Source organism: Capricornis sumatraensis, chromosome 2, assembly GCF_032405125.1.
Source record: "Capricornis sumatraensis isolate serow.1 chromosome 2, serow.2, whole genome shotgun sequence".
NCBI classification, from domain to species: Eukaryota; Metazoa; Chordata; class Mammalia; order Artiodactyla; family Bovidae; genus Capricornis; species Capricornis sumatraensis.
In genome coordinates, this window is record NC_091070.1 from 206,324,939 (window position 1) to 206,397,027 (window position 72,089).

Below are 72,089 nucleotides of genomic sequence, written 5' to 3' on the forward strand. Positions count from 1 at the left end.
GAACTGGAATCATCTGAAGGTTATTTACTGTCACGTAGGCCTGGCCAGAGCTGTTGACCAGAAACCCACACGTGACTTCTCCATGTGGCCTGAGCTCTCTTAAAATATATTGGCTTGGTATGAAGGGCAAGAGTCCTGAGAGAGAGAGAGAGAGAGAGAGAACCAGGAAGAAGCCATACAGCCCTTGCATAACCTTAGCCCAGGAAGTGAGGCCGTATCTGTCATATTCTGTTGGTTAAGGCAGTTATAAAGATCTATTCATGTTCAAAGGAAGAGAAAATAGACCTCTTCCGTGGAAGAAGGCCAATGTCATGATTATAAGATGAACATGCTGGATGGGGTGTATGCTGGTGAGGCCATCTTTGGAAAATACAATCTCCTGTGGAGAGAGAACCAAAGCCTCTACACACTGAACTACTGCATAGATCTAAGAGTTGGCACATTCCTCAGATTGGGTAGTAAACTCACACTGCTGTTCTATCACGTGGAAGCAGATTGTGTCTGATATTTTCGTTTATCAGGATAAATTACTTCTCCCAAAGTATAATGTTAAGAGACCTATGTCACACGTCAAGCATTATCCTGATTAAATTCAAAAAGGAGATGCCTTCCAGAATAGCACCTGTAATGAGGATAACCCAGTTTGGAAGTCTTAACCCAGAGAAGTTTACCATAATTTACTGTCATCCCAAACCCATCCATCTTTTGCACCAGCTAGACTTCAAGTTAAATGGACCTGTGATTTCGTAAATCTCCCCCAGAGATGTAATACTGTTATTGGTTTGTTATTTCAGTAGGGAAGAGTTCACTGTTTTTTCAACAGTCCTTACTTTGCAGGTCAGCAAGTCAATGTAAGAAATCTATCAGTTGCTAAGGGCATCTTTTTTCAACTAGACACTCAGAAACTTGGGGGAACTGCTACAGGAGGGGTTTAAGGTTCCACTTGGCCTATGGTGAGGCTGACTTAGGTCAAAATGCCATCATTACCTGATCACCATATGCTTCCACTCTGACACATGGACAAAAATACTATGCATAGGACGTAGCGATAGTGAACAGTTAATGTCTAACTGTTGCCCAAGTGTTTGTGTAGTTTCCCTAGTGTATTTACCCAGGTAAAATGGTAGTGGGTCCCTTGGGGGAAAGCCAGAAGATATACATTACACATTAATAGGGCTTTTACAAGCTCCATCCTCAAGAATACCTGTCTCTCCATTATTCAATAGGCTGTGAACTTAGGTCTAGCAACAGTATATAAGGCTATATTTCTATCTTATTGACATCTGTCTCCAAACCCTGAGAAAATTTGGCTATACAGATCAAGTGGGGCTTTAGTGAGCTGCCATTTGTCTGGGTCCCTAGCTTCAATTAATTAATCATCTCCAAAGATCTTGGTATCCATTCTGATTATCATAAATTGCAGGTGGGCCACTGTTAAAGGCTATTATTGGAAATGCCCAAGTCCACTGAAAATAGGAAGTACACTTCACTAGCATTCTTGGCCTATAGAGAACACCCACTACGTCACGTTTTAATGAGTCTAGTACTTCTATAACAAAGTATGTCTCAAGCCATTGGGTAAAGGGAATGCCTTCAGTGTTTTATTAGGTTGGGAAAAGGAATGACATGTTTGGTAATTCGTCCCAGAATTCCTTGAGTTTTGGAATCCTTTCTCTACATTATACAAAGGAATTTCTGCCATCCTAGCTTTTAGGATTGGCCAATGTAAGGTGTGTATGCATGCCTGTGTTTAATCGCTAAGTTGTGTCTGACTCTTTGAGACCCCATGGACTATAGCCCCCCAGGCTCCTCTGTCCATGGAATTTTCCAGGCAAGAATGCTGGAGTGGGTTGCCATTTCCTCCTCCAGAGGATCTTACAGACCCAGGGATTGAATCCACGTCTCCTGTGTCTCCTGCATTGGCAGGTGGATTCTTTACAATTGAGCCACCTGGGAATACCCTAATATAATGTTTAGCTCTATCTATTTATAATATGCCCCAGGGGACTTCCCTAGTGGTCCAGTGGTTAAGAATCCACCTACCAATGCAGGGAACATGGGTCCTATCCCTGGTCTGGGCGGATTCCACATGCCTTGGGACAATTAAGCCCACGCACCACAACTGCTGAGCCGAAGCTGGTCTGCCGTAGAGCCTGTGCTCTGCAACGAAAACCCACTGTGGTGAGAAGCCCACGCTCACTGCAGCTAGAGAAAGCCTGTTGGCAGCAATGAAGACCCAGTACAGCCAGAAAGAAAGAAAGGTATTTTCTCTTCCTCTGAGATAAACTTTTCTTCTCTCTTAATTGAATCTTTTGACAAACAGTTCTCAATTTTAATCTAATCAAGGTATACAGATAGCAAACAAACATATGAAGATATTCAACATTACCTATTAGGTAATTATAAATTAAAACAGCAGTGAGTTACCACTACACACCTATTCAGTTCAGTCCAGTTGCTCAGTCGTGTCCGACTCTTTACGACCCCATGAATCACAGCACGCCAGGCCTCCCTGTCCATCACCAACTCCCGGAGTTCACTCAGACTCATGTCCATCGAGTCAGTGATGCCATCCAGCCATCTCATCCTCTGTCATCCCCTTCTCCTGCCCCCAATCCCTCCCTATTAGAATGGCCTAAATCCCAAAACACTGACACCACCAAATGCTGGCAAGGATGTAGAGCAATAGGAACTCACTCATTTCTGGTAGGAGTGCAAATGGTTCCGCTACTTTGGAAGACACCTGACAGTTTCTTATAAAACTAAATATACACTTATCATATGATTCAACAACCATGTTCCTCGGTAATTACTCAAAGGAATTAGAAATTATGTCTACACAAAAACCTGCACACAGATGTTCATAGCAACTTTATTTATAATTGCCGAAACTTGGAAGCAATCAAGACGTCCTTCAGTAAGTGAATAGATTAAAATAAATTATGTACATTCAGACACTGAAATATTATCCAGCACTAAAAAGAAATGAGATATTAAGTCATGAAAAGACAAAAGTGCATATTACTAAGTGAAAGCAGTCAATCTGAAAAAGGCCACAAACTGTATGACTCTAGGTATATGACATTCTGGAAAAGCCCAAACTATGGAGACAGTGGGGAAGAAAAAAATCAGTAGCTTCCAGGAGTTATGGGGGAGCAAGGGATGGAGAGGCAGAGCACAGAGGATTTTCAAGATGTGAAACTACTCTGTATGATACTATAATGATGACTACATGTCATTGTACCTTTGCTAAGACCCACAGATTACAAAACACCAAAATGAAACTTAATGTAAATTATGGATTTTGGATGTTGTGATCTATTGCTATGGATTCATTGTAACAAATGTACTCCTCTGGTGCAGAATGTCAAAAGTGGAGGAGGCTAAGTGAGGGACAGAGGTGTATGGGAACTCTAAACTTTCTGATCAATTTCGTTGTGAACCTAAAACTGCTTTTAAAAATATATCAACTAATTTTTTTTTTTTAAAAGTCTTTACCACGGAAATTTTCAGAGCCCTTTCTACTTGGATATTTATAATCTAGATGTGCAAGAGCTGACATGACATGCACTCTTTCCCAAGCTGATTTCAGGTTTTTACGCTGCACCTGTTAGCACCTCGCGTGCCTCATGAGATGCTGTTCTGAGCGGCTTCATTTTTCCCACCCCTAATAACTTGGCCCTTGTTCAGCTCTGGTCCCCTAGATCTGGTCTTGTTTCTCAAACACGTTGTCAGCAAGGCAAGAGTGAGCTGCCTGAATCTCAGATCTGACCGTGTCACTCAACTGTTTACCACAGTTTAGGCTAAACTCATTCCTGGGCTGTAGGAAGCCCCCCATGATCTGGTCCAAACCCAGCTAGGTCCCACCTCTCATGACACCTTGACTAATATCAGACCTTAGAAACATGGAACTGCCTGTGCTTCTTGGAATGTTCTGTGCTCTTGCAGGTCTCTTTGATCACATGGTACAGTCTGCCTGGACTATTCTCCCCACCTCCACACCACTCGCTGGTTAACTCCTAACTTGCCCCTGGGACTCAGCTCAAGTGCTCTGTCCTTAGGAAGGTTTCCCCAAACTTCCTAGCTCCCATGAAGCATGTCTAAGAGATTCTAAGTCTGTTGCCCCACGATTCTGTGAGCGTCTTAAGAGCAAGGACTATGATTCCTTTTTTTTCTCTTCAAAATGTTTTTTCTTTTCTCTTCAAATTCTAAAAGTTGATGGACCTTAAGGCTTAGTCCTCTTCTCTTCATGCTTTCTCCTTAGACAACTTCACCCAGTCTCGTGGCTTTACACACCCTGATGATTCTCAAACCAATACCTCCACCAAACCATTTTCAATGCAGACGTCAACCTTTGCTCTGCTCTTTTTACAGATCTCCACACAACTGCCTCCTGTTTCAGGTCTCAGTTGAAATGTAGCCTCCTTCTGACTGCTCCACCCAAATGGTCCCACACCCACCCTCTCCCCTAATCTTGTCTTATCTTGTATTATTACCACCTGAAATCAAATCATTCATTTACTTGTTTATTGGCCATCTCTCCTACCACACTATCCTATGAGATCAGGGAGTTTTAATTCACTGTTTTATTCCAGAGCCTAAGATAGTGCTGGGCACATTGAAAGCTTTCTTTAAACACTTGTTGAATGAACTGACATAGGCCTGGCACATAGTATTTGCTAATATTTGAGGGCAAAGTACCCTGTGTGCTAAACATACCACAGGAATCGCTTCATTTTACACAAGCCCCATTTTACACTGATACACAGGGGTTTAGTATCAGCTTTACACTGATACACAAGGCTTTAATAGCCAGGTCACAGAGCAAGAAGGGATATGAACACTGGCAGCCTGGCTCAGAGCTTTCTGAGCCATTGTGCTATCCTCTCACACCCAGAAGTATTCAAAAGGTGTACTCGAAGGAAGGAGAAGGGGCGGGGTCTCAGTTTTTCTATTGTGGGGGGTACTTCTAGTTCCGATGAGTTCCGATGGTCCGGGACTCCAGCCGGTACAGACATCCAGAGTCCACTCCCTCACAACTCTAGATGCCACTGGAAAAAGGCCACCTTTCTGACTGCCTGAGTCTTGACCTGGCCCTTGGGTATGCTCCCTATGCTGTTTTTAATTAAAATACAGTTGATTTACAATGTTGTGCCAATCTCTGCTGTACAGAAAAGTGACTCAGTTATACACACACACACACACACACATATATATATATATATTTACATTCTTTTCTAAATATTCTTTTCCATTCTGGGTTATCCCAGGAGACTGGCTATAGTTTCCTATGCTATAGTAGGACCTTGTTTGTTCATTCTAAATGTAATCATGTTTTAAAATGCAGAAAGTGAGGGAATTGCCCCTGGAAAGCAGAAGAGCTTGGCAGAACTCACCCTCCTCCACGAGTGACACACAGTGAGAGCGAGTGAGCGGTGCTTCCCTGCAACATTTATTAAGGAATTTGCACATACACAGGAGAAAGGCAACCAGGAGTTGTGGTTCCCACAGGTGAAATCTTTTAAGCAACGTTTTCTTGTTTTAGTTTTCAAGTGGGGCGAACGATGACTGAGAGGAAGGCTGCCCAGGCACCCTGCCTCATACACCTGGACAGACGGGGGCGCAGGGCAGCCTGGACATACCAATATGAAACAGCAACTGGCAGGTCGGAGAGGGGAAAGGAGGAAGGGAGCTACCAATGAGATGGTAAATTTTTTTTTTAACTAAAGAAAAACTGGCAACAGTTTTGGGCTGTTGATAAATTAACTCCTCTCTGTTGTAAACCTAAAACTAAAAAACAAAAACACTCAGCACAGACGGGGCAAGAGTGGGAGGTGGAATCCACGCACACACACAAGCAGTACACACGTTAAGCTCTGCATTCCCACCGGAGGGGCTGGTCCTCCAGCCACAAAGGCAGATCCTACCGGATGAAGTCAGGGAACAGGGTGTGTGTCTTTGTGTGGGACCTTTGAAGAGTCTTTGGTGCTAAGAAAGGCTGACCGAAGCAGCAAGTCCTGAAGTCTCAGATCCAGCAAACAATTCAGCATGAAGCAGAGTCATATTTCGCTCATCCTCGCCCCAGGGCTGGGGCCAAACTGCTCTAAGACTCAAGGAGCATTTAATTCGATTTTAGTACTTCCTTAATTTCCATAAATCAGGGGAGCATGATGCCCCCTTTCTCACCCCCAAAATTTAAACCTATGGAAATAGTGGGTTGGCCAAAACGTCCTTTTGGTTAACCCAATAACTCATCAACACATACAGAAGGACCTCTAATCTCTCCCCTCTTTGCCTAAAATACAACCCCTACAGACCTTTCTGAGTCTGACAGGAAGTTTCAGCTTGTGGGAAAGGTGCTCAAAGGTGCGCACATCTATCCTGCAGTCTAAGTGCCTTCTGCCAACAGTTCCTAAGGTGCGGCTGCCAGGAGAGAACCCGGGCTGAGGCTGGGGAGGGAATCAGGACAGCTGGGGGACAGGTACGACAGAAAGCAACAGAGAGGTCTGCAGGTTTGGGATGCGGTTGGGCTAGGCAGGATGCCAAGTCCTAAGTGACCGACGACGTCTAAACCAGAGAAGTAGGAGAGGGGCATGGGGAAAGAGGAAACACAAGGAGAGGGGGCGACGGGGAGAGTGGTAGTCATCCAGGTGTGCTGTGCCTATTTCCACATCTGAGGGCTGAGCGTCTGATTTGCTGCCTGTCCGGTCCCGCCGTTCATGGACTGTCCATAGCTCAGCATGCCGTTGGTGCCGCAGAAGTTCATCCCGGCCATCTGCTGGGTCATCTAAAAGGGAGAGAGGAGGCTTTCAGACAGGCTGTGGGCACGGGGCCAATTAGAGCAAAGGGCGGGAAGAAGTCCTTCCGCCTGTGGGGAGAGGAGAGTGAGACAAAGGGAAGCTCTGTCATGAGCAGAACTGCCCTGAACCTGCACAGATCATTCCAGGGACACCAGACCACAATGATGGAGGCCTTTGCAGAAGGGAGATGCTGTCGGAGACTAATGCTCAGGGAGGGGGAGCGGGAATCCTGGAGTGAGCTTACATAAAAGCGGCACAGGAGGTTATTCTGTTTCCCTTCCACTCTCATTCTGAAAAGGAGCCTATTGTGAACCGGCTGGAGCCAACCCTGAGAGTATAAAGAGAAGCCCCCAGCCAGCCAAACTCCTGTCTTTCCTCCAGCAAAGAGTGTCAGGGGAAGTGCTGTGCATGCTCGAGTAGAAAGAAGACAATGAAAAGGAAACTGGACTTTTCAGAAAGAACAAAGGCAGGCAAAAAAAAAAAAAAAAAAAAGACCAACAAGTCTTCACTGTATGAGAAAGGAAGTTGCTGGGAGAAAAGGGTTGGTGGCATCAGGCTTGGGTGGGGTTGAAGCCCCTTTAGGAATCTGATTAAAAGACTGGCTCCTGGCAGTGAACAGATGAAACTATTTACCAAAGAAAAATGCCTTAAATTTCCCAAGTCTGGTACATTTTCTGTATAAGATCTTTTCCTTTAGGAGAAAGGCTTTTTTTTCTTCCACCAACTTTTAAAGCAAATTTCAAATTTACAGAAAGGTTGAAAGATTAAGGTAATGAGACCCATATATCTTTCCTTAAATTCAACAATTGGTAACACTTTTGCTTTATTTTATCTTTGATATATACATATGTATCAGCTTTAAAAAATCTTTGATAGACATTGAAAATTGCAGATATTGTGCCGTTTCACCTCTTAATAAGTCAGGAGGCATCTTATAAGAAGCTTCCCAGGTGGTGCGAGTGGTAAAAAACCAGCCTGTCAATGCAGGAGACGAAGATCCCCTGGACAAGGAAATGGCAATCCACTCCAATATCCTTGCCTAGGAAATCCCATGGACAGAGGAGCCTGGCGGGCTACAGTCCATGGGGCCGCACAAAGTCGGACTCTTAGGTCTCATATGAATGAATACTTTCCTAGAATCACAATATAATGAACATGTTCAAGATGTTTCACATTAATACTATATTCTATAGTATTATATTATCTATATACTATAGTATATACTATACTATATTAATACTAATATATATTACATTTCATTTTTCATCTCTTTAGCCTCCTTTAACCTAAAGGAGTTTCCCCGCCATTTTTTCCTAACACCATTTGAAGAGTCTAGGCCAGTTATTTTAGAGAAAATCCTTTAATTTAGATTTATCTCATGTATTCTTACGATTGGATCCAAGTTAAATATTTTGGGCAAAAATTCTAATATATATATTTTTTGATGTGGACTACTTTTAAAGTCTATTGAATTTGTTACAATACTGCTTTTATGTTTTGGTTTTTTGCCTGTGAGGCATGTGAAATCTTAGCTTCCCCGACTAGGGATCAAACCCACACCCCTTACATTGGAAAGTGAAATTTTAACCACTGGACCCCCAGGGAAGGCCCCCCAAATTTTATGTAAGTGATATTATATCCTTCTTAGTATAAGATATCAAGAAATGCATAATGCTAACGTGCCCCACTGTTGATAATTTTATGTTTGATCATTTATCTAAGGTTGTATCCATCATATATTCTTTCATTGTAATTAATAAGTAATCTGAAGGGTATTTCTTTGCAAATATGTGAATACCCTGTTCTTTCTATAATTATTAGTTGTCATTCTTCTGCAAAGAAGGCTTTCTCTCCCTCTATCCCACACCCATTTTTAAAAAAATATGGACTCATGGATTTTTTTTTCTTATCATACAAAGCCTAAAAGTTTACTGGGATATGTTCGAGGTGACCATTCTGAGTCAGTTCTTCCAGATACACACGCAGTAGTTTCTTTCAATGTTATATTCAAGTCCTTTGTTTCTAGGAAACATTCTTATGTTAAGTTTTAAATATATTAATCCTGTTCCACTATTTTATCTTTCTTCTTTGTGTGGGTGCTAAGTGTCTTCAGTCGTGTCCGACTCTTTGTGGCCCTGTGGATGGTAGTCCGCCAGGCTCCTCTGTCCATGGGGGTCTTCAGGCGAGAACACTGGAGTGGGCTGCCACGCCCTCCCCCGGGGACCTTCCCGGGCATGAGAGGCCCTGCATTGGCACAGGCTCCTTAGCACTAGTGCCACCTTTGGGGGTCACCAAAGACGTATTTATGTTAGATCTTCTTTGCCTAAGGTCTTTCTTTCTGATTCTTTTTAGTGCTCTCTATATTTAGTTTCCTTTCTCTGAGCTATTTCACACCTTTCCTCTATGCCAAATATATTTTCAGTTGAATCTATTCTCCTCTGACTAACTTGTAATTCAGTCTATTTTTAAGATAATTGTGTTGTTTCTCAATTTGTTTCCTGAGTTCAGGAAACTTTCATTTCACAACTTCCAGGTATTTGTCCATTTGGGTTCTAAGTTTCTCACTTTTTGATTCAAGCTGTTTTGTCTTACCTGCAAGTGTTTGTTAGAGGACATTTAATTCAGGATTGTGTAACAGTTTTCTTCTATTTTGTGACTGGTTTTGGAGAAAGAATTTTCATTCCTCAAAATGTTTAGACTTCATTTTTTAGTTTCTTCTCATAATAGTTTTGCATAAATGTCACTTGCTACTTTCTGTTTATTTTTTGTGTGTATGCCTGTTCAATCGTGTCTGGCTCTTTGTGACCCCATGAACTGCAGCCCCTCAGGCTCCCCTGTCCATGGAATTTTTCCGGCAAGAATACTGGAGTAGGTTGCCATTTCCTCCTCCAGGGGATCTTCTCCACCCAGGGATAAACCCCTCATCTCTTGCATCTCCTGCACTGGCAGGCGGATTCTTTGTAGTACCTTATTTTTCTGAATCAGCAATAACACACACAGATGAAAGGATCTGGGGAGACTTATTAAATTTCTTAGTTCAAGAGCACCCTCTTCCGTTAGTAAAGTGAAATGACTATTTGGTGGGGAGGAGGATAGTAGATCTGATTTTGTCATTCTCAATTTTTATTTCTTCACCACAAGGTTTCCTAAGGGCACCCCCTCATTCTAAGTCATCCTCATCTCTCCTAGAAACAATGCTCTGCCAAAGCTACCCCCTATAGTCCTATCTATTTCGAGTCCTTTGCTTTTGATTCTCCAAGTAACCAGAGTTATACTGCACCAGGTCTCAGAACACTTCTCAGCACGTCTCTCATCAGGGCAGGGCTTTCTCTTTCTTGGGGGTGTTTTATCTATGCCCTGTCACCTCTAGCCCCCTGCTCCTTCTCCTCTTTTCACACGGCCTCTCTGTGGTGCTGGCTCTGCTTGATTTCGGTGTTTTTAAAAAGCTGTTTATTGTCGGCTGTGCTGGATCTCTGGTGCTGTGAGGGCTCTTCTCTAGTCGTGAGCAGGCGCTACTCCAGTTGCAGCGTGCAGGCCTCCCACTGCTGAGGCTTCTCTTGTTGCGGAGCACAGACTCCAGAGTGCACAGGCCTCAGTACTTGTGGCACTCAGGCTCAGTAGCTGCAGTTCCTGGGCTTCAGAGCTCAGGCTCAACAGTTGTGGCACGTGGGCTCAGCTGCTCCTCGGGATGTGGGATCTTCCTGGACCAGGGATTGAATCTGTGTCTCTTGCCTTGGCAGGTGAATTCTTTACCACTGTAGCCACCAGGGAAGCCTTGGATTTCGGTGTTATAACCGTGTAATTTGAGGTTTGTGGTATTCTATTAGGTGCAATAGTCACTGCTTATAGGTGCTTTTATTGGCACCTCTTGTTTATCTGGACAAGTTGTTTTGTTTTGATGAATGTGTAGAGAGTTTTAGAATCAGGCAATTACCCTTATTCTACAGGAACTCAAAATACCTCAGAAAGTCTGAGGTTAGATAGATCTTCTGTTAAAACAAATAAATAAACGAAGCAAATTCAAGAATGTCTCTGGAGATATCTCATTTACACTGTAAGGATTCAAAGGATAAGGGGCAGACACTAAGTGAGACGGCCTTGAGGAAGGCTCAGAACTCTTGTCCTGAGTGAAATGGAGCAGCTTACCTGAGTTAGGTTCCACTGCAGCTGCTGAGCTGGCTGAACCCCATACATAGTCTGGGGCATAGCTGCCATGCCTGCCATGTAGCTGGCCTGCTGGGTGGTCATCATTCCGTTTGGCACACCCATCATGGAGGCCTGCATGCCCCCCATATAGCCTGCAGGCATGGCCATTGGGGCAACCATCCCAGAAGCTCCTGGCTGAGCTACCATGCCTACTGGTGGGGGCATCATGCTCCCCATTAGGCTGTTAGCAGGTGCAACCCCAGGGAAGCTGGGGTAGGCAGCGGGATACGCCATCTGAGCAGGAGCCATGAACACTGCTGCCGAGAGAACAGACACACAGATTCGTGAAAGAGGAATGCACACAAGGCCAATCCAACGCTCACTGGCTGCCCCTTCCAGCTAAGATTCCTCAGACAGATCCTCTGGTTTCTAGCGGGCTACAGACCCAGGCACTTCCCCTTTAGGGTCCAGATCCAGACCCCGAGTCAGGCTTCACAGAGGCCAGACCCCACAGAAGCATGGCTCTGAGTTACATTACTATCTATCTCCTGATAGTGGCTTCATAAGAAATGTCATGCTCAGGCTTGTTTGGAGTATGATGTTAGGGCCCCCAGAGAAACTGCCCCTGGCACAACAAATAATTCCTGCATGGAAGGCCTCCCGTTTCTACCTGGCACACTGCCATGACCCCTGTGAACTCTACCTTGGGTAGGCATCTGAGGCGTCTGGGATCCATACAGTGACAGGATGGAGTCTTTAGACAGCTGCTTCTTGCTTGTTTCTTCTGATTTGCTCCCTGGCTCTGGAAACAGGTTCAGGTTTTCCGGAACTGAGCCAGCACTCCCTGGGGTTGGCATGGAACCTACAACCTTAGGACAAAGGGCAGGGAGGAATTGGAATGGTCCTCCTGGGGTTCTCTGTAAAGGACCTCCCTCATTTCTCAGGTGCTTCTAACATTTGCCATGAGAAAACGTGGCTCGAGTTAGTAGCTTCCTGAAACTTTTACCATAAAAACATCTGGAAACACCTAATAGTTAAGCTCTGGTACAATTCTTTGCTCTTTAGCAAAATGATGTGATTTGGTGAAAAACTAACAAATTAAAATGACCTACAAATGATGCAGCCAGAGAGAACTAAGATCCCAGTACCACTGTTTACTGGTTGTGTAACGAGAGGCTAGTCATGTAACTTTTCTGAACTCTTTCCTCATTTGGAAGACCCATCTTGCAGGATTGTGGTGAATATTTCAAATCATAAGGGAAATATACAAAATGATACACAAAATCACCCAGCACTGCCACAAATGGGAGTGCATTCCACAAATGGGAGTCACTGACGGTCTCAAGCCTTTCCTATTTACAAACTCTCTGGCAATAACTCAGGCTGAGGAGCTGACTTATAGGATTAGCCTTTACAAACTGACACATCTTCAACAGAAGTTCACATAAAGGGCCCAATCTTTTGGGGCAAGAGACAAAATGGAATGAATAGGCTGTAACAGAGATGACAGGGTTAAGGGAAGAATCAAGAAAACCAAAGTCAATTCCACCAAGAACGCATGACTTGACTCCAGGATTAAGTTATCAAAAGCACCCTTTACAGAATGCTCTTTCCTCCTGAGTCACCCACAAGACTCACCTTTCTGGAAACCGAAGAAGAGGGAGATGAAACAGAGGCCAGAAGATCTAAATCCTTCTCTAGGGTATTACTGGCCTTACCATTTGTAATGGAGCAGGATACAGGAGCATCTGGAAAGAGAGGCCAAAGGTAAAATGTAGCCCTGCTCATTAAGCCCATTCCTTTCTTCTCTTCCAGACACAAAGTAGAGAAGCCCCACATGCCCCAGTCACAGACCCTGAAATCTAGGCTCTGGAACCATACAGCTTGGATGAGGAGGCATCTCACAAGATTTCCGAGAACACACTGGAAAAGCCTGTAGCTCAGCAGAGGACAGGAGGAACCTGGGCTTGAAGGCTACATTAGCACCATTGCAAGGGAGCTGCCTGGCTCCCTTCTGGCTATTTGAGGGGCAAAGCTGTGCAGGATTTATTCTCAGAGAGAAATGAAAAGTACAGACATGTGAGAAGCTGAAGTAGCCAATACTCAGCAGGAATGGACTGAAACAAAGTACAGCCATCAATACTATGAAAAGTAAGAACAGGCTCTGTTTCTGAAAGGGGCAGAACCACTAGCTCAGGGTTTCAAAAGTTTGGAGGAAAATGACCACAGGTAAGGGGCCGTCTCAGAAACAGGATGCACCTGGAAAACGAGAGGGCTGGGGGCAAGGCTCACAGGTGCTGGTCCAGTGAAACTTGCAAACACTTACTGAATGCTCCATGTGTGTGGGCAAGGAGCTAAGAGCTTTAGAGGCATTATCTCATTTAGTCCTTCCAACAACATCTCTGATGTAGACTCATCATCCTCACTACAGGAGGAAAGTTATGTTGAGAGGTTGAGCAAGCTCCCCAAGGTCACAAAGATAGAGAGTGGCAGAACTGGGACTCTGGCTTCCAAGGCCATGCGCAACCAGTACTGGGCCTGACCACTCCTCTAGTGCAGCACTGTCTCCCTAAAGACTGTCAGCACTTTTTAGAACAACTACTCAGATGTAAAACAGCAGGAAGAACAGGAGGGAACAACCTTAGTGATGAAGCCACCAACCGAACACCCCCATCTCTACCTATCTCCCCAGGATCACAGAGAATTCATCAACATTGCTGAGATTACAGGAGTGGAAAAGTCTAGCTCTTACCAAGGCCCAAGAGATCCACCGCAGGAGCTTTGGATTTCGGGGAGGTTTTCCGAGGCAGCTGTGGATCTTCTTTTTTCTGTGGCTAGGGTTAAAATATGTTACAGAAAGAAATAAGCAGGTGTTTTTGAAGCCTCTATTCCCCTCTCCAACTGTAAAGCCACAGGAATTACTGTGGCATGGATGTTGTTATTCAAAGAGAGTTGCCAAAGGAACAGAACTCAGGAAGTGTTATGTGAAAAAAAACCAAATCAGAAGACAAAGTGCAGAAATCAAACCTAAAGTGAAAAACAAAGCTGTCATCTGCACTTATCTGGCTTTCTAAAGAGATAGATCTTTCCGAAACCAAGACAACCACAGACCAGGGTATCCAACAGAAGCAGCGGTTTTTGGTCCCAGGAGAAGCAAAGAATAAAGGCAGGTGTCTGATGGTACAAAAGGTAATGGCCAACACTTCTCCCAGTGATTAGAAAACCTTTAATACCAAAAGGAAACTCATTTTATAGGTTACCTAATTCGCTCTGCCAATATCACTATGGACTGTGTTCTGCAGACAATACGATTCAGAATGATGCTAAAAGACCCTCGAAGGAAAACAGTAAAAAGTCTTCTTTCCCAAGATTCCAAACATGTTAAGAGTCGTGACCCAGGGATCGAACCCGTGTCTCTACTACCACGGCCATCAGGTGTCCAGTGGGAAAAGAAGAGTGCCTACTTCATTATGACAGAGCGAGAACACAAGAAGGGATGGTTTAAAATGAATTACTACGGCCTGGCTTCTGGACTGTTCTTAACAGCAACAGGAAAACCAGGTACAGAAGGCCTAAGGAGAGGACTAACGTAGCATCTGCTCAGAAGGTGTCACGGAGCCTTGGCATTCTGCCATGAAACGTGCCTCTTGCTCAGATGGGACAGTTGCCATTCCCAAGCTCCCAAAGGCAGTGTGACAGAGCAGACTGGGCGGCAACAAGGCAATGGGCAAGCAGCAGAAATGGCAGTGGGTGATCTAATCCGAATGTGGCCCCCTTTAATCCCAGGTGCAATGGTGCAACGTGCTCTCAACGAGCCCTACGCCTCCCCACCCCTCCCCTCCCCTCTCCTCTCCTCCACTGCCCTTCCCTCCACACATGTCAACAAACCCTGAGCCATCCACACAGCACACACACTGCCCCCACTTACCATTTTCACTTTCTCAAAAACAACAGGTTCCATTTTTTTCTCTGGAGCTGGTTCGCTCCCTCTTTTCCACTTGTTATCTTTTTCTTTCTATGATGATTAAAAAAAACAAGACAAAGAACAGACCCCATGGGGACTAACAGTTCAACAAATTAGAATCCTAAATGTCTCAAAAGGACACACAAATCCCTACTGAATCTGATGCAGGAGCCTGACAGACTGTGGGAGGGTCTTGTGTGGGGCATGAGCGCTGGCTTCTTCCATCCTGGCCTCAAGGCTGTAAAGAGGCATCTTTCAAATTTCTGAAGTATCTCCCTCCTTGTTCTGTCTAATCCATGTACGACTGTTAAGTGAGCAGACCGGGTTATCTATAGAGGTTAAAACATTTCACCAGTTTGCTGTCCCTTTTGGACCCAAGTTTAACTTGCTCATCTTGGTACGGTAGTGAAAAATGTTCATCTTACTTGACATACAGCCTTCAATCAAAGGTTCTCTCCCTTACAAATATGAGCCAAAGATGAAGTGTTTCCTTATATATAAAATGTGGGTGAGAAGAGCTGTGAACTAATCCCACAGGGCTATCACCTGGATCAAAAGAATAACAGAACATAAATGTAATTTGCTATATATTAAAGGATATTGTATAAATACAATGGATAAAGTTTGAAGTCCCCCATCTGCCTCTTCTAGCCAGAGGGTTCTGTTGTTTAGTCACTCAGTTGTGTCTGACTCTGTGACCCCATGGACTGCAGCATGCCAGGCTATCCTGTCCTTCATTATCTCCCACAGTTTGCTCAAACTCATGCCAATTGAGTCAATGATGCCATCCAACCATCTCATCCTCTGTCACCCCCTTCTCCTGCCCTCACGAATCTTATTTGTAAAATGCAGGACAGCTGGAGCTCAAGCTCCAATACTTTGGCCACCTGACATGAACAGCCAACTCATTGGAAAAGACCCTGATGCTGGGAAGGACTGAAGGCAAAAGGAGAAGTGGGTGGCAGAGGATGAGATGGTTGGATGGCATCACCAATTCAATGGACATGAACCTGGGTGAACTCCGGGAGACGGTGAAGGACAGGGAGGCCTGGCATGCTGCAGTCCACGGGGTCACAAACAGTTGGACACCACTTAGCAACTGAACAACAAATACACATGAAAAATGGTCGGCCCTGATCATGATCAAAAAGTGAAATTTAAAATGCACTTTTGGGCGGAATTCTCTGGCAGTCCAGTGGTTAGGACTCTGAACATTCAGTGCTGAGAATCCAGGTTTGACCTCTGGTTGGAGAAATAAGATTTCAAGCCACGAGGCATGGCCAAAAAAAAAAACCAACAAAAACATTTTGGGGAGGAGAAAAAAATCTTAATAGTACTATCTAATATTGGTAGGGATGGAATAAAACTACTCTACTCATCCAGTGCTAAGAAGACAGCATAGAACAGTACAACTTCTAAAAAATATATTGGCAAACATACGAAGAGACAAATACCGAAACCCTTTGACCAAGAGAACATTGTATCTTGTAATATACCCTAAGAAAAATAATCCAAAGCATGGAGAAAGTGACATATGCCAGGAAGTTCATTCCAGAGTAATGTGAGAAACGTAACCTTTATGCCACAGAGGGGAAGAGTGAAACAAACTGTGATCTAGCTGCTCGCTGAACAAGAGGCAATGATTACAAGTTGTGAAAAGTAACAAGTAAACAGGTGACAGATAAAAGCACGATGTGCTGAGTTAAAGGAAAGCAGGGGACATTCTATCCAAACGTGGCACAATTACGCCTTCAAAAAGTAACTACCCAGGGAAGAATGGGGGAAACACACGGGTGACAGTCATTATGAAGAAAGAGTAGGCATGGATTTTCCAGTTTAACTTCCATATTATCTGTAAAGTGATATCATAATCACGAAGAACACACCCAGCGATGCTTGCTGCATACATAGTGTAATACTTTAATACAGAACACTTTATTTCTCGAAATTAAAAACATCTTATCTGTCTATTTAAGAAGAATACTCTTCAACAAAGCCAGTTTCTTTTAGACTTGATATTAAATGCCTTCACTCAGCAAATATTAATTCTTGGCATATAAATCTTCACAAAGATATTTTTTAAAAGTCTAAATACATCAAATAAAAGGTTTTGAAATAGCTCTTTGGCACACAGGAAACATTTCCTTTCTAACTGAAAACATTTAGTGAGTAAAACAGGCTGCTTTCATGGGTATGGTACAGCAGAAACATAATTATGAATGAATACCATCTATTTCCATACAGCACCTCTTTCCTCTTCTCCTACCTTCTGAATTACCTCAGATACCTTTTGTTTGACCTCATCTGATTTCATATGTTCTTGTACAATGAACAGAGCTAAGCAGACAGACTACAGTTTTCTACAAAGGAAAGGAAAGGTCTGTTTCTTTTGGTTTCAAACTCTTCTAGATGATGCCATCCAAGCCATAAATGTACGCTGGGTTAAGTCTTTCTTGGAAGAGTTACGACACATCCCTTTTCTGGATGACTGTGACGTAAGAGTCCTTCATACAAAGCTGAGAAGGAATTATCGTTACCTAACTACATGTATTACCCTGCACTTACTTGCCCACGTTGAAATCAACGACCAGTTAGTGCCCCTTTTCATACAAGATCAAAAGATCGGTCTCAAGCTAATTCCAATTAGTTTGACTTTATCTGGAAGGGCTTAGAGCCCTGTGTAAATGTAATGATCTCACTGGCTAGCACATCTTCCATCAAAATAAACAGAGAGAGGACAGATGCTAGGTAGATAGGTCTTTTGCTAGAACTGGAGAATCCCATATTCTCCATACTTCCTTAGCTAGAGAAACAGTCGATTATTTCAAAGCAAATTTATTAGTCTTGTCAAAGGCTTTTTGAAGGTTTAAGTTAGTCATATTTATAGGTTCCCCTCTAGCTGTCATTAGGCATATTTCCTTCTTCCAGAAACCATGTTGTATTTCCTCTTATACACTGTATTTCAGATTCTAACCACATGCCTAGGATGCAAAGTGTATTTGGCAACTGGGAGTCTCCTAAAACTCCTCTCAAGAACAAGTGTTCCATTGGCAGTCAGTCAACTGACACAATGGAAATATATGCTGGTCAAATTTAAGGAAACTCTGCTGATATAATTACATCAATTTTGGTGACTTCATTTACAGAAAAAAAAATGCACACACACGTATGTATGCACACACACACTATTCTATTTGATCTAGTATGCCCAACATATCCATATAAAGAAATAGTTTGGAAATGGGAATCACTGACATCTAAATTCAGATCATGGTAAAGAATTAACTGATGGTTGGTCCATCCCTGAGGCAAAAGTTTGCTCCATGATATCTCAGGGTCTTGATTCAATAGCTTGCTTTATTCTACTTTTTTTGTTTTTATGTTCTTAGAGTATTTTGGTAGCTGTTCTTCAGATTCTCCCCAGGCCTGATTAATAAGCAAATTGTTTATTATGAACAAAACTTTAAAGATTTACAACTAACCCTAAAGGCGTTGATGTCCAGACTTCGGTCCATGTATTTCTTCTTCTCATATTTATCTCGAATAAATCCCTCGACCGCACTGCAAGAAGCTTATTAAGGATAAAGCAAGCAAGTCTTTCTCACAGAATGACCATAAAAGGTCCATTTGTATCCCGTGAGCATTGTTCCCCCTCTTCCTCTGCCTGGTTTCCCCACGTGGCTCCTGTCTCTTCTGGCCTATCCCTAACCCAAACCTTAAAATGCCTCCTTTGTGGCTACTGCAGGGAATCACCATTTCCTACAGCAGAAATGGGGTCACTCTTCATTTTGACAGCAGTGGAGCCTGTGGCTGTTCTACTGATAGAATACAGGTAAAGCAGTCAGTTATCTACTTTAAAGTCCTTAAGTCAACAGGACTGAAACAGACATCTGAGTGCCCCTTAAAAAAAATATACGGGACTCCCATGCCCCACTGCCAGATTCTGATCTGGGGTCCTCTGCAGGGCTCCAAATCTACATTTAGTAGGTTCTCCTTGTACCCACCAAAATCAAACTCTAACAAGATGGTCTACAAGCCATGTTTTGAGAAGCACTGCCTTCAGGGAGTTTGGTTTTATGAGCTGAGTGCCATCTCCATTCGAGGGGCTGGGGGAAGAAAATTGTGGATTAACTGGTCAACAAGTTAATTCTTTCAGGTAGGGCATAAAAAGGCATTAAAAATCAGTGGCAGTTTTGCTGAATCAACATAGCACAATAAACTATTCTTTTTATCAAACAATAGTTTCAGAGATTCAAAGACTATTGGAGATGTCACTCTATGGAAGAATTCACAGTGAACCACAGCAGTCTTAATTTCTGGATGAGTCGCCCCTGTGTGACACCACCATTCTGACATTAGAGAGTATACGTGGGCTTTCTATATGTCTTGGTTGCAGGAGAGAGGAAAAGCCAGACAGACTTCAACTCATCCACATATAAAGATGGCCCAGTCAGATCATGGGTCCTGAGTCTTCTGTAACTCTCCCAAGACACTACCAACACCACCACCACCAATAAAACCATTCAGCCTTTGAAGTTGCTCCAAAAAAGATACTGGTCTATTTGAGGTCGCCGAAAGGTCTCAGGCAGGTAGGCTTCATAAAGTCGGTTTGCCTTTCCATTCCCCATCTCTTGCATGCACTGCAATCAAAAAGATGTGGAAACAAGGAATGCCACATTAGGAAAGAACTGAAAAACTTCTTATCCAACTGCATCATTTTACAATTGAAAAGCCAACCTAGGGAGTGGTAGAACCGAGATTTAAACCTGCATATTCTGATTTATAATCCATGATTCTCTCGGCTCTGCTCCCAACCATTTCCTTCCACAGCTGTCTTTCCTGCCACTCTGTCTCCTTTTATTGAAAGATTTGTCTAACAAGATATATTTGATTCAATAGTAATTTAAGATCCCATTTGAAAGTCCAAGACATAGAGCTGCCAATCCAAACGTCTACTTGGCAGGCAATAATCAGTGCCTAATCAGGTAGGCAGTAATTACGAACAACTACAATTCTGAGTTTATAGTAGCAATTAACCTATCCACTGTATTACCAACAAATATGTTTCTCATTAGGCTTTTGAAAGACTCCTTAACATTTGTGAGAGATAAATTCCAAGATTTTTAAACATCTTCAAATATAACTGAAAAATATAACTAATCTTTTAGTCCTTCAGTGAATCTATAAAGATAACCTAAAGTAACTTCTAAAGCCATTTTCTGTCAAGAATAACCTCTTACTTACAATATCAACTTTAGCAACTTGTTTTCTTTGGAGCCAGGAGATTTCCCGAAAACATATTTTATATATATATATATATTTGTAAATTACTTTAAGAAGTTTCAATGCAGGAAGAGAACAGAAAACAGGGAAGCCACATCAACCTGCAGCTCTCCAGCCAGGCTGGACTCACTAACTTAAGTGTCTCACACTCAGCCCACCAACCTAACAGCAAGCAGGATTCATATATGCATTTCTGTAATAAAAAACATTAAAAGTATACGTGTTGGACTTTTTTAAGTGAGTATCTAAAATTACAAACATTAGATCTGAAAATGATAAGGGCCTTAGAAAATAATACAAAGATCCTCCTTCATGTCTTCATGGATCCATGGGGTCCTAGTCTATAGAGTATTTGTGTTTTGAAGGAGGTAAAATATAAGTGGAATAACTTGTGTCTTAAATACAAAGATAAAATTTTTTTATTGCGGCGTTAGTGTTGAATACTTAAACTTCCCTCTACCTTCACCTTTGTGCCCAGTTTGACTGAAATTCATCTGGAACTACTTTCACATGAAGTATGGGAGCAGCTGACTCACTCCTGGGTTGTGCAAGTACCTGGATCTGTTCTTGAGTCCACTGGTCAAGGTTAACCGATTTTACCCTGGATATGTGCACCCCGAGATTCCTGTGGATTCCAGCACATCGAATGCAGATGAACACACCAATGTTCCAGGAGGCCCATCGTGGCCCTGTGGAGGGCAGGATCAGGGGGCAATAAAGTAAGAATTAAAACAACATTCACAACCCAAACCAGAATTATTTAGGTTATCAGATAACATTTCAGCTAGAACATCAGTGAGAGAATTGTTACCACGATCACCTTTTAAATTTTTAAAAATTTTGTTTTTATTTTTTTGGCTGTGCTGTGAGGCTTGCGGGATTTTAGTTCCTTGAACAGGGACTGAACCCCAGGCCTAGCAGGGAAAGCTCTGAGTCCTAACCACTGGACTGCCAGGGAATTCCATAATCACCTTTTTTGGGTCATTGTTTTGTTAATTTTTCCAAAAATGAGCTTTTTTAAAAAAAAGTTTAAAGTTCTTAAGTGTACAATATGGTGGTCTTTAGTATATTCACACAGTTATGTATCATCGTCACTATCTAATTCCAGAATGTCTTCATCCTCCCCAAGAAGAATTCTCAAGCCTAGTAGCAGGCACTTCCCATTTCCTCTAAAATTCCCCTGACCCCAGCCTCTGGCAACCTCAAATCTACATTTTCTTTCTATAGATTTGCCAATTCTGGACATTTCATAGAAACATATAACGTGGGCATCTATGTATGGAACAATAGCTTTTTCAGAGTCTCATAAAGGTTGAACTGCAAATATTATAATATTGTTACTTATGTTTTTAAAAATCCCAGGAGAACAGTGGCAGGTCATGTCACATTCTATTTAATATATTTCATGAACAGCCCTCTCTCAAGAAACTTTTTAAGGGTGGTGAGACCTGGATTCAGTTTTCCTACTAGGAAAAAAGATACAGACATACCATGCCAGCTTGCAGCTAAGCCTGAAATTTAAAACTCTGTTTATCCTCCCCTCCCCACCAGGACTATAAAATATGCATCCAGATTCACTTAATAGGATCCTTTCCCCTAGGGCTAATGTACCTACTTTACCCACCTACAGCATTATCTAGATTTAAAATTGCCATATAATAAGGATGCTTATAGCAAAAAAAAAAAATCTCAGACATGTATTTTAATATAAGATGTTACATAATCTCCCATCCCCTGCCAACTTTGCTCACCCTAATAACCACTCTGGAAAAATTTCAAACTCCTCTTCATAATTTTTATACAGGGTAAAAGCAACTTACTTTTATATGACATCTGCCAAAGATTTACTGAAAAATCACTAATATTTCTTTTGCCACTACTCCAGTAGGCAGAAATTCACCACATAAAAGAAGCATGATGTCAAGAGCTAGAGGTTGTGAAAAAGAAGGGAAAAGACACTAACTGGGTTTCTACAGAGATAAACAGGACCCGCATTTGGAACAAAAAAGGACACGAGGTTTTGGTTCTGCTGGACACAGACAATAAAGGTTTTGACAGAAGTTTTTTTTTTTTTTTTAATCTTTTTACTGAAGGATAATTGCTTTACAGAATTTTGTTGTTTTCTGTCAAACCTCAACGTGAATCAGCCATAGGTCTACATATACCCTCCCTTTTGAACCTCCCTACAATCTCCTGCCCCATCCCACCCCTCTAGGTTGATACAGAGCCCCTGTTTGAGTTTCCTGAGCCATACAGCAAATTCTCGTTGGCTATCTATTTCACATATAGTGATGTAAGTTTCCATGTTACTCTCTCCATACATTTCAGCCTCTCCTCCCCTCTCCCTATGTCCATAAGTCTATTCTCTAATTTTGTTTCTCCACTGCTGCCCTGTAAATAAATTATTCAGTACCATTTTTCTAGATTCCTTGACAGAAGTTTCAATGAAGGAATGCTAGAGTTATATGGAAGAAAATTATTTTTAGAAATTTGAATCGGCAGCTATTATAAATAAGGTAATTTCTAGATAAAGATATCAGATATTACGGTTAAAAACTGAAAATACAGAAGGTTCAAGTTCTCCTTATAACCACCAGGTGGCGTTCTCTGCCTGAAATTTTATTGCAATACCCTCTTCCTGCTATAATAATCTTGATACACTCAGGTTTATCTTCTAAAAAGGCCTTCAGTCCCTTCAAATCCCCAGATTTGCACAGTAGATCTGCCACGTAACTAACAAGCACATAAATGATCCACACACTTCTTTCAATGGTGGTGAGTTACATAAACACAAACTGGAAAACCTAAATAGATGGAAATGAGATTCCTTAAGGTGCTGTGGGTCTATTTTGGGTTATAGTTTTTATAAGGAACTCAAGATAAATCGAAATTATACATGATTAAAAGTGGGACCAAAAGTCAATAGTTCATGTCTCTTTACCATTTTCCCTCTGCTCTAGATTCTAGAACTCATGATAAGATAGTTAAATTGCACCTGTTTGCTAACAAAATCAGAAGCCAAAAACACGAATTAAAAGTTAGCTGTGGAATGTTATACTATTTGCTTTCTGACCCTAAGTCTGGAGAAGGTGATTCCCAAACATCAAAGCCACTGTCACAACTGGGGAATTTCTCCAGATCCCATTCCAGAGTATAAGGTCTCTGAGGAATACAGGACTAAATCCTGATATTCTGAAGCTGCTAACAAGGCCTCCATATAGAAACACAGGCAATAATATTTTCACGAAAAGTCAAAGGAAAGCCTCCTTTGCCCCACTCCCACATCCCTCCTACGACCTTTTCCCAGTGAAATATGGGCTGTTCCATCTCAGACACTCAGCTTCCTTTAGTTTTATGGTGCTGGATTTATTAAGCTGTAACTTTATCCTCCATACAGGATTCCGAAATTAGAGAAAAGGAAAAGACAGGAGAGACAGTACTTATATGGCTGAAAATATGGGGAAACGGTGTTGTTATTGCAAGTATAATCTTTGCAGCCAGGAAAAAACTGAAGTTTGAAGGTCAGCTTCAATAACAATTAGCTGCGCGACCTTCAGAGAGACACTGAAACCTCCTAGGACTCAGTTTCCTCATCTTCAAAATGTGTACAGTAATATTCACCTTACATGCTGAGACTATGGAGGGATACTAACAAAAGAGAGCTACATATAAGAACATGGCATAGAGTGAGATTTCTGGAACCCACTTCCCATTCATCTACTTTCATTGATAACAGCGTGTTAACGCATTCATATGTCTATGCCAACACTATGCAAGACCACAGAATGCTCCTGTTAGACAGGAATGTGAGTTCCAGTCCTAAAACGTCAGAACCAGAATCAATTGACTGAACAGCAGAAAGAAGAAATTTACCCTCGATACAATTTCAAAGTCTTCTAGAAAACAAGAAATTTTAGGCAGTTTTCTAAGTCTCCCCCCAAATATTCCTTGAAATGTATTTCCTAAACCCCCACCTGTTCCCCTTCTCTGTTATACACTTCCACTCTGCCTTTGTGTCCACACATGCCTCCACTACACACACGAAGGAAGACGAGAAGCTGACAGCTATTTGACGTGTCTGGATTACACAGTACCCTGTATTGCTGCTACAAGGCCAACCTACTGGAACATGGCATTATAGGCAAAGATAATCCAGTTGTTCCATACACACTGATCATGGCCACCAAGGAGAAAATATACAAAAGATGCCATTTTGAAGTTGAAAAGAGACTCTGAGAGGCAATATTCTGAACTGTTTTGAAAGCAAAGAGGATAGATAGTGACATAAACTGGGTAGTGATTAGCACAAAGTCATGGTTAAGTGAACATATTCAACAGGGGCCTATGAGTGGGCTCAGGAAGCATTAAGCAATATTAAAATTAACAAATAATCACTCTGCAATAAGAGATCAGTAAAAATAAAGAAAGTATTTGGATTTGGCTAATCTGTCAAGAAATCGGCTTTAATAAGTCCCAGCCCAGTATCAGGGAAATCTGGGCTTACCCTAACTATTTTCACACCTTCTAACAAGTATCTCGAGTGTTTATTTCTCCATTTGTAAAATGGAAAGCATATAAGTAAATCCAATTTACATTCAACTACTGGATGCCTTCTGCATAACTGAGTTAACTACTGATACTTGGCTGCAAATTTTTCTTGCTGCTAAAATTTCCCTCATCACAAGAGCTGCTGGGCCTAGAAGTGCTCTGTCTGGGCTTGAGAAATCAGCAGAGAGAAGAGAACTAGACTTACAGATAGCTTGAAGTCACTATTATAATAATTATAGCTCATGAATCTCTAACTTGTAGAGTCCCAAACAATAAATGTTGAGGTGAAAAAAAAAAAAACAACATTGCGAAATCGATGGTTACCCATAATTAGACGTGCCAGCACCTTGGGGCTGTTGAATAGCTCTTCAACAGGAAGCGTCCAGGAAGGGAGAGAAACTCTTCCCTCTTCCATTCAAGCCCTGTTGAATCTACCTTGGAAACTTTCCCAGAAACTATCCATTTCTACCTAGACCTTCTCCTATCTCACCCATAAGCATTCATTCTCTCTTTTTTAATGGGCATAAGATTTTTTTTTCTTGTTGGAGCTTTTAAAATGTTTTTATTGAAAAATAATTGATTTACAATGTTGTGTTAAGCATTTATTCTTTTAATATTATTTATTGAATAGATGGTAAAGAATCCACCTGCAATGTGGGAAATCTGGCTTTGATCCCTGGGTTGAGCAGATCCCCTGGAGAAGGGTACTGCTACTCACTCCAGTATTCTTACCTGGAAAATTCCATGCGCAGAAGAGCCTGGCAGGCTACAGTCCATGGGGTTGCAAAGAGTTGGACATGACTAAGTGACTTTCCTTTTTCACTGAGTACCTTTTATGTGCCAAATACTCTGCCTGCTAGGTACCAGGAATACAAAGGCAGAGACAGTGAAGATGAGATTCCCTAATTCAAAGAGCTCATGGACTAACAACCAATTGGTCTCCAGTCTCCCACTAGAATAATCTCTCTAAACACAAAACTACACAAATCAGGCCCCAAATATAAACTTTTCACGTAGTCGTAAACATAGAGGTGAAAATGTAAATTGGTGCAAGTTTTCTGAACAGTATATTCCAAACTGAACTCTCAATCTCTTGCCACAAAACCTTCTGTCTCCATTCTTCTCCATCTTGATCCATTCACCTCCATCTCACCTCCATTCAATCAAATGCAGCAGTCAAAAATTCATACCTCATTTATACCTCTCTCCTTCAACCACCATCTCTGCAGCATCACCAAGACCAAACCTCTCTCAAATCAGCGTGTCTCCTCTCCACGTGCAACACTGTTTCTCTAATTCAAACCCACCGGATCGCTTGGACTAGTGCAATAACCTCCTAATGAATGTCTCTCTACTTTCATATTCCTCTCTCCTCCAAACCAAACCAAAAACCATTCTCTGTGAAACAGCCAGCTTGAACTCTTTTTATTTTTAATGTGGTTATTTACAATGTTGTGTTAGTTTCAGTTCAGTTCAGTTCAGTCACTCAGTCATGTCTGACTCTTTGCAACCTCATGAACCGCAGCACGTCAGGCCTCCCTGTCCATCACCAACTCCCGGAGTCCACCCAAACCCATGTCCATCAAGTTGGTGATGCCATCCAACCATCTCATCCTCTGTCGTCCCCTTCTCCTCCTGCCCTCAATCTTTCCCAGCATCAGGGTCTTTTCAAATGAGTCAGCTCTTCACATCAGGGGGCCAAAGTACTGGAGTTTCAGCTTCAACATCAGCCCTTCCAATGAACACCCAGGACTGATCTCCTTGAGGATGGACTGGTTGGATCTCCTTGCAGTTCAAGGGACTCTCAAGAGTCTTCTCCAACACCACAGTTCAGGTACAGAGTAAAATGAATCTGCTATATATATATATATACATATACCTACTATTTTTTAGATTCTTTTCCCATATGTCAGATTGAGCTCTTAAAGAAGCAAACATGACCCTGTTACTCAGTTGCTTAAAAGCTTTCTAGGGTGTTTGGATTAAAGTAAAAAATCCGTAACATGTCTCCAAGGACTTCCACGATCTGGCCCAGCTTTTCAGCTCCGGTCACACCAGCCTTCTTTCATTTCCTCAAAACACCAACATGTTCCTTACTTAGGGCTTTTGGCCTTTGTGCAAGTCACTCCCACTACCTAAAAAGCTCTTTCCCAAAGCACCATCCATTCCTCATAGCCTGGTCAACGCCCATATATCATTAAGGTCTCAGCTGAAAAGTTTCCTCCTCAAAAGAGTTTTTCCTCAGTCCCTCAAGTTAAACCAGATTATATTCTCATTTCCATCTTCTCTTCTGGCTTTTACATTTCATTATGGAAAATTTCAAACAAGCTGAGTGTAAATAACCAGCAGCTTCAGCAATTATCAACCCCTGGCCAATTTAATTTCAGCTATACTTCCACATACTCCAGTCCCAACCCTGGAATATTTTGAAGCAAACCCCAAATATCATACCATCTATGATATACAGATATGATATGATATATAGATATATCATACCATCTATATATATCTATATATACTTTGGTATATATCTATAGAAATAAGGACTTTTTAAAGGTTAGAGACTTTCACTTCCCCTTGTTTTTTTCTCAGTTGTACCATACTTTATCACATATTTATCTGTGTGATTGCTAAACATGTCTTCTCCACTGAATTATAAGCGCCACAAAAGCAGACAGATCTGTGCCGTTCACTGCCACATTGCCAACACATAGCACAGTTGCTAGCACGTAGCAGGGAGGCAAAATTTGTTTAAAAATTAATCAGAAGTAAGCAAATCCTTTGAACCCTCCTTCCCTCCTTTTCCCCCCTTGTAAGAATTCATCAGGGAAACAACAAGTCAAACACAAAGAAATACATTAAGAATGTTTTCAAAATATTCGTGTTCTAACAAAAAATATCAACAGATTACATAAAAGAACTATGATATCACTATAAAATTAGGGGCAAAATTTGTAGTTCTTTATTTAATACAGAAACATATACAAGTTATATTAATGATATAAAATTCGATTTTCTTTTTCCCTTAGCCATGGACCTTATTGTTTGAATATTTGCAGCTATTATTCTATACACAAATTGTAATTTCTTACCAAATTCTATATTCCATATTGCTAGGTCACTTCGCTTTCCATTTTATGCCACATTTCCATTAAGAACTATTTCCCCAAATCACAGTCTGCCTGATTGTGTGTTGCTGTTCAGCTGCTAAGTTGTGTCTGACTCTTTGTGATGCCATGGAGTATAGCCTGCCAGGCTACTCTGTCCATGCGATTTCCCAGGCAAGAACAGAACACTGGAGTGATAAAATCTGATTTTAAACAGTACACACAGAACAAATCAAACCATTTTTAAGGATGTGAATAAATGTATATGTATGTACAGAAGAAAATCTCTACAAGAATATATGTAAAATACTAGAAGCTATTTAATATTTCTGGGTAGAGGAGTTGTGAAATATTTGTTTTCCTATTTTTTTATATATTCTCTGACTTATTTGCAAGGAACTTGTATTACTTTTGCAATGAGAAAAAACAGCAGAGGTATTTTAAAAGCAAAATAACACAGCCATGCATGACTCCTTTGTGTCTGCAGGATACGCTGAAACACCTTAGCATGACAGTAAAGCCCTTTCAGAGCCTGCGCTTCATGCAGGATGCGCAAGTCATCATTCTGAAATATGTCATGACTCACGCATGCCTCTCTCTGACTACACCTAGTTCCTGCCTGGAATGGCTGTCTCCCTTATTCCCCGCCGGACAAACTCCAAAGTCGAGTCCAGTGGCCCCTCTTTCTGCGAGGCCATCAAGGGAATAAACCTTGACCTTCGTTATGGCTGCCTGCTTTGCTCTTCCCAAACTGAATATCTTATTACAGTTAGTTGCTTATAAGACTCTCTTGCCCTAAATAGACTATCAGCTCTGGAAGGCAACGACCTCATCTCACCATTATTTATCCCAAACATCTAGCACAGTGCTTGCAAGCAGTACATGCAAAATGTACTTCCTTTGGTAAATGAAGTCACCAATTAGCAAGATAAAAAGCATACCATTTTTTTCCTGTTTTGCAAAATGAAGGGAGAAGTTTTCAAACACCTGCAAGGCCAAGATATTACACAGGAAAGGGATTAGGTTACTTTGATGGGGCTCCAAAGGCAGCACCAGTACCAATGAGTAGAAGTTGATTCTGGCACACTCTGGGGAAGAATTTCCTAACGCATAATTAAGGTTGTGTGAAAGCAAATGGAGCATATCCGGAAATAGTGGGATACCAATAAGACTAAGTGTTCAAGAAGAGGCTGGATGATCAACTCTCAGGGAGGCAGAGAAATGACTCCTGTGTAGTGCATAGGGTAAACCATGAACTATAAAGGTCCTCCAGCTACTACAGGTCTACTGGCTGATCCTTTCCTGTTGGAAATTCAGTGGTTCTGAAAGTGTAATGTGAGCTAACATACAAAGATGTCTTTTTTTTTTTTTCAAAGATGTCTTGATGAATCTAAAAATATGAGATCAAATTCAATTCATGAAAGCTATGACTGACATTGAAATGTGATAGACACATAAGAAAGAAGCTCCATCAACATGTTCTGGTCTGAAAAATAGAGCTCAATTTCTCTTGGACTTGGCCTGTCATTAACTGCAACATGAAACTGGAGTCAAAGCAAAGAAGAGGCCATATTTGTCTTAAGAACAATTCCAATCCCAAAGAAAGGCAATGCCAAAGAATGCTCAAACTACTGCACAATTGCACTCATCTCACATGCTAGTAAAGTAATGCTCAAAATTCTCCAAGCCAGGCTTCAGCAATACGTGAACCGTGAACTCCCTGATGTTCAAGCTGGTTTTAGAAAAGGCAGAGGAACCAGAGATCAGACTGCCAACATCCACTGGATCATCGAAAAAGCAAGAGAGTTCCAGAAAAACATCTATTTCTGCTTTATTGACTATGCCAAAGCCTTTGACTGTGTGGATCACCATCAACTGTGGAAAATTCTATAAAAGATGGGAGTACCAGACCACCTGACCTACCTCTTGAGAAATCTGTATGCAGGTCAGGAAGCAACAGTTAGAACTGGACGTGGAACAACAGACTGGTTCCAAACAGGAAAAAGAGTATGTCAAGGCTGTATATTGTCACCCTGCTTATTTAACTTATATGCAGAGTACATCATAAGAAACGCTGGGCTGGATGAAGCACAAGCTGTAATCAAGATTGCCAGGAGAATTATCAATAACTTCAGATATGCAGATGACACCACCCTTATGGCAGAAAGTAAAGAACTAAAGAGCCTCTTGATGAAAGTGAAAGAGGAGAGTGAAAAAGTTGGCTTAAAGCTCAACATTCAGAAAACTAAGATCATGGCATCCGATCCCATCACTCCATGGCAAATACATGGGTAAACAGTGAAAACAGTGGCTGACTTTATTTTTCTGGGCTCCAGAATCACTGCAGATGGTGACTGCAGCCATGAAATTAAAAGATGCTTACTCCTTGGAAGGAAAGTTATGACCAACCTAGACAGCATATTGAAAAGCAGAGACATTACTTTGTCAACAAAGTCTGTCTAATCAAGGCTATGGTTTTTCCAGTGGTCATGTATGGATGTGAGAATTGGACTATAAAGAAAGCTGAGCACTGAAGAATTGATGCTTTTGAACTGTGGTGTTGGAAAAGACTCTTGAGAGTCCCTTGGACTGCAAGGAGATCCAACCAGTCCATCCTCAAGGAGATCCATCCTGGGTGTTCATTGGAAGGGCTGATGTTGAAGCTGAAACTCCAGTACTTTGGCCACCTGATGTGAAGAGCTGACTCATTTGAAAAGACCCTGATGCTGGGAAAGATTGAGGGCAGGAGGAGAAGGGGACGACAGAGGATGAGATGTTGGATGGCATCACTGACTCGATGGACATGGGTTTGGGTGGACTCCGGGAGTTGGTGATGGACAGGGAGGCCTGGCGTGCTGCGGTTCATGGGGTCACAAAGAGTAGGACACAATTGAGCAACTGAACTGAACTGAATGCTAGTTATCTCAGTTCCATTCATTATATCCCTTCAACCCCTGATTTACTACAAAGAAGAATACACATAAACACCAGTGGCATCTTGGAGAAATTACATAGGGCTACTAGGAGGTATGTTTACCAGCCTATTTCCATCTACCCAAAAGAGAATTCACCTAGTTCCCTATGCCAAAATAACAATAAACAGTTACTTTGAACTTCTGTAAGCAAAAACATTTTAAGGAACCATGAGGCCAAAACAAGAGCTTACTCAATCAACCTCTGCTCTCAGATTGTTCTGCAAGAGAAGTCAGTCCCTTTCCACCTGGTCCATCTTGCAAAAATGTCTTTTCCTTCTGTCAAAAAGAGACACTGTCCACATTCACGTTTTTGAAAAAAGAAGTTACGCTTTTTAAATGTTTGAAACAAAACAAATTGAAAGATTTCTGAGACTGATTAGAGAATAAAGGAAAATACTATACCAAGGAATTGAAAAATGAGAAAATCAGAGGTGGAAAGAACATTAGAAGTCATTTGGTCTAGGGACTTCCCTGGTGGTCCACTGGCTAAGACTGTGCTCCCAACCGGGGTGGGGGTGGGGGTGGGTGCGGGGTTTGATTTCTGGTTAGGGAACTAGATCTCACATGCCACAAGTATGACCCAGAACAGCCAAATAAATAAATAAATAATTTATTTTTTTAAAAAGGGAAGAAAAAGTCACTGAGTCTAAACTTCTCATTAGTTACTGAGATCCTTCCATCTGGTTCCTCCCGGAATGGAAGGCCATTTTACTGCTGGATGGCACTGAATATTAGTGAGGTCTTCTTTATACTGAGTCCCATTAATCTGCCTTCTTACCATTTTTAACCTCCTGGTGCTGCTTTTATACTCCTCCCATATTTATGTAAAATAACAATAAATGTAAGATAAAGGCAGAGGTTTGGAGATTCTAGTGAGAGGAACTATTCTACACTCAACCAAAATACAAGCCAGTTGAACCAACTTAATCCAGGAGGTCAACAACAGGACAGACGACGCAAACAAACTGCTATGCCATCCGTGGAAATGAAGCAAAGCAACACTATCCTCCTACCAGGTAACCAGGAAAAGGAGGTGAGTGAAGCAGAACACTGCTGAGCAATCACTGATGAAATAAGCAGTCAATCTACATCTCAACCCGTTTCAGTAGTTAACTTAAAATGGTCCTTCTCTAAAGACATTAAAGCTTGCAACACTAGGAAGTCAGCAGGGAAGCAGACTGGGGACTAGCGGGGGGAAAAGGAGAAGACACTCTTCATCTTTCTCTTGTTAAGCAGAGCTTGCTTAGAGACAAAACAAGAGCCTTGACTTTGCTCTGGAGGCGGGGTGGCGATACAGAAAGTTAAATATAACCGAAAAAGAGCCTACAGAGAGGAATAAGTCTAAAACAATACAGCAGTCAAAGGGCCAGAGCTAAAACAAGGCACCTGTCTACAGCGGGGTGCGGCAACTTTCTCAGCTTCTTCACACACTGGCTATCTATCTTCCTTAAAGCCTAGGAAAACCAGTCCTTGCTGAGAACTAGTCCAGTAACATACTTGCACACGTCTCATGTTATTTAACTAGCCACAAAGCTATGGCCTAAAAGGTAGTAACTGCATCTCTGAAACTCATTAAACTACTGTGAAAAGACCGAAGGAAGGGCAGTTAACTTTCAGCAAATTTAGCTTATTTGCCTTATTTTATTATTAGACGGCAGGGATTTACTGTGGCTTAGGCTCTAACTCTTCCTTTCTGGTTACCCCATCAGTGGATGGTAACGTACACTCAGGTGATATTTCTAGTACTAAAGAACTTCCAAACTCCCAAATCAACCAGCCTGTACCATTATTACTCAACTCTACTTCCCAGAATACTTCAGAAGGGAAAGCACCAGGTCCAAGTTGGAACTTTGTTGTTTGTTTGGCTTTGAAAAGGACATTCTGCCAAGGTACGTTCTAATGATGTCACTGCCCCATTCAAAGACATGTAACTTACACCCCCACTGTTAACTGAACTCCAAACTTCTAAATGTGGCTTAAATTCTTCCATGATTTGGGCCTTTTACTCCTTTTCTCTCTTCTATACACCAACAAAGACATCACTTCCCCTAAAACTGTGTGCAGCTGCCAGTTGCCAAGTTCCAGCACACAGAAAAATTCGAGAGGGTAACTCCTACCCACAGACCCCTTTTTCTGATTTGAGGCAGACTGTGGGACTCCTTCATGGACAAGGTAAGTCCCTGATTCTGCCCAGAAGGTCTTCAACCGCCACAGAGGTCTCTTTCCAGCCAGTCCTGGAGCAGCAGCTGTGCAGTACTGCTAGTGGTGCTCTTTGAAAACTTGAGACAAAGCCCGAGTCTCCTGGGGTTCCCCCGGGAGGTTCTGGTATGTGATGCTATGGTTGTTTTCATAGTAGAGAGCTGATATATTCTAAGGAGAGGGAAAAAGCTGGCCAAAACATCTGCCGGGATGAAGACTCTCACATAAGTTGATGCTTCCCTCCACTGGAGCCCAGTCCTCTGTTACTACAAACACTGAGTATGGCAAAATATAATAAAAATCTAAACAGGTCCACCTCTTTACTTGAGGACACAGATATTCTCTAAAAAGAACTAAACATGAGCCCCCTAAACTTTCATTACACAGAGTAATGGTGGCTTGCTTTCAAGGACATACATGGCCACTCAAAGATACATCAAAATCTCTCCAAACCCTAGTGACTGGTGCAAAAACACCCTAAAAGCATCTCAGAAGAATGCATAACTTCAGAGGGAAAGAATGGATGGCATGGTTGAAAACACTCATTCTAGAAAAACCTAGGATTGCTTTCCCAACAAGCTGCATGATGGAGGCAAAGAGTGTGGGAAAAGAAGGGAAAAAAGGCTTGAAAACTCAAATACATGGATGAAATAGATCGTAAATGATAAAAAGAGCCAGCTAAAAATCTGTGACAAATAGGATAAATTTCCCTGCTCTCTTTAGAGATTTTATGGATGACAGTAATTTGGAATTACACAAAAAGAATGGATCCTATATTTAAAATGGATAACCAACAAGGACCTACTTAGAGCACATGGAACTCTGCTCAATGTCATGTGGCAGCCTGAATGGGAGGGGAGTTTGGGAGAGAATGGAGACATGTATGACTAAGTCCCTTCACTGTTCACCTGAAACTATCACAACGTTGTTAATTGGCTATACCCCAGTATAAAATAAAAAGTTGAAAAAGAAAAGAAATGGATCAGAAAATGGAGACCACCTAGACTATGAATCAGAAGTCAATTCAAAGAGACTCATTACGCTGTTACTTAAATATTTCCTTAAAAAGGTTTGAAGGAGAAAAGCAAGGAACATTTTTTAAATTGTGTGAAGACAATCAAATGAAAAAGAGCTTACAAGTCAAATGAGAAATTTCCAAACTGAACGAGCCTCTCTGCAATTTGAATATTCATAACTTGAAAGTGAAATTCAAAAGCTTCTGCTGAAACTTGAAATACTGACTGAACCACAGCAAGAATATATAATGAAACTTTGCTCAAAGGTAATCAAGCAGGGAATTTACTGCTTAGAAATCAAGAAGAAACTGGACTTCCCTGGCGGTCCAGCGGTTAAGAATCAGCCTGCCAATGCCAGCCGGGGACACGGGTTCGATCCCTGGTCTGCGAAGATCCCACATGCCAGGGAGCCAACTAACCCTGTGTACCACAACTTCTGAGGCCAGTACCCTAGAGCCCACGCTCCGAAATAAGAGAAGCCGCCACAGTGAGAAGCCCATGAGCAGCTAGAGCGTAGCCCCTGCTTGCTGCGACGAGCCCACACGCAGCAGTGAAGACCCAGCACAGCCAAAAGTAAACACATTTTCAAATAAATTTTTTTAAACCACAAAAACTTAAAAAGAAGAAACTTCCTAAAGTGTACGAAAACAGCAGCAGTGTACACCAGAAGCGTAACTCATACAGAAAGCTGGCCAAAGACCTCGAGAGAGAATTGGAAAGAAACACTTCCTTCTATCAAAGATGGATCATGTCCCATGAGAAAAAAAATCCTCAACAAAGTTGGCTGGCATCTCCGTTGACTGAGAGAAAGCTCAATGAGCTAAGAAAAGAAGTGGAGACACAAACGGGCCAAAGCAGAATTTAAACTCTAGCTTCACCCCAACCTTGCCCCCCACCCCACCCCCGACCCAGGACTCCTCTGCCTTGCTAGTCAGCAAGCAGAGGCCAGAGAGGTCAGGGCAGCCCTCTCTTTCATCAGGTTCCCAGGGAAGGAGGAGTTAAAACCCGAGGGCTGAGGGACCCAGGGTCAGGTCTGGCTTTAATCCCACAGCAGCCACGTCCTCAGTATCCACAACCACAGCAGGACATCTGTCTATGCTTCCTCTCTTCAAAAGTCACCTTGTTTTCTCTCTTTTTACTTAATGGCTGTTGTTCGATTGATGCTACATTTGCTCTTATGATAATTTCTAAGATAGGATTTAATATAATGTTGTTAGTTGCTAAGTCGTGTGTGACTCTTTGTGACCCTATGAACTATAGTCTGCCAGGCTCCTCTGTCCATAGGATTTCCCAGGCAAGAATACTGGAATGGGTTGGTATTTCCTTCTCCAAAGGATCATCTCCACCCAGGGATCAAATCAGCGTCCCCTGCACTGGCAAGCAGATTCTTAACGACTAAGCCACTTGGGAAGCCCAATATAATGCTTAAGAACATAGTAGTCCTACTTTATTGCACTCTCTAGAATTAGACAGTGTAACTGTTGTACTTTGGCTGCAATAAAAGACCCTCACTTAGTTCATTAATTGAAGCTTGATATGACCGGGTGGAATTTGAAACAATACAAGAAGTGCAATAAGCTGTTATTAAAAATCTATAAAAGTAACAATACTTATCACAAAAAATTTTGATTGGTTTTTAAAAGAATGTAAAAACAAAACAACATCCCCAGCTAAGGTGAAGGTGAAGTCGCTCAGTCGTGTCCGACTCTTTGCGACCCTGTGGACTGTAGCCTACGAGGCTCCTCCGTCCATGGGATTCTCCAGGCAAGAATACTGGAGTGGGTTGCCATTTCCTTCTCCAAGGGATCTTCCCGACCCAGGGATCGAACCCAGGTCTCCCGCATTGGAGGCAGACGCTTTAACCTTAAAAGCAATACTATTTTTATTGGTTTAGCCATAAATGCATAGATTAGGAGAACTCATTTTGCAACTTTTTTTTGTTTCTTGAAATTTCTCTTTAACCTGTTATTTTGTTTAGCATATGCTTTGCTGTTTAAATTTTTTCAAATTTTATGCCAACAAAATAAAATTTTACCTTCTTAAAAAAACAAAAACAGTATGTTCATAGTTCTTTTTAAATAAATGCTCCCACGAGAAGCCAGTAGGAAAGTTGTGGGTACACAGTGCTGGGCCTCCAAGTGGGAAGACCCTCTCTTTCTGGAGAATCTTGAGATCCACCTGCAGGATCAGGTCTCTGACTATGCCAGTAACCTTAGGAAGAGGCCTGGATTTCTCTATCTGCTAAGAAATGAGTAAAAGAGCCTTAAGTGAGCAGCAGCAGCACAAAAAGGCTAGTTTGGCTTTATCCTCTGGGTTGAGCTCTCTAGAGAGAAAATTCCTGGTGGTGGGTCGTTAAATAGCACCTTTCCCATGGAGGAGGGCCTGATGTTGAGGGAAAAAAAATCAAGCAAGATATTTAAGAATCTACACTGTTTATAAACTAAGGCGAGCAACTTCAGGATTATGAAGCTGAACATGGACTGGGAACAAGCTGAGGCAGGATCAGCAATTAAACTTTCAAACAGTGACTGTTTTTTAGTTTCATATATTTTGTGGTGAGTTCTCAGTTTTGCTTCCTCTTTGTACTCAGAGTTCTGAATGGTGCTAACAGGGCTAAGAGCAAAGAATCAAAGGAAATAATCTGTGTGTATATACCAGCTAGAGCTTTAGAGCAGAGGCAGCAGTGTGCTGAGAGCATTAATAATCCAGGAGAAGCATACAACAACGGATAGAGAAGCAGGACACGCTGGGGTCACTTGGACACCTTTTCATCTCTACCTGCGGATTCTCTTTCCTGGATTTACGTTTTGGAGGTTCTCAGTTTTGACAAGGAAGGAAAACTGGATTACTTACACTTTCTGGATGAACTTAATATACCTCCCAACAACTCTATGTGAGCTATTACTTGCAAAACATCATTTTGTGAAAATCTTGCTCCATCCACTTTCTCCAGCAAGGCTTTTTTCCTTCCTATTCTGGCTCTCTCAGAACTCCTATGGCCCTCATCTACAGTTTTTCTGTTGCTGGGTTTTATATGTTTTTATTTTGTCAGCTCCTTTAACAACTGCCTAAGTTGGCATACTTTTAAAAAACCTAGTATGAGTATTTCTCCTATGTGGACCTGAGGTTTGAATCCCTTATTATTGAACCACACAAAGGTGACTTAAATATCCTACACAGAAAATTAGGAAGAAGGGTATCCTTAATGTTCCTTGTATCCTGGTTAGCCGGGATATTTTGGCTCTAGCTAATTTCCTCTACACAAAGACCCTGCTTAAAGCATTTATGAATAAGCTAGAAGAGTGGTAGCTGAGGCAAGGCTTCTCTGAAAAGGGGAGGGAGGAAATAAAAAAGAGCTGCTTTCATTGGGGGCAGGAAGGAGATTATTTCATTAGGAGCTAAACAGTGAGACTATCTCAGTACAAACAATTGTTTGGCTTGAAGGCTCCATGTGGCCAATTACTCCCACAGAGGCTCAGCTGGAATGGAACTCAGAGCCTGCCAGGACTGAGGGACAGAGCCTGACACAGGCTCAAGTGTCACGGCTCTGGGATCCCAGAACATCCCAGCAAGGACGCTCACAGAGCGCGCTCCACCCCGACCAGCAAACAGCATCATTCTGCACCCAGCCTAGTCAAGACCGTGGACTGAAAAGGGATGAGAAAAAGACGGCCCTGGGGACAAATATAAAGTGTATGCTCAGCCGCTCAGTTGTGTCCGACTCTTCTGTGACCCCATGGACTGTAGCCCGCCAGGCTCCTCTGTCCAGGGGATTTCCTAGGCAAGAATATTGTAGTGGATTGCCATTTCCTGCTCCAGGGGATCTTCCTGACACAAGGATTGAACCTGCATCTCCTGCTTAACAGGCAAATTCTTTATCACTGAGCCACCTGGAAAGCCCCAGGATTAACAAATACACACTACTCTAAATAAGATAAACAACCAGAACCTACTGTATAGCACAGGGAACTATATTCAGTATCTTTAATGATCTATAATGGAAAAGAATCACACACACACACACATATATATACAACAATCACTTTGCTGTGGATCTAAAACTACACAGTGTTGTAAATTGTACCTCAAAAAATGGTTTAAAAATTTAAAATATTTTAAAAGAATAAAATAAAACCAACATTTTGTAGGAAAAGTAATAAGGATGAAACCCAGATCTTGTAAGAAAGCTAGCACATTTCAGCCACTATCTCAATGGCTTTCATCAGGCTGGGGGGAGGACGCACATAGAGATGGATCACTGAGCTGACAGCTGGGCAATTATTTCAAGGCCAGGTGGACCTGATATTTCAAAACTTGACATTATAATTAAACTAATTTCCTATTGCTCATGACCTCACTTCAGGAAATGGATATTAACTTGATTCACCAAAAGTTATTGTCTTCACCCTCTGGGGACATTTCGTTCTTTAGGTTACTTCCGGTTAAAGCTTTAACTTCCTCTTTGCAGCAACCAGTATCTATTCATATCCTGAAAAAAATACTGAAGATGCAAAGTGAGCCTGCCCATTTGGGGGAGGCATATCTTTAGAATAAGCGACTAAAGAGGGGGGATAGAGCTCTTGACCGATGAGATAGCTCTTCATCCTCCATTCCCACTCTTCTTCCTCCACAGCAGTACTTCTCAAATGAAGTAACTTCCCCCCAAGTGGCAATGTCAGGGTCTGGGGACATTTTTAGTTGTCACAACTGGCAGAAAGTGGGACTGGAATCTAACAGGTGAGGCCAGGGGTTCTGCCTAAACTCCTACACAGGACAACCTCTTAACAAAGTATCCAAACATGAATAGTGCTCAGGTTGAGAAGTCCTGCCCTAGAGAAGCCATCTTTATTTTAAGCCATTTAGGTTGGAGCATGTGAGATATAAGAATATACCAATCCTGTAGAAAAGCTGCCTCTGTTGCTCCATAACAAGGAGATAAACACTGAGATACAGAATTTCAAAGCTGGAAAGAACTTTTAGGATTATCTAGTCCAAGCACAGCTGGAGAATCTAAGACCCAGAGAGGTCAAGTCATTCACCCAAGTTCATAGACGAGACCACCAGCTGGGCGGAGTCAGAATCATCCTTCTCCACCTGAAATGCGCTATGCACAGACAGTGCTCAGTAATAGTCACTGTATTGATGTCCTGTTCTTCAAGTGCTCTTTTTTCTTCAGTTCAGTCGCTCAGTCGTGTCCGACTCTTTGCGACCCAATGAATCGCAGCACACCAGGCCTCCCTGTCCATCACCATCTCCCGGAGTTCACTCTGACTCACGTCCATCGAGTCAGTGATGCCATCCAGCCATCTCATCCTCTGTCGTCCCCTTCTCCTCCTGCCCCAATCCCTCCCAGCATCAGAGTCTTTTCCAATGAGTCAACTCTTCTCATGAGGTGGCCAAAGTACTGGAGTTTCAGCTTTAGTGTCATTCCTTCCAAAGAAATCCCAGGGCCGATCTCCTTCAGAATGGACTGGTTGGATCTCCTTGCAGTCCAAGGGACTCTCAAGAGTCTTCTCCAACACCACAGTTCAAAAGCATCAATTCTTCGGCGCTCAGCCTTCTTCACAGTCCAACTCTCACATCTCTTACCACATACTTTTTACTCTCTGCTCCCGGAAAGCCCAATGCCTGAGCTTGTGTGTGAAGGTTCATCTCCCACCCCTTCTCACCCACAGTCCTCCGCCTCAGAGGAAGCCCAGAAGTGGAGGAGAGCGAAGAACAAGCAGCCAGGCGGAACTCATTTTTCAGTTGTTTAAAGGGAAGCTCATGCTTTTCACACAGGCAGAGAGAGGCTTTACACAAAACCTTCCGAGTCAGCAGATGGACTCGTGCAAAAGACCACAGATGTGAACTTCTCCCTTTCACACCGGTGTGCCGCTTTCCCAGCAGATGGAAAACCAGTGCCAGTTTAATCGCATCACAACCGCACGCAAAAGCTAGAGGACTTTCATTCCTAAACAAACAGCAGAACAGAAATGAATCCTGGGATCAAAGTACAGCCAGTTAGTTCAGTGACACAGAATATTAGTCATTGAAACAGCCCTGCCTTAAGGGAGCAGAGCAAAGGTGGAGATCTACCCTTCCAGAGGAAGACATTCACTACAAGGTTTCACAAGCCAGGTGTTTCACAATTGGGTATAATGAGGTACAGGTCAGAAGGGGATGGGGCAAGATGCCAGCTGTGTGGATAGAAAGTTCTGCAAAGGGAACTTTACACAGGGGGACCCAGGGCAGGTCTCAAGGAAAAACACAGCTTCAAAAAAGCCAAAGCAAGGTTCTTCAAATTAGACAAACCTGTTCCAGCAGGGACAAAGAGAGCTTCTAAAAGCGCTGCCAGGTTATGATTAATTTCTACAGCACCTGAGAACAGCGTCTAAATATTTACTCCCATCCCACAAGAAAGGCTAAAGGGCTACTGTTTCAGCCTCCTGTTTCATACCCCCCGATACACTCCCCCGCCCAGTGACGTGTCACACTAAAACCTCCTATGGAAAGGACAGAGTGCTAGCTTTGTGACTGGCTCCAGCTTTCAACGTGGCACAGATGCCAGGAGCACACAGAAGAAATGGCACACAAAAGCAATGATCACAAAGCAACCAGGAAATTCACCTGCTGGGCTTCCTGCAGTGTGGCAGAGCTTCAAATATCTGAGTTGAGAGGATAAAGGTGACTTTCAAAAAATAAAACAGGAAAAAGAGTATGACCTGAACATGCATGACTAGGATAGTGTTCACGATGCCCACAGAACACGCTCTACCCCATTCACCAAACAACATCATTCTGCACCCAACCCAGTCGAGAGCGCGCATTGGAAAGAGATGAGAAAAAGATGATCCTGGGGGCAAATGTAAAGTAATTCAACCCAAAACCAAAATTTTTGTGGGTAGGAAGATAAATTAGGAGTCTGGAATTAAGATATACACACTACTATAGATAAGACAGATAAACAACAAGGACCTACTGTATAGCACAGGGAACTATATTTAATATCTTTTAATAACCTATAATGAAAAAGAATGTGTATACACACACACGTATGTGTGAGTGTCTGTGTGTGTACCTCAATCATTTTGCGGTACATCTGAAACTAACACAATGTTGCAGATTATACTCCAAAAACACTGTTTCCAGAAGCACAGACACTACGCAGCAGATGCTGAGCATCAGGTAACAGGGAAACATGGAACATGTTCCCTGTCCTTTTGAACCCACAGTCGAAAGAAAGCCTTGTAAAACAAAAGCAAAAACCAGTGGCTGTTATCCCCTTTCCACCGCAGTAGGGCTTCTAATCCTTCTTCCCATTGGACTGAGTTTAAGTGAAGGAGGCCTGTATGAACAAAATAAGATGCTGATCAATGGCTCGACAGAACAGTTCCACATATCAAGTACATAAATGTGCAAAGTGCACGTCAGATATAAAAATATAACTTGGCCCATCTTGCTATGATCATGTCCTGTAAATCTGTTCCTTATGGTTAAGCCTGGATTCTCCCCAGCTCTCTGCTCCTGTCTCAAATGTCCACTACAATGAGGCAGTTCAAAACAACAGCCCCCACAGCAAGGCCGTCTCCACAGGGGCTCAACCGGAGAACCCTCTGACAACTCCTTAAAATTAGAAGGCACACATCACTACTCAACTCTGAATGCATAAATAACCCATCAGTCTAACAGCAACACCAAAATTCACACTGTCTCGTTATAAAAAATTTTATAATCCTGAAACTTTAAGACCCAAATGTCCAACAACTGGGCAAGAATTAAGTAATGATATATTCAAACAGTGGAGTACAATAAAGGCATTTAAACGTTTTTAATGTCAGGAAAAATGCTTATGATAATATTAAGCAAAACAATGATATTATATTACAGTAGTATAAGCTTAAGTATAAATAGGTGATAAGGATTATATGAAATATCTTCTACATTACTATACTTTTTCATACTTTCCAATGATTTCCATCACAAATATGAATAACTTTCATAATGAGAAGAAGATACAGTTTTTCTTTTTTAGAGAAATCGCATTCAATGATGTTTACCTAATAAGCACAACTGGCCTGGGAATCTGTTCCTATCGATCCTTAATTTGAGTCACTTGTGTCAGATGCCTACTCATAGACAAGGCTCAAAACCAAGTCAGAAGGCTCAGGGGAGCTGAGCTGGAATCTTCCTGATTCCAATGCTGTATTTAATGATGCTTCCTTTCTCTCACAGGAGAGCTAGGAATGTTAACACAACACTCACACCACCAGAAAGACCTCAAAATTCCCCTCAGTCTGAAACAGTTCCTCTAACTCATCTCCTGACATCTACCTTGGGTGAGACAACGTTCCCAGTCCCTTAAAGCTATTCTCGCAATAAAAACGGTTTAGACACAGCAGAAGAGGCTGAGTCTTTTCATTCTTTCTTTTTCAAATCGGCTGTCACATTTCAAATGGTCTCCATTAAGTCCATTGTTTCCAGCTATTTTGAACACAAGCATCACGATTAGAATAGGGAGTTTCCTTCCTCTTTCCTTGGGTCAGTTATAACCCAAGAGGTAAAGTGTCAACATGAAGAGACACCAATGCCCCCTTCATCAACAGCACAGGATGGAAAATTCTGTAGGTAATTACTTTTTGAAGGCACTAGAACAAAAACCATCTAAATAATATTAAGACGATTTTAAACTCAAGACTTGAAACAGTAGAGAACTCATTTCTAAATTTACACACACACACACACACACACACACACACACACACACAGGGGACTTCCACTAAGATAAGAAAAGAGGAAGAAGTCAAAATTCACTGTGTGTGCCTTCAGGAAATAACACTGCAGGATTAGCATGTAAACCCACATCTCAAGATGTGAGCTCTGTGACAGAGGCATGGGGATATTTATGGACTTCCCATCACCAGCAACTGCCATGAAAGACAGTGTGGCTGTTTGCAATAGAGGGAAAGAAAAAGTGCTCTATTTCCACACATCTCTATGCGGGGACAGGCTTATCAGCTGCAGCTGAGAGTAAGTCTCTCCTCCTCCTGTATTTGCTCTATTATTTTCAGTACATCATAAAATGGAAAAGGTTACACGTTTGTTTCTTGGGTGAGGAGAAATGACATGAAGCCTGAGGGATCCGGTACTCATTGTTTCTGATTAAGACAGTTCTTTTTGAAAGTTTTGACTTGAAATTAAGTAAGGATAAACAAAGCATTTTCCAAGTACGCTTATGAAATCCAGTACTTTCTAAATAAACCATATCCAACAGCTATTTAAAAAGCAAACCAGAATACCCATAGGAAATATACAAATGGGGAAAAGAGGGCTATGGTCAACAAAAATGGTCAGAAAGCTACTTAACATTATTTGAAAATGAGCAGCAACAATTAAATCCCAGCAACAGGCTGCAGAGGTGGGACCCCAGGGCAGGTTCCAGCCACACAAGAGGGCACATGGGGGCTCAGGGGAGTGATGCACAAACTGAAGACGACCACCAGGGTGACCTTACGCTGATGGGTGGCCACAGCTGAAGGCAGATTTGGCTCATCTCTGGGGTTTTCCACGGGGAAGAAACCTGCAGTTCAGCCATCAATGGACCAGCATCCACAAAGCCTGTGGGGGAAATACAGGAGCCAGAAGAGTGGGGTAGGAAAGGAGAAAGTTTGGAAAATGGAAGAGTCAAATACAGTAGTGAAATATTGTAATTATTAAACATGAGGCTTCAAAAACACATAGGTGTACCTCTTAAGGTGAAAGGGACTGGCTGGGAAGAACTGGTACTCTGGGAAGAGATATGCTTTTTATAATACCAAATTACACTTCAATCACATGTGTGAATTATAGTAATACCTGCTATGAGGAAACTAAGTTTTGGAAAAGAAGAGAAGAACAATGAAACCTATGCAGTTTTTACCACTGATAACTTTACTCAATGAGAGGTCCTTATCCATAGCTTCTGCAGGAAAATAACCACCTAAAAGCAAACATACTCACACTCCACTGAAAAACCCTTGCTGGCCTAGTTCCACCAATTCCAATAATGTGGCAGGCGCCCAAAGGCAGGCGACCCGATTGACAAAAAAAGCACTTCTACAAAGTGCTCAACTTGTATCACATAACTCATTAAACACCTCATCATCAAGAAGGAAACTGGCAGCAATAACCTGAGAAGCCTTGTCTTTACAAGGAACAGCAGCACCCTTCTGAACAAGACAGAATATTTTTCAGGTCCAGTATAGAAGACAGCAGCGAACTTCAGCAAACTTCGGGAGATGCTGAGGAACAGAGAGGCCTGGCAGACTTCAGTCCGTGGGACGGCAGAGTCGGACATGGCTAGGTGGCTGAGCAACAGCAACACAGAAGACAGTACGTCCAGTGATCTCGCCACTCTCCCCCAGTGCTAACTGATCTAAGCTTGTTGAGGCAGGGGAACAGACAAACCAATCAAACTATTTAGAGAGATACCCAATGCAAGGAAAATTGGCTCCAGCTTAACAATCAGAAAAGTCTAATCCGTACCATGTTTTAAGGCTGCAATCCTCAAAACTCTTTGCATATCTTAAGTGCTACCGACCGAGTATTTAGTTGTGGATGGGACAAGCTCAGTGTATACACATCATGCCTAAAGCTTCCAGAATCAGGGTGGGAACTTATTTTCCAAGTAACCAAACGATAAACTGCTCCTGGCAGAGAGGGAAAGTCAAATACAGATTCCACAGAAGTCATGCATCCTAATTAAACAGGCAATGACTGAGTTGTTACATTACTTCCCAGGACTAATTATTGTTTTGGCAACAGTTAAGCTCCTTTAGAAGCATTGGCCTGAACACCCTCCTTATCCTTTGTCCAAAATAACTCAACTGTTCTCTTACAAGCAGAAAGAACCACATCTTGGGGATTCAAGTGCCTTTGCCTGTCTCAATTTGGATCCTCCTCTTCCTCCACACTATCACGGGGAACTACATCTCCCAGGCTTCCCTGCCAACTAATTTCTTGGTAAGTTCCATCAATGGGAGGAACTGATAAGGAAAAGAGGCGGGAGAAGGGGGGAAGCCGGGGTAACACTCTCTGTCTTACTTGGTCCGAGCTCCAGCTGCCACCAGACAGCTCTTCTTTCCACTCGTCTTGGTCACTGCAGATGGCTCAGGCTTCTGGCCTTTGCTGGCATCAGCACCTTCTAATTTCCTTAGGGCATAGGAGGTCCCAGGTGTTGCCAATCTCTGGGCTGTCTCACCAGCCCACTGACCTTCTTGGCCCTTTTATCACCTATGGAACCTAGTCCACATTAAATTCCCTCTGCTTATATCTCCTGTAGTGTTTTCTGTTTCTCTGAAGGGTCCCTGACTTTTAAATATATTTTTAAAACTTAGATTTCCTAAGAATTACACAAATATTCAGAAAAGTTATAAAGGATTTCTTTTAATAAGAAACAAAGGATTTGTATCATTCAAGCAAATATTTACTGAGAGCCTGACCTGTGCCCGACCATACTAGGTGCTGGGAATACTATATTGAACAAAACAGGCACAAAACTCCTGCCCTCATGCAGCTTACTTTCTAGTGAACTGCGGCAAATTACAATTTTAAGAAGTTAACTATGAGAGGAATATTTCTTTAAAAATAGAGGAATTTGGTAAAAGTGAATTAACTTTAAGGGGTTCTACTCTACATAGACTTGGTTCCTACCTTTTCAGTATGGTATGCTGAACTGTCACATTCCAGGGGCCAGTATAAAACTTCTTCAAAGTTAGTATCTACTTAAACTGGCAAATTGCTCAAACAAAAATATAACTGTGATAAGGATTTAGGCAGACACAATAATAAAAGTTAAGCACTGTATGCTTAAATGAAAAACACATGAGTGTTTGATGCAGATTCTTGCTGGGTATCTTTTTCACAGGAGCTATCACTTGGAGGAATTGAGCTTGAGTCCATTTAATGTCACTTTATCTCCTCCCTATGGCGCAGGTAGCTTCCAGTATCACAAAGCCAGCCACAATGCACATAACGAGTCAAGTGTTGTGGTCTCCAACTGCATGACATTATTTCCAAGACGGAATTTTTAGCCTGAACAGAAACAGACAATGACTCATGTGGTGAACAGTTATACAGACAACTCTGCCCAAGAAAGCTGCCACCTACATACCACGATATCAGAGGAAAAATGCAGAAAGGTTGTTTTCTGATTTATTTAAAAGCAATAGATTTGGTGAAAGGTATACTGAGAGATGTGGCTGCAGCTGCCTGTTGTTTACACATCCAGCTTGCCAAGTGGCGCTCATGGTAAAGAATCCGCCTGCCAAATACAGGAGACACAAGAGATAAAGGTTCGATCCCTGGGTTGCGAAGATCCCCTGGAGAAACAAAAGGTAACCCACTCCAGTATTCTTGCCTGGAAAATTCCATGGGCAGAGGAGCCTGGAGGGGGTCGCAAAGAGTCAGACACAGCTGAACACACACACAAGCACTGAACAACCAAGGGCTTGCATAAAATACTCTTAGACTGCTTGAGTGTGAAAGCATGCTCAGCTTCAAAAATCCAAAGTCATCAACTCCAGAAACAGCATGTCATCTGCGGCTGGCATCCCACTATACTTCTTTAAGATAAATGAATGTACTCATGAAGGGAGATCTGGTGGGCACAATACTCTGACCTTCCTTACTACTCAGCAATTAGAAAACATTTCATGTTTGCTATATTTACAACTCCATTTGAGTAGCAGGTGGACTTCCAGTACTGTGGGTTTCTTACATAACAGAGAGTCTAATGCATATTCATAATTTCAGTGCCACACAGCAAGTCAACTGCAGAGCTAATCTGACGTGTCTCTGCCTACCTTAGCCCTTGTCAATCCCCAGCATGTAATGAGAATATACTAAAGAATCTCACACACACATCACAGCACGTCTTGGAGGCTTTGCACGTTCTTCTTCCTCGGCTTGGAATGCAAAGTCCCCTAAATTCACCTGACAAAATCATGCTTCTCATTTAAGACATAGCCTTCTTGTCTCTCTGAGCCATGACTTCCTAAGCAGACTTGCTTGCTTTCTTCAATGCTTTCATTTCTCCCTGTACACAATGCTACAGTGATAATTACTACATTGCATCATTTATCTGTTTACACATCTGCTTGCCCATTAGACTACAAAATCCCTGAGACCAAAGGCCCTATCTTTTAATCTACATGTCTTGGTAGTGTCTGACACAAAGCAGGTGCTTAAGAGCATTTTCTGAATGAATACATGCAGTGTGGGATTGCACCCTCAGAAGACAAGGCATTTTGTACTTTCTATCCCACTGCTGCCAGATGAAATTTAAAGGACAGAGAGAACTAATAGGAAAATGTCTCCCAGGGAACAGGTTGAATAAGTTGATATTAAAAGACAACCTAGGGACTTCCCTGGTGGTCCAGTGGTTAAGAATCTGCCTTGCAGTGCAGGGTATGCAGGTTCAATCCCTTGTCAGGGAACTAAGATCCCACATGCTGCATAGCACCTAAGCCTGTGAACTACAGCCAAGATCTGGTGTGCCTCAACCAAGACCCTACGCAACCAAATAAATAAATAAAATAAAATAAATGACAACCTAACAGGGACTTTAATTACTGTCAGTAAAACTCTGTCAGCCTAACTACAATGGTCAGAGTTAAGGTGCATGAGCTGTAAAAGGACTGAGAGTTATTTGATCTTGGCTGGAGAAGGGTGTCTAACTAGAGATGGAAGGAAAATACCTTCTACTGTCCAGGTCTGCGGCAATTAAGAAAAAAATCTCTTAAAAGGTGCCACAGATACAGCTAAAATAATTTTAAAATGATACCAATGTTCATGTTCTAAGGAATGATATTCAGCAAGCAATGATTTAGCTATTGACAGAAAAAAAAAGTAAAGCAAAACTAGAGATGAATCTACCAGAGTTAGAATCAAATATAGGAAATGGTTTTGGCTTAAAAACTAGGTGAGTTTTCTATTCAGTGAGTTATTCAGTGAGTCATTCTAACTGTGGCTTCCAGTAACTAGGGTATTTAAGGGAATAAAGTCTGAAAGTGGAAAGAATGAATAAAATTAAGATGAAATAAATGAGTTCAGCAATAGTAATGATAAATAGTGCTTACATGTGTGTAACACTTTAGTTTACAAGGCATTTTTATTTTTCGAATGAGGAAAGTTAAACTGAGAAAGTTAGGTGGTGTGCTAAAGGTCCCAAAGCTAAAATAAGCAGAATAATAGAGTTTAATTGGATGTTCCAACATCAAAGGGCTTCCCTGATAGGTCAGTTGATAAAGAATCTGCCTGCACTGCAGGAGACCCCAGTTCGATTCCTGAGTCAGGAAGATCTCCTGGAGAAAGGATAGGCTACCCACTCCAGTATTCTTGGGTTTCCCTTGTGGCTCAGCTGGTAAAGAATCCATCCGGAATGCACGGGAAACCTAGGTTCAATCCCTGGGTTGGGAAGATTCCCCTGGAGAAGGGAAAGGCTACCCACTCCAGTATTCTGGCCTGGAGAATTCCATGGACTGTACAGTCTACGGGGTCACAGAGAGTCAGACGTGACTTTTACTTCCCAACAGAAGCCTACAGCTCTGGGACTTCCTTGGTGGTCCTTCCATTGGAAGTCCTTCCATTGGAAAAATCTGTCTTTCAATGCAGGGGATGTGGGTTTGATCCCTGGTTGGAGAACTGAGATCCCACATGCCTTGGGGCAACTAAGATCTGAAGAGGTCAAAAATAAATAAATACATATTTTTAAAAGTCTACAACTCTGATTCTTTGAACCTGAAAGGTGAGCTTACAGGTGCTATGGACGGGGGCTAGGACACTGTCTAAGATGACTTCAATGAGAGCAGATGTTTCCAAATCATGCATATCTTTCAACTTTATACCCTGAGAGAATGGGGACACTCCTTACTGTGCATGGAGAGGGAATCTCCATGCCCCTCATGTTGTACACTTGATTGAAAAAGTGAAAGGTTGGGACTTCCCTGATGGTCCAGTGATTAAAAATCTGCCGCTAATGCAGGGATGCAGGTTCAATCCCTGGTCAGGGAACAAAGATCCCGTATGCTGCAGGGCAACGAAACCTGTGTGCTCCAACTACTGGACCCACTGCAACTACTCAGCCCAAGCACCACAATGAAAGATCCCGTGAGCTGCAACTAAGACCTGACACAGCCAAAAAAAACCAAATAAGTAAATATTAAAGAAGAAAAAGAACGCAGGGTGCCATGGACTTTGGCTAACATGCTATTATTTGCATGAAAGCACTGGAAAGGAATATATTTAAATGAAATTGTCTATGTATGTATCATCTCTTAAAAGTCACATAATAAATTACCTCCAGAAGCACTGGGAAAAGCTGGTTAAGGGATCAGGGACAGGAAAACAACTTTTCACTGAATGTATTCCCTTTTGAACTTTTTGAATTTTGAACCACATAAAAGTGGTTTTTCAAAAAGGAAATCTGAATTTAAGAACACGTACTAGGAGCTGGAACAAAGGCAGTGGCCAGGTGATTTGAAGTGAAACATTTCCGAGATGGAGTGTAGGAGAAGAACAGAGCAGTAAAAAGATATTACAAACTTTCTGTCAGACTCCAGAATTCTATGTGGTATTTCACAGTTGAAAGTAAATATTCCTCAAGACCATCAAATTTCTTCCGTTCTAATTCTCTGCTCATTAAACAGCTCTCATTTTTTCATGAACCTTGATACTGAGAAAGGAACATCCCAACAATGGACATAAGTATTCAGGACATCAGAAAGGTAGATCCTTTCATGGTAAATAGGATAGTGTCCGGAGAAGGCAATGGCATCTCACTCCAGTACTCCTGCCTGGAAAATCCCATGGACAGAGGAGCCTGGTGGGCTGCAGTCCATGGGGTCACTAAGAGTCGGACACGACTGAGCAACTTCACTTTCACTTTTCACTTTCATGCACTGGAGAAGGAAATGGCAACCCATTCCAGCTGTTCTTGCCTGGAGAATCCCAGGAACAGCGGAGCCAGGTGGGCTGCCGTCTATGGGGTCGCACAGAGTCGGACATGACTAATGCGAGTTAGCAGCAGCAGCAGCAGCAGGATAGTGTCCAGTCTAAACCACTCTCTGAAGAGGCTGATTAGGAGTTATTCCAGGCATACAGACAAAATATGGAACTGCAGAGCTACAGACTAAACCTCCAAAAATGGGACCTGGCCTCAACAAGGTGGAGTTAAACATATCTGAAATTTTCAGTATGTTTGTTCTCTCTTCTACCACAACTTCAGTCAGCCCAAAATTTTACCCTAAAGGTCACAGTAAGTTAAAGGCTTTGGGTGATGAAACATCTTTCAGCCTAAAGCAAGTTGAAGCATTTGTTTTAAAGGTAGTACCAAAGTGGCCTCCATTCCCACATAAATTATTTCAATGCCTTAGAGGTAACTTGTGAGTCTTATGCTCAAGAGAGTTAAAAACAAAAACAAAAAACCCAGAACCAACAAAACTTGTACTACACAAAGAGAACACATGTTTATTCTCTATTCTGATATTCAAATTACGTATCTTATAATATCATTCTTAAATCAGGATAAGAATTTTTTTTAAGAATTACTGCCAGAGTTATTTTTAAACATTACAAAAATACCTGTTCACAGGTCTGCAGTTCAGGGTTACATCATCTGATTTTATGTTAATGGATTAGTAAGCAATCACTCACTAGGTCCTACACAATCAAGCTCTCAATTTTCTAAGTAAGAAAGGACATGAGACTTACAGATAAATACCCAAGTACAAACCTCATTTTAGCCTACGGCTTTAAAATTCCTCCTCCCACTAAATGTGTTTTTTACCAGAGCTAAGAGATAACTTAATCTACGGATTCAAGTGTCTCTTCCTTCCACGATTCGACATTTGTCCACATGACCATTACGACAACCACAGTCAGGAAAAAGGAGCGGGAAAATGAATGGGAGGAGTTCAAACAGTAGAAGGGGCTAGCTAACTCATAAACTGCGAAAACTGAGGCCACAAATATCTTGCTGACCTGAACTGAACGACGACTGACTGACACATTGTCATCTCATTTTTAATAGAATGGCCAAGTCACTGAAGCCACCAAGCCAAAATGTAAAGCTAATTTGTGAAAATAAATCATTTCAGGACCCAGGATTCTACTATCAAAAGCAGTTAATAAAGTTTACAGCCCAGCAGTTACCATCTCTCATTAAGAATGAACTGACTAATGTTTTATTACCTGATCCCCAGTAATTCTGTTGATAAAGAGCAACAGAAAATTTGGAGGTGATGAATCAACCTCTCTTCTATGTGCTATGTTTTGTTGGAATATGAGTAAGTACAAGAGTGGTATGGGAAGTGGGGGATAGGGGTGGTACCGATTATAAACATGGTATCTGACTCCCCAAATGGAGCAGTGCTCACTCAGTGGGTTGCTTCACTGTAACTCAAGATCTGTCAACTGAGGACACAAGGGAATTTGAGTCAACCCAAAGAGATATACTCCCAAATTTTAAGCCAAATCTTCCCATAGAGCTAGCAGAAGATCTCATGAGAGTCAACTATAAGAAATTAACCTACTCAACATAAACTGATTCTACAATACTTTTTAAAATGAATTCTTGCCAATGCAAAAATTCAGGAAAGAAGTCAGGGGATCTACTTTCCTAATGGCACATGCCATTTACCCATGGGTAAAGGGCACTAAAATATACTACCAGGTGTCCAAATCAATGTCTCTCTCCCCCATCTCCTTACATAACCTTACTTCTGCAAAATAAAAGGTAATTAAGTAAAGTATCAATTAAGCATGTAATTCCTTTCTCAATACTGATAAAGACAAATATATTTGAATCTTTGTTGTGTACTATACGCCCAACATGCTATATGACAAACAATCCAGGTGAATTCACTGCATTATGAACAAAAGTAAATTAGCAATAGCTCCCAAACCAAAAAAGGAATTTTCCCAACTCCAATTTATATTCCAAAGAATTCAGAAAGAAAATAAGGAAACAAAATATTTGTAATCTATCAATCTCAAGTGCAAATATTTCACTAATAAGCAAGCTTTGGTAGCACACCAATTTGTAACTGTACCAAATCATGAATCTTTGAGGGCACAGAAAACAAAGACTCTGCCATGATCATATTTCATCTTTAGAAGGATGATCGCCATGGAAGTAACAAATTCGATGCAGCCCTTGTTTCCTTCTCTGCACTGATTAAGCCGATCCTGCACTACAGCCACAATCTGCTAGCTCCTGCCACCACACACACATCAGGCCTCCAGCACACTCCACAAGCCAGGGCTAGGCTGTCTAGAAATCCGCACTGTGTCACTGCATAAGCCAGTTCCCCCCTCCACACATCCTGGAAGAGGAAAGCCACCTAAGCACTCTGTCAGATCTCAGCAAGGCTGTAAAATGACAGAAGGAACTGCTAACCAAATAGCAGGCAGCCACGCTCCCCACCTTTAAAAACCATTTAAGCAGTTTTCCTCCCCGTCATCTCACTTCCCTCTCCTCCCCACCCCCTCCCCGCCCCGCTGCAGTTCACCCCCAGCTTTGCAAGCGGAAGGCTGCGAGCTGCACTGACAGTCGGCGCAGAACTCATTCAGAGCCCTGAAATGTAGACATTCTCACCTGCACACACCATGCCACTTCCCCCAACCCCGACCATCCCCGCCCCCGCCCCCCACCCCAGCCTCAACCACACACACTCGCCCTCGCAACCTCTCCCCACACCAATCCCGGCGCCCCAGAACACCTAGCAGCCTCCTCAACGAGGGAAGCACGCGTTACCATTTAGACGGTCGGGGCCCCCTAAGCTCTAGAGACCTCCCCCCTCCCCACACAGGTCGCCTCCCCCGTGTCGCCCGGAGGCTGGACCCCTCGCCCGCAAGGAAGGATGCGCTACCTTTAGACTGGCAGTCCGCACAAAACTTGTTATCCTCCTCCAGCAGCAGGTTGGCCAGGACCGCCTGGTACCGATCCACGTCCTTCACCGATTTGCCCGTCATGGCCAGGGTGCCGGCGGGGGCAGAGGGCGACGCGCCCTCCTAGCCCCCAGAAACCCCTGCCTCAGTCCGGAGGTGAGGACTCCCGGTCCCCGGCCCAGGGCACCTCCTGAGAACGCGGGAGCCCTCTCCCCTTGCCCGATCCAGCGCCCCTTCTCCAGTCAGCCGCGCCTGCCCCCCAACTCTGCAGCCCCCTCAGGGCGGCGCCCCCTGGCGGGCTTAGGGAAAGGCCCAGGTCCCAAAGAGGCTGTCGGACCAGGCAGGGACCCTCGGCCCAGGCAACAGGGACGCTCGGGCCTCCTGCTTTTGCCGGGCGCAGAGACGACCCCCGGGCCTGCCTGTCAGCGGGCTACGGCTCCCGCGCCTCGGTTTCCCTGGCAGCTGCCGCCTGCTCTGCCACCACCTCGGCCGCCTACTTCCGGCAGCTCTTCCTCTCCTCCTCCACCCAGCCCAGCCCGCGCATGCGCCCCGCCCCCACCGCTCCGGACTGGGCTCTTCCCTCCGCTCCGCTTCTCAAGAACCAATCCGGGCAGAAGCGAGGGGTGGGGCTTGGATGGGGCGGAGGGGGGATTGGGCACGCCCCCTGCATGTCCTTGGAAAAGAATGAATGGAGCAGGCGGAGAGCGGGTGGAGGGAGTGGAGGAAAGTGAAGGGAAACAACAAATAACTGAGCTCTTACTACGTGCCAGGCACTGTGCTGAGCGCTTTCTATGAGTGATCCCAACATTATCCCCCAAACCTCTCTATGAGTTAAAATTTTACCATCCTTATGTAACCTTTGGGTTGTGAATTCTCCAAAGCTTATTCTTTCCTTCAACAGCCAAATAGAAGAGTCGTACCTTCTAAACCTCTTAACAGAGGTCCAAAGCTATGGTTTTCCAATAGTCATTATGTATATGAGAGTTGGACCATAAAAAAGGCTGCGAGCAGAAAAATTGATGCTTTCCAGTTGTGGTGCTGGATAAGACTCTTAAGTGTCCCTTAGACAGCGAGAAAATCAAACCAGTCAATCCTGAAGGAAATCAACGCTGAATATTCATTGGAAGGACTGATGCTGAAGCTGAAACTCCAATACTTTGGTCACATGATGCGAAGATCCGACTTATTGGAAAAGATCCTGATGCTGGGTAAGATTGAGGGCAGGAGGAGAAGTGGGTGACAGAGGATGTGATGGTTGAATGACATCACCAACTCAATGGACATGAGTTCAGCAAACTCCTGGAGATGGTGAAAGGGAAGCTTGGCGTGCTGCAGCCCATGGGGTCACAAAGAGTCAGACACAATGTAGTGACTGAATAACAACAACCTCCTAACACAAAATAAGGGAACATCAATCACAACCTCCCCCTGGTCACCTCTCACTTGGTATGCCTGCTCCTGCTGAATTCTGGGTTTCTCTGTTCATGAGGTCTCCTCTTATGATTATTGACATCTTTGGACATTTTTTGCCTAAACGCTTCCTTGTTTAATTCCTCAGTTCTCCCAAAATAGTGCAGTTTTGTGCAAAAGACCTTTACTGAAAGTTATTTAGAGAAGTGAGATGGAGAGGAGGGGCTATTACAGTAAAACACAAGAATAGATAGCTAATTAAAATGATTATTAAACATCATTGTCTACAACCACCCTTACTACAGAGTGGCTTAAGTACAGAATTTCTCAATGGCTGTCCTTTTCTTTAGGGAACCACCTGCCATCTGGCAGATGTTTTCGTTCACTCATTCATTCTTTCAATCACCTAATAAATTGTTACTGAGAAACTTCTAAGTATGAGGCACTGTCCTGGGGCGGGGTGAGAGGGAACAATGTGATTCAGTTAGTGGTTTTAAGAAGTCAATCTGGCTGCTATGGGGAGAGTGGATTTGGGAAGCTGGTAAGACCAGATGTTCAGAGTTATCTCTAGTCAAATTTTCCTCCATCTCTTTGCTTCCCTGATGGCTCAGCGGTAAAGAATCCACTTGCAATCCAGGAGACACAGTTTCAGTCCCTGGGTTGGGGAGATTCCCTGGAGAAGGAAATGGCAACCCACTCTAATGTTCTTGCCCAGGAAATCCCATGGACAGAGGAGCGTAGTGGGCTACAGTCCATGGGGTTGCAAGAGTCAGACACAACTTAGTGACTAAACTACCACACCATCTCATTACTTTCCCCTCAAAGCAAAACTTTCATCAGAAAAAAACTAAAATTTTCTGTTGCTATATTAATCAAAACAATCTGATTCTCTGTCTAAATGTCTTTCCGTCTAAAGATTTGATTTTCATAAACACATAAGTTCATTAAGGTATTTTTCCTAAACAAATTCTCGGTTCTTTCTCTAGAAGGAATTCTGCCTTCCTCTGAAGCTAATATTCTCAACCTATATCCTATTTGTAATCATTTTTCTTACATTAACTTACTTAGATTTTCTTACTTTAACACTTATTTTACTAATGAGCAAACTGAGACTTAGAGTAATAAACTCCTTCATCTAGGGAGTAGTAGAGCTGGGATTTTTAACCTAGATCTCTATGATCCCACAGCCTTAGTACTGTCAGAGTTTTTGCTTATGTTATCTATCATAATCCAGAGAAAGCCCCAACAGGATAAGTAATAATATTAACATAACAATTTTTCAAAAAAATGATGAAACAGAGTCTCAAATAGATGAAAGAAAGGCTCAGGCTTACCCAGTAAATTGTAATCACTGTGCCTTAGTTCAAATACTCATCTTCATCCCGACACTATGCAAATAGACTTTTTGCCTTAGTCTAATTTTAGTTAATTTGATCCTTCCCTGTACTCTTTGGAGTAGCTGTTGTTTAGTCACTACTGCTGCTGCTGCTGCTAAGTTGCGTCAGTCGTGTCCAACTCTGCGAGACCCCATGACGGCAGCCCACCAGGCTCCGCCGTCCCTGGGATCCTCCAGGCAAGTTTTTCTTGGGCTGCAGTCCATAGAGTCACAAACAGTGGGACATGACTTGTCCCACTCTTTGTGACTCTATGGGACTTGTGCAACTCTTTGTGACTCTATGGACTGCAGCCCAAGAAAAGAAAATCTATCACTGCTTCTACTTTCCCCCTTCCATTTGGCATGAAGTGATGGGACCAAATGCCATGCTCTTAGTTTTTTGAATGTTGAGTTTTAAGTCAGCTTTTTCACTCTCCTCTTTCACCCTCAAGAGGCTCTTTAGTTCCTCTTCACTTTCTGCCATTAGAGTGGTATGTTCTGTGTATCTGAGGTTGTTGATATTTCTCCCAGCAGTCTTGATTCCAACTTGTGATTCATCCAGTGTGGCATTTCACTTAATGTACTCTGCATATAAGTTAAATAAGCAGGATGACTCTATGGCGAGAGCTTTCTAAATGGCAAATCTGGTTGACTGTCTCCTGCTTAAAAACCCGTTAGTGCCTCTCATGATGTATGGCAACACTTCTCAAAATTTCCCATCTTGAGAGAGATTGTCTAGTCTAGTAGTTAAGCACACAGATTATGGGACCAGAATGACTGGGTTTGAATCCTGAGCTTTACCACTTACTATCTATATGACTTCTACCAGGTAACTTAACCTCTCTGTGCCTCAGTTGTTTCATCTACAAAATGTGAATGATAGTGATATTAAACACCTCTTTCATAGGATTTTTGTGACACTTAACTGAGATAACACCTGTAATATATTTAGAATAGCTCTTGGCGCACAGTGAGTGATAGACAATCAATGCTCTTCACCAAATATTTTTGGCCTTCTGCCTTCTGGGCGCAGGGCAGGATTTTATTTCCTGGCTCTCTTACCGTGGGGTGTGGCCAATGAGTTTGAGCAGAAAGGTTATGTGTCCCTTCATGCTTTAAGCATTTAATCGCTGCTTTGAGACTCCTCAGATTCTCTTTCCCTCTGACATGGAAACCATCAACGTTCAAGATGGCATTTGTCTTAGTACCATAACAGAATACCATAGACTGGGAGGCTTATAAACAGAAATGCATTTCTCATAGCTCTGGAGACTGGGAAGTAAAAGATCAAGGTGCTGAAAGTTTCTGTGAGAGCCCACTTCCTGGTTCACAGCAGCGGATGTAACACTGAGTCCTCATAAGGTGGAAGGGGCAATAGAGCTCTCCGGGTTCTTTTTATAAGGGCACTGATGGACAGGGAGGCCTGGCGTGCTGCAATTCATGGGGTCGCAAAGAGTCGGACACGACTGAGTGACTGAACTGAACTGAACTGAACTGAATCTCATTCATGGGGCTTTCCAGGTGACGCTAGTGGTAAAGAACCTGTCTGCCAATGCTGGAGACGTAAGAGACGCTGGATTGGGAAGATCCTCTGGAGGAGGGCATGGCAACCCTCTCCAGTATTCTTGCCTGGAGGATCGCATGGACAAAGGAACCTAGAGGGCTACAGTCCATAGGCCGCAAAGAGTCGGACATGAAGTGACTTTGCATCCATGCACAATCTCATTCATGAGGACTCCACCCTCATGACCTGATCCCTTTTCAAAGGCTGAACTTCCTAATACAATCACATTAGGTGGCAGGATCTTAATATATGCATTTGGGGAATTATGGACTTAAACATTCAGTCCCTAACAGTGGCTGTTCTATTATTCTAAATTCCCCAGTAGCTGTAAGTGAGAGCTCTCTGCCAACCCATAAAGGATATGTAGCGTGGGCAAGAAATTAGCCTTCTTTGTGTTAAGCCACTGAACTTTGTGTACCCTACCCCAATTGATACACCAAACATGTGCTATTGTTATTATTATTATTATTAGCACAGGAGGGAATTCCCTGGTGGTCCAGTGGTTAGAACTCTACTGGAGGGGGCATGGATTTGACCCCTGGTCAGGAAATTAAGATCCCAGGTGGTGCAGTTAAAAAGAAAAAAAAAAGGCAGAGGAAAGTGAATGCATATTCCAGGGTCTCAGTATATGGCCAAAGCAAACTTCTTCTCTTCCCAAGTACATATATTTGTATTGAAGTCTTGAATTTTTCCTTGACAATTCTTGCAAAAATGTTCCCTCCATTCCATACTGTGACTGTGTTATCTTGTCATTAAACTGTTTAACATTAGCTACCACCAGAGAGAAGAGTTTCTAATCTGTCTCAGTGGCTACGGGATACAGTTTGGTTGCCTATGGATTTCAGAAAACTGGGATAAATTGAAGAGACCTGACACCATATATACTCAACTTCCAGGTGACTTCTCTTCTTGGTCTTTATATCAAAATATTCTGAAACCCCAACTCACATAAATGAAAGTACAAAATAGATACTTGTTTTTAAACTGTTATATTAGAATAGTCACTGTGGTAAAATGCCCAGAATACTACCAAAAAAAAAAAATGATATGGTGAATATTTTGGGACTGTTGTTATTGGAAACTATCATTAGTGTATCTTTTTGCTAAGAGATCAACTCTCCTGAGTCATATATTGAAATAAAGCAGCTTCTAATCCACTGGTCAGACACTTTACCTATTCAAGGTAATACTCAATAAAATGACTTTAGTCAAGCAAACTGAGATAACCAACCAGGACCCACTGTATAGCACAGGGAACTCTACTCAGTACTCTGTAATAACCTATATGGTAAGAGAATCTGAAACAGGATAGAAATATGTATATGTAAAACTGAATCACTTTGCTATACACCTGAAACAGACACAACATTATAAATCAATTATACTCCATTATAAAATGATGGTTTCGTTGCTAAGTCGTGTCTGACACTTGCGGCCCCATGGACTGTAGCCTCCCAGGCTCCTCTGTCCATGGGATTCTTCAGGCAAGAATACTGGAGTGGGTTGCCATTTCCTTCTCCAGGGGATCTTCCCGATCCAGGAAACAAAACCAGGTCTCTGCATTGCAGGCAGATTCTTTACCAACTGAGCTACAAGGGAAGCCTTCCATATAAAACAAAGATTGAAAATAAAGCTGGATAATTAGGTTTTCCATTTTATTACCAGCTCTTACGGTTTGTCACATGTAAGTGAACTTCGTGTCTCAAGTGAACTCATAATCTAGTCAATAGCTCTCTTCAGGCAACTCTCAATTTTTTTCTCAGTGACGAGAACTTGTGATTATTTAAAAGCTTCCACTGCCTTGCAAACATATGCCTGCACTGGAGGCCAACTCTCTGAGCTCTGAGGCTGAGCTAGGTGCCCCTCTTCTGCTGCTCCAGTTCCCGTTTGTCTATTTGCACAGACTGAGATTCGAGGAAGAGCCTCAATTTTCTGTTGTTGATGGAATGCTCTGTGAGAAAGCCATGTCTCTGTCAACAGCACTGTTTCTTGCTGTTCACAGCACTTTTTGGGATTCCAGGTGATCAGTTGTAGTCCCCTGCAAGGACAGAGAGATGGCTCCTCTCCAACTCTATCACACGTTGTCATCTGGGCCCAAATGGCTGGTGTGTAGTCCTACAAGGTCTTGCTTAAAGGCAGCTTAGCTGGTGTTTGAACCTCTCTCTCTCACCTAGGGGCTCAGGCCCATTGTCCAGAAACCCAAGGAGTCTGAGGGGCACAGACTTCAATGCCGTATCAACCCACCATTTTTCTCAAGACAACTTGAGCTTCTGACCTCTACTAAACATCTCGACCTCTTTTCTCTCTCTTGGTGATGGTGGTGGTTTCGTTGCTAAGTCGAGTGAACACTTGTGACCCCATGGACTATAGGGCTTCTCTGTCCATGGGATTTCCCTGGCAAGAATACTGGAGAGGGTTGCCATTTCCTTCTCTAGGGGATATTCCCGACCCAGGGATCAAACTCGCATCTCTTGCATCTCCTGTATTGGCAGGCGGATTCTTTACTGACTGAGCCACAAGGGAAGTCTCTTCTCTTTCTCAGCGTCACAAAAAAACTTCCCATGACTATCATCAACCACTACTAATCTGGGAGAGGAGGCAGAGCCCTCTGTACCAGCAATACCTGAAACCCTGCCTAATTCAAAATCACAGCCTTCTTGCTATGTTGCTCACAGGTGCGTAATGGTGACCAGACATCACATGTGAGCAGTTGGATTGCAGCTATGGAATGATGCAGGAGAGTGGGCACCGATATTCCTATTTCTTGCATTTTCAGGGCCTAGGAGGAATTGAGCAAGTATGCCTAACGTTGCCTGACCTACTCTGGGGACCCTGTTGTATAATAACAAAAATTTAACCCTCATCAAATAGCAGGACACTGGGGGAAAGAGAGGATCCTAAGTTTCCAAAAAGGAAAAACAAGTCACATAAAAAGAATGCAAGAATCAGAATGGCACAGAGTTCTCAAGAACAACTCTGGAGGCCTGGGGACAATGGAAATTGCCTCCAAAATCCCAAAGGAGAAAGAGTTGCCAGCTCAGAATTCTATACTAGCAAAACTATTGCTCTAGAGGCAGCACCGAGTAAAGACACTTTCAGATACACTAAACTTAAAACTTTTGCTTCCTATGCTGTGCTCCATTGCCTCCTCCTGCCCCCATCCACTCTCCACCCTTCACCCTGCGTTGTGCCCCAAGAGGCTCTGTGCCCGGTATCAGCTCCTCCGCACATTGACTTCTGGTTGGATTCAGCCAACTGGAGGCATGAGTGGAATATAAGAGGGCAGGAGCAAGTGGAAGCTGAGTCATTCAGGGAATTCCCTGGCAGTCCAGTGGTTCAGACCCCACGCTGTCAACGCAGGGTGCATGGGTTAGATCCCTGGTCAGGGAACTAAGATCCCACATGACACTGCAACACGACCAGAAAACTGAAAAAAGAAGCCAACGATGAGTTATTTATTTCTCTGCTCCCTCCCTGCTGACATAACTACCACATTTCTAAGTGACAGCCAGCGTGCCTATGAGATAGCCCTCTCCTGTGGCCGTGGGTCTCACTATGTTCTAGGAACACCCGCTTCTCTTGCCCCTTCCAGCTTTAAGGGTAAGAGCTTCCAGTTGTTGCTAACCCCAGTGTACATCATGCCTCTTGATTTTTTCTTTTAAGCCTGCCCACATTTTGTAAAATGATTCCTTCTTTAAATTCTCCTCAATTGCCCTCTTTGTGTTGGCCATATGCTTCCTGTTGGAACCCTAACTAATTCATCTCCCAGAACGCTTACTGATGCATACTTTGTCCAAAATGACAGAGTAAATCAAGAAAAATGAAAACACCAAGTCCAAAAAAGGAGAAAATTTAGGAGGATGAGGACAGAGGCTATTCCCAGGGTGATGGTGAAGGGAAATTCCAAGGTGACAGTGATACAACAGAATGGCTACCCTAGATTGCAGCACTGAATGGCCAGGGCCAAGAAAAATGAAATTCATAGATTAGCTGAAGTGTTGGAACCAAGAGGAAATTCTCTCTGTCAGAGGATAAGGGTATGAATTTATCATAGATTCATAGAAAATTAAACAAATAAAAATGAAGCAATTATTGACTCCAGAGGGGAAAAATTAGCCAGAAAAATGTAATCAATGAATACAAGACTCAACTGTCAATAATATTTAGTCATAATATGAGAGAGATTGAGTATTAATTGAACAAAATATTGTTATTTAACTACACTGGGAAAATGTTGGACAGGAAGTATGTGGCGCGGAATAGGGAAGGATATAAAGAAAGAAATCTAAGTGCTCATCTTCCACAGCAGGACATGAATAAACAAAGCCCAAAAGGTATATAATGGTAGTATAAGCATGTCATTTAGGTAAACTTGTAAATTCCAGAAGAAACAAGAAGAATTGAAAATGGTTGCCTCAGAGGAGTAGGGACAGGGTGGGTAGGGGTGGAGCGGGGCATTCTCCTTCATCATTATAAGCTTCATATATTCAGATTTTTAAAATTTTATACATGTTTTACTTTGATAAGAACATTTCTAGTTAACATAATATTTTTAAAAACCCACAGTCTTTCTACGATCAATAGCCATGAACTCTGAGAGATGTTTCAAAACATTTCCTGTTGAAGCGGTTTTTACTCCATGCTAAATTAGCCTCAGATAAGCATCCGCCTGGATTTTTCTCTCCATCTGCCCTCCGCACAGAGTTCCGCTCTCTGTAAATTCAGAATGCTTTTGAATGTGAGTCACAAGAAATCCAAATAACCATGGCTTAAACAAATAGTGGTTTATTTTCTCACAGAACAAGAAATCCAGAGGCAGAGCAATTATTTACATTGATTCAGCTGCCTGACAAGGCCATCAGCACCCACACTCTATCATTCTGTTTTGCCCTCATCAGGCTATTGAATTTTCACTTTCATGTTCAGTGGTTCTCAAGGGTGGTCCCCAACTCAGTAGCATCAGCATCACGTGAAAACTTACTAACAACGCAAATTCCCAGGCTCATTCCAGAGCTAGAAATAGGTCTGGGATAGGTTCCAGCAGTCTGTGTTTTAAGAAGTCCTCTGGGACTTCCCTGGTGGGCCAGTGGTTAAGAATCCGCCTGCCAATGCAAGGGACACAGGTTCAATCCCTGGTCCAGGAAGAGTCTACGTGCCTCGGGGAAACTGAGCCTGTAAACCACAACTACTAGACCTGTGCTATAGCACCTGTGAGTCACAACTACTGAAGCCCGTGGGCTTTAGAGCCTGTGCTCCACAACAAGAGGTCACTGCAGTGAGAAGCCGGTGCACCTCAGGAAGAGATTAGCCCCTGGCCACCACAACTAGAGAAAGCCCACGTGCAGCAACGGAGACCCAGCACAACCAAAAATTAATTAATTAATTTAAAATTAAAACAAAAGAAGCCCTCTGGGTGATTCTGGTGCGCACTCAAGTTTGAGAACCACTGCTCATGTTCATCACCTCATGGTCACAAAACAGTTGTCACAGCTCAAAACATCACATTATCTTTGGAGATGGAAAGAGGGGAAAAGAATGCTTTAAATTCCTTTTATCAGGAAAGCAAAAAATTTCCCAGAACTTTCCAGCATACTTTCCCTTGAGACTCCTTAGCCAGAATCAGACTACATGACTCAACCCCTAACTACAAAGATGATGCGGAAGCCGTGTATAGCTTTCTAGGCCCTAGACTTGAAGGCAGCAGTAGAGAAAAGGGCTGGGAATGGCTGCGTACAGTAAGCAGACAGCATCTGCCACAGGGTTTATGATGGTCAGGGCCATAGACAGCATCGTTCCTGACCCCATCATGGAAAAGCAGCATCGGATCTTGTCACTCTTCTGCAAAAATAGCTTTGTGTGTGCATGCTCACTCAGTCACGTCCTACTCTTTGCAGTCCCCTGGACTGTAGCCCACCAGGCTCCTCTGCCCATGGAATTTTCAAGGCAGGATTACTGGAGTGGGGTGCCGTTTCCTTCTCCAGGGGATCTTCCCCATCCAGAGATGGAACCCACATCTCTTGCATCTCCTACATTGGCAGGAGAATTGTTTACCACTAGTGGCAACCCACTCCAGTGTTCTTGCCTGGAGAATCCCAGGGACGGGGGAACCTGGTAGGCTGCCTTCTATGGGGTCACACAGAGTCGGACACAACTGAAGAGACTTAGCAGCAGCAGCAGCAGCAGCAGCGCCACCTGAGAAGTCCTCAAAATAGCCTTAGAACCTGGCAAATTCTTCAGATGGGAGAATCTACAAGACATAGAAATTGAATTCTTATTAATATTATCTCCTTCTTATGGCATGGTGTTTCTTACCATAATTCATTATGCAGAAAGAATCCCTGCCCAGGGGAAAGAGTGGACAGAAAATCCTGTCTTACCACACTGGCTGAAAGAAACACTGTTTTACATGTTAACATGGAGATTTGACATAGTGACTACATTGATACCGTTGATCAAACAGCCCATCAAGATGCCCTGTTTTGGTACATATAACACACTAAAAGGAGTGCTTAACTCTATCTTAATAGAGTTAGTTTCTAGGCAATCAAGCAGGACAGTCAAGGCAGAAAAAAAAAAAAAAAGAGTATTCCTGAAAGAGCAGGAAAGGAGAACAGTGAATTGTTAGAAAGGGTCCAGGTGATGAGCATTAGGAGAAGCTGGAGAAAGAGCAAAGGGCCTTGTGTGCTGTGCTGAGGAGGTTGAGCTCTACACTGTTCCTGATAAAAGCTTGGATGTCTTAACCTGGGCCCACAGATGGACTTTAAACCTTGTCAATCCTCTGAAATTAGAACACGGACTTCATGGCTGTGCAGGGTGTGTTCCCTTTTCTGAGGAGTAGGCCCTAAATTTTGCTAAGATATATACAACCCAAATGAGGTTAAGAATCACTTCTTTGAGCAGTCAATTATTAGTCATTAGATTTTGTATTTATCACCAGAATAAATTCAGACTCCGACCAGATTCTAGGCCCAGGTTAACTAGAGAAGGACGGAGCTCAGACTAGCACCAGGGTTCCATTTTCCTGTCCAGAGTCCTTTCCTGTGAAATCTCTGAAGTGGGCACTCTCCAACAGATGCCCAGAGAGATGGGTATTCCTCCAGTGTGTGAGAAACACCTGCTAGGCCCTACAGTTCCTCCTCTTTCCACAAACCTCTCAGTCCTGCCCTCTATCGCCTCTTTCACGTGATGAGAGAGGAGGAGATGGAGCATCTACAATGTAAGAACCACTGCTATCCATCACGGCTGGACACTCCAGAATGGCACACTTTGCACCAAGAAGTCACCAGAAAAATGGAACAGGAGTGAATGTATCCAAGGCAAGTGGAATAGGTGCAAAGGACCTTGTCACCTGTGACTTGTCCCTGTGATTCCCCATAAAGAGTAGGATTAACTGGGGACTTCTGTGGTGGTGCAGTGCGCTGAGACTCCACGCTCCTAATGCATGTGGTGCGGGTTCCATCCCTGGTCAGGGAACTAAGATCCCACATGCTACAATGAAGACCGTGTGTGCAACTAAGACCTGGTGTAGCCAAATAAATAAATATATTTATATTTATATATAAATATATATATATTTTTTAAGAGTAGGATCAATGAGATCTCTTCCCTCCCTTGTGTCTTCAGAAGTCTTTTAACTCTGGCAGCTTACAACCACTACTTATGATGAATGAACCAGCATCAATTCAGTTCAGTCACTCAGTCGTGTCTGACTCTTTGCAGTCCCATGAACTGCAGCATGCCAGGCCTCCCTGTCCGTCACCAACTGCCAGAGTCTACCCAAAACCATGTTCATTGAGTTGTCAATGCCATCCAACCATCTCATCCTCTGTCATCCCCTTCTCCTCCTGCCCTCAATCTTTCCCAGCATCAGGATCTTTTCAAATGAGTCAGCTCTTCACATCAGGTGGCCAAAGTATTGGAGTTTCAGCTTCAGCATCAGTCCTTCCAATGAACACCCAGGACTGAACTCCTTTAGGATGGACTGGTTGGATCTCCTTGCAGTCCACAGGACTCTCAAGAGTCTTCTCCAACACCATAGTTCAAAAGTATCAATTCTTCAGTGCTTAGCTTTCTTTACAGTCCAAATCTCACATGCATACATGACCACTGGAAAAACCATAGCCTTGACTAGACGGACGTTTGTTGACAAAGTAATGTCTCTGCTTTTGAATACGCTGTCTAGGTTGGTCATAGCTTTCCTTCCAAGGAGTAAGCATCTTTTAATTTCATGGCTGCAATCACCATCTACAGTGATTTTGGAGCCCATAAAAATAAAGTCAGCCACTGTTTCCACTGTTTCCCCATGTATTTGGCATGAAGTGATGGGACCGGATGCCATGATCTTCGTTTTCTTAATGTTGAGTTTTAAGCCAACTTTTTCACTCTCCTCTTTCACTTTCATCAAGAGGCTCTTTAGTTCTCCACTTTCTGCCATAAGGGTGGTGTCATCTGCATATCTGAGGTGATTGATATTTCTCCTGGAAGTCTTGATTACAGCTTGTGTTTCATCCAGCCCAGCATTTCTCATGATGTCCTCTGCATGTAAGTTAAACAAGCAGAGTGACAATATACAGCCTTGACGTACTCCTTTCCCTATTTGAAACCAGTCTGTTGTTCCACGTCCAGTTCTAACTGTTGCTTCCTGACCTGCATACAGATTTCTCAAGAGGTAGGTCAGGTGGTCTGATATTCCCATCTCTTTCAGAATTTTCCACAGCTGATTGTGATCCACACAGTCAAAGGCTTTGGCATAGTCAATAAAGCAGAAATAGATGTTTTTCTGGAACTCTCTTGCTTTTTCCATGATCCAGCGGATGTTGGCATTTTGATCTCTGGTTCCTCTGCCTTTTCTAAAACCAGCTTGAACATTTGGAGTTCACGGTTCACATATTGCTGAAGCCTGGCTTGGAGAATTTTAAGCATTACTTTACTAGTGTGTGAGATGAGTGCAATTGTGGGGTATTTTGAGCATTCTTTGGCATTGCCTTTCTTTGGGATTGGAATGAAAGCTGACCTTTTCCAGTCCTGTGGCCACTGCTGAGTTTTCCAAATTTGCTGGCATATTGAGTGCAGCACTTTCAAAGCATCATCTTTCAGGATTTGAAATAGCTCAACTGGAATTCCATCACCTCCACTAGCTTTGTTCGTAGTGATGTTTCCTAAGGCCCATTTGACTTCGCATTCCAGGATGTCTGGCTCTAGGTGAGTGATCATACCATCGTGATTATCTGGGTTGTAAAGATCTTTTTTGTACGTATGAACCAGCATAGTAGGGCAGAATATTATTACTTATTTTTCTTAACTCAGAGAAATTGCTTCATAAAAAGTGTTTTAGAAGATTATACAGAAACATTCTTCACAGAACTAAACTGTTTGACAATGGTGTTCTTTTTGGTTCTTTTCAATCAATTCCTGAGTTTAAGATGGCTTTTAGGCTCTCGGCCCTTCAAGTACCACATCCTTAAAATATTCATCCAGTAAACTCAACAGACCTCCAGGTAACTGTCAGCACCCTTGAGCTGGGTGGGAATTTCCCTTGATCTAGCAAGGCGGGGCCCTATTACCCACGTATATTGCACAACTAGTGCCTAAACAGGAAGTAGCCCAGATTTGCACATTGCCACACAAGTTCAGTTTTGCACCAGCAAAACAATCTTCCTCTTGGTTTTGTCTCTTACCAGTAAACAGATGTATCACCCTTTGTTGAACTTTGGTCTGCCCTTGAAGTACTCACCAATTCCTGGACCTCGTCTGGCCAGGCTCTTATGGTGTCATAGGCAGGGATCTCAGATTTGTGCGTTGCCTTCTGTGTCTTTTGTTGAAAACAGTGTGATGGGTCTGATCCGACTACTACATGTCCAGTGCTGATGTGCCCTGAGGTTTGGCTGGTTCTGTTTGGGTGTCTGCCAAAGGTCATGGCTGGGGGACCTCGTGACTTCTCCTCTGGCTTCTCTGGCCTGGTCTCTGGTACTGCATCCAGCTGGGCAGCTATTCCCTGACTTCTTGAGACAGGAATCTCATGAACAGACACCTGCTCCCCTTACTGGTGGGGAATTTACCCACACATCCTCTGAGAAGACCTGTAGTGAGTACTGTCCACCCCACCAACCTGGACTCTCTGGAAAGGTTCGAGAAAATTCTTGCTGTCTATCTGACTCACCAACCCTCTGCTGTTTCCAACAAGTGCCTATGAGATGGCATACTGGAAAAGGTGCTCCTGTGAGTGATCTTAGAAGGGATGGAAAATGGGTGTTTGAATTGCAGAGAAAATAACACTGCACGTGTTGTCATGAGGATGAGAAATAATGAAGAGCTTTCCACTTATTCTCTGTGTGACTGCAGGCAACCTACTTAACTTCTATGTGCCTTGGCATCCTCATCTCTAACATGGGATTAAAGGATGATTCTGGGACTTTCCAAATTAGAGATACCAAGGGAACATTTCATGCAAAGATGGGCTCAATAAAGGACAGAAATGGTATGGACCTAACAGAAGCAGAAGATATTAAGAAGAGGTGATATTAAGAAGAACTGTACAAAACAGATCTTCATGACCCAGATAATCACAGTGGTGTGATCACTCACCTAGAGCCAGACATCCTGGAATGTGAAGTCAAATGGGCCTTAGGAAACATCACTACGAACCAAGCTCGTAGAGGTGATAGAATTCCAGTTGAACTATTTCAAATCCTGAAAGATGATGCTTTGAAAGTGCTGCACTCAGTATGCCAGCAAATTTGGAAAACTCAGCAGTGGCCACAGCACTGGAAAAGGTCAGCTTTCATTCCAATCCCAAAGAATGCTCAAACTACTGCACAATTGCACTCATCTCACACACTAGTAAAGTAATGCTTAAAATTCTCCAAGCCAGGCTTCAGCAATACATGAACCGTGAACTTGCAGATGTTCAAGCTGGTTTTAGAAAAGGCAGAGGAACCAGAGATCAAAATGCCAACATCCGCTGGATCATGGAAAAAGCAAGAGAGTTCCAGAAAAACATCTATTTCTGCTTTATTGACTATGCCAAAGCCTTTGACTGTGTGGATCACAATCAACTGTGGAAATTCTGAAAGAGATGGAAATACCAGACCACCTGACCTACCTCTTGAGAAATCTGTATGCAGGTCAGGAAGCAACAGTTAGAACTGGACGTGGAACAACAGACTGGTTCCAAATAGGAAAAGGAGTACGTCAAGGCTGTATATTGTCACCCTGCTTATTTAACTTATATGCAGAGGACATCATGAGAAATCCTGGGCTGGATGAAACACAAGCTGTAATCAAGATTTCCGGGAGAAATATCAATCACCTCAGATATGCAGATGACACCACCCTTATGGCAGAAAGTGGAGAACTAAAGAGCCTCTTGATGAAAGTGAAAGAGGAGAGTGAAAAAGTTGGCTTAAAACTCAACATTAAGAAAACGAAGATCATGGCATCTGGTCCCATCACTTCATGGCAAATAGATGGGGAACCAAGGGGCTCCAAAATCACTGCAGATGGTGACTGTAGCCGTGAAATTAAAAAACACTTGCTCCTTGGAAGAAAAGCAATGACAAACTTAGACAGCATATTCAAAAGCAGAGACATTACTTTGTCTACAAAGATCCGTATATTCAAAGTTATGGTTTTTCCAGTAGTGGTGTACAGATGTGAGAGCTGGACAATAACATAGGCTGACTACCAAAGAACTGATGCCTTCAAACTGTGGTGCTGGAGAAGATTCTTGAGAGTCACTTGGACAGCAAGGAGATCAAACTAGTCAATCCTAAAGGAAATCACTCCTGAATATTCACTGGAAGGACTGATGCTGAAGCTGAAGCTCCAATACTTTGGCCACCTGATGCCAAGGGCGAACTCATTGGAAAACACCCTGATGCTGGGAAAGACGAAAGCAGGAGGAGAAGGGGATGACAGAGGATGAGATGGTTGGATGGCAGCAGTGGGACATGAGTTTGAGCAAACTCCAGGATACTGTGAAGGAGAGGGGAGCCTGGCATGCTGCCATCCATGGGGTTGCAAAGAGTTGGACATGTCTGAGTGACTGAACAACACAATATTCCATTGTATATATGTACCATACCTACTTTATCCATTCATCTGTTAGCGGACATTTAGGTTGCTTCCATTTCTTGGTTATCGTAAACAGCGCTGCTATGAACATTGAGGTGTATGTATCTTTTTGAATTAGAGTTTATGAGAGCTGATTGCTAAGCCTAGTGTTGCCATTTATGGTACAATTTTGATTAACTCATTGGAACTCTGGAGGAATTGAAACTATTAGGTCTATAAAATCCTGGGTACAATTCTGATTAAAACATTCATATTCATAAACATAAGAGTGAAAATGTCAACTTCATCAAAATTGTGTCAGTGAAATGTCTGGCACAACCTCCCTGCTAATAAAAAGAAAAGCAATTACTTGGCTAGTGCATGTTTTTCCTATCACAGAAGCAAACACATGAAAGATAGATAAGGTCTGGTGTTGGTGCGGGTGTAGAAAAATGTCCAGGCTCACAAACCATGGTGGGAGCATAAAAGGGGCTCCAAACTTTTTGGAAAGTGGTTTGATACCTTTTTTGCAGTGATATTTAAATGCACATACTACTGAACAAGGGAGTCCTCCTCTGGTGATAGATCCTACAGAAATAATAGCAAAAACACCCTAAGAAGCACAGTCAGTGGTCTCCACTGGAGTGTGGTTTGGTAATCCTAACACATCCAAGCAGCCCAGTCTTAACAGGGAGTCACATTCAAAGATGCTCAGCAATCATGGGTGGACCTAGAGATCATCATACGTACGAAGTCAGACAGAGACAAATATTATATGGTGTCACTTATAGGCAGAATCTAAATATGATGCAAACGAATCTACATACAAAACAGAAACAGACTCACAGACAAGGGAACAAATTTATGATTACTAAAGGGAAAGGGGGATGGGGGACAAATTAGGACCATGGGACTAACAGATGCACACTACTAAATGTAAAATAGATAGACAACGAGGATTTACTGTATAGCACAAGGACTATATCCAGTAGCTTGTAACAAACTCTAATGGGAAAGAGTCTAGGAAAAAGAATACAGATACATACCTATGAATACTTGTGTATGCCTGAATCGCTTTGCTGTGCACCTGAAGCTAACACAATATTGTAAATCAACTATATATCAGAAAAAATGTTCAGCCATCAAAATCAAGTGCCAGTCCATGAAAAGATGTTCAACATCTCTAATTATTAGAGAAATGCACATCAAAACTACCATGAGATATCATCCACTGTCCCAGCCAGAATGGCTATTATCAAAACATCCATGAACAATAAATGCTGGAGAGGGCGTGGAGAGAAGGGGACCCCCCTACACTGTTGGTGGGAATGTAGACTGGTGCAGCCACTACGGAGAACAGTATGGAAGTTCCTGAAAAACCTAAAAATAGAGCTACCATATGACCCTGCAATCCCACTCCTGGACATATATCCAGAGAAAAACACGATCTGAAAAGATACATGCACCTCAACGTTCGTTGCAACACTGTTTACAACAGCCAAGACATGGAAGTAACCTAACCTAAATGTCCATCAACAGAAGAATGGATAAGAAGATTTGGTACTTAGATACAATGGAACATTACTCAGCTGCTAAAAAAACATGAAATAATGCCATCTGCAGCAACATGGATGGACCTGGAGATTGTCATACTGAGTAAAGTAAATCATACAGAGAAGGAGGAATATCATACGACATTTCTTATATGTGCAATCGGAAAAGAAATGATACAAATGAACTTACTTATAAAACAGAAACAGGCTCACAGACTTAGAAAACAAACTTATGGTTGCCAGGGAGAAGAATGGGGGTAAGGGGTAATTCGGAGTTTGGGATGAACATGTACACACTGCTATATTTAAAACGGATAACTGACAAGGTCCTCCTCGATAGCACATGGAACTCTGCTCAATGTTATGCAGCAGCCTGAATGGGAGGGGAGATTGGGGGACAATGGAGACACGCATATGTACACCATGTACTTGGCTGTATACCAGAAACTCTCACAACATTGTTAATCCACTATACCCCAATACAAAATAAAAAGGTTGTTTTAATTTAAAAGATAAAACAAAATAATCAAGTGCCAGCAAGAAAGACATTTCAATGCTTTATTTCCCAAAGGGCATTGAAGGGAAGCTGCAGCCACACTTCATCCCCTATTCTCCAGGCATCTCCCTGGCCAAACCTCCAAAGGCTCGAGGCTTCAATCTTTTCCTCTGGCCTCCTCCATTTCCTCTCTCTACCTGTACCTGGTCTGGAATAAAAGAACCTGGGAAAGGACAGAAATTTGTGTAGAAGGCAAGATAGAGGCAGGGTAAGAGGAGAAGCTGAGCAAAAACAGATTTGAATTTGATTGGGGACAGATTGTTCCTAAGGTTCAGATTGGAGAACCCTGGTAACTGCAAAAAACAATAATTGGAAGCCACAACAGAGTCCTTCATTTGTGGGATATGGTTTTAACACTACGTGATTGTATACAATAGATGCAGGCATTAAAAAAAGAGTATGTACTGATCAATGAAATCCATGATATGTTGAAGAAAAGCAGATTACGTGTGTGTGTGTCTGTGTGGGTAGAGAGAGAGAGCTTGAGAAAGAAAGCATTTTTAAGAGGTGGGAATCTGGATGTTACTTCTTATTTTGTTTTGTTTTTTACACACAAAAAAATTAAAACAAGGAAATGTGAACCTTTAGAGTTGAGAAGTCTCCTTTCCATCAGCAGAAAGGAAACTCCTTGAACAT

The 72,089-nt window shown here is 42.6% G+C and overlaps 1 protein-coding gene across 4 annotated transcripts; it reads right to left on the bottom strand.

The window, feature by feature from the left end:
* Nucleotides 1-3,012: 3,012 nt before the first annotated feature.
* Nucleotides 3,013-53,418, bottom strand: SMAP2 (small ArfGAP2). 4 transcript variants are annotated; one of them, XM_068964244.1, is made up of 10 exons: nt 52,926-53,418; nt 20,749-20,882; nt 19,465-19,550; nt 18,393-18,471; nt 14,875-14,961; nt 13,699-13,780; nt 12,585-12,694; nt 11,650-11,815; nt 10,947-11,260; nt 3,013-6,787 (listed from the first exon to the last, which is right to left on the bottom strand). In XM_068964244.1, exons 1-10 carry the CDS (start codon nt 53,026-53,028, stop codon nt 6,662-6,664), a joined length of 1,287 nt encoding a protein of 428 aa, XP_068820345.1. In that variant the 5' UTR covers nt 53,029-53,418; the 3' UTR covers nt 3,013-6,661. The 4 variants fall into 4 exon arrangements, with proteins under 4 accessions (XP_068820345.1, XP_068820344.1, XP_068820346.1 ...); XM_068964243.1 differs by having other exon boundaries at nt 10,947-11,263; XM_068964245.1 differs by having other exon boundaries at nt 10,947-11,263; nt 20,749-20,818; nt 52,926-53,040.
* Between the last annotated feature and the right edge of the window lie 18,671 nt (nt 53,419-72,089).

Coding starts and splice junctions, on each gene's coding strand:
- SMAP2 (XM_068964243.1), bottom strand. CDS start 53,028: ATGACGGGCAAATCGGTGAAGGACGTGGATCGGTACCAGGCGGTCCTG. Junction 19,551..20,748: donor GGACTCAAGAACAGATCCAG/GTACTTGCACAA, acceptor TTTTGATTGCAG/TGCATGCAAGAGATGGGGAA. Junction 14,962..18,392: donor TGGACATCAACGCCTTTAGG/GTTAGTTGTAAA, acceptor TAATCATCATAG/AAAGAAAAAGATAACAAGTG.